We start from the raw sequence: 70,113 nt of genomic DNA, 5'->3' as shown, positions 1-70,113 counted from the left end.
GAAAGAGTGAAAGAAGGAAGCATTTTTCATCTCAAAACTGCCTGAGTTTAATAAGCACCAGCTGCACCCTAACGTTATGTCACAGAAGATTTTTCTGAAGGAGCAAGTGCAACACTGCTTTTCCCTCCTTTGCTTTGTTTTCCTTACTATTTTGCTGCAAAATTGATGCAAAAGAAATGGCAATGAATGAGGCAGGATGCAATTCCAAACAATTACAGATCACACAATACATGAAAGTAATAAAATTTTCTGCCTTGATTGTGAGGCCCTTCGGCTGGATATGAATCTCCAATGACACCTCTGGGAGCAGCACACTAGATTATGTCAAGCATTAGGGGGAAAAAAATTAGATTCATGATGTCTGTCCAGGCTGAGTCATTTCCTCTCACTTTGCCTGCAGTGAGAAATTGGTGGTTATCATAAATCATAGCCCTAAATTCTTAGGAGAGAGGAATTAATTTCACTAATGGAAACCCTCTGTGGCAATAGCATTCCTCTATTCTCTCTCTTCTTGGGGGAAGGGGGTATCTGCGATGCCTTTTAAGCAGAGATACTTGACCATATCTTAAGTATCCTATAAAAGAGGATTGGAAAGGAAACTTAAAATTGTAAGGGAAAAAATCTTGTGTGTGACCAACTTCTAATTTCTGAGGCTGGCCCTAACTCTAGTTGTTCGTATCATGGCTACAGCTTTGCCACCGATACCAAATCCAGGTACAAAATTTCAGAGTACTCAAGTCAACATTAAAGGTCTAAACCCTCCATCTGGTTAAAGTACGATTTCTCCCACCTAGTTGCAGCTGCCAGCCTGCCAAGCCAGGCTTAGCAAAGTTTCTTGGCTCCCTCTACAGTCAGTGGAGACAAGTGGGTATGTCCAGATACTCACTCACTCAACCCAGCCTCGATGCCTATTATTTTGAGCTGGAGTGAACCACTGTCCACACTGTGTACAAGAGGAGCCCACAGGACACAACTCTGAGGCATCTGAAGTTTGGTGAGGAGGATCCCACCTCAGAGTGCCTAAAGGGTGCTTCGAAATGGCAGGACTTCTGATCGCTTCAAAAAAGCTCAGGAAATCATTCTGTTGTACGTAGCATCATTGAAATATAGAAAAAAGCCATTTCATCTAAATAATTAAACAAACAACCAAAGAAAATTGTAAAAAGCAATTCTTTTCTAGCCCCTTGAAATCTAGAGTGCTGCGTGTGGGCTGAATAGAGGTAGCACGGACTATGGGGATAAGTGAAAGTACCCGTGACTAACCCAATATATTTTATGCTTTTTTCTTAGTGGAAGTCCCAGTGGGGAATTAAGTGGCTGAAATATTTTGTAAACTGGAAGGAATGAGAACAGAACAGCTACTGCATTTTTCAAAACATGATTTATGAGATATCAGGCCATACCGTGGAAAATCATGCACTCCTATGAGTTCACTGTTAAAAGTCACACATTATCAAGACATCAGTGTCAGTTGTGTGTCCGAGAAATGGGTCTGCCTCTCCTCCCACTGGCATCTTGGCAAAATTTTCATAGGCAACAAAATGCTGTAAATTTTCTAACTGCAGTGCAAGTACATCTGAGTCCAGCTGACTTTAAGGGTGGAATATATTAAAAACCCGTGAAATACTTTGAAGAGCTACAGCTAAGCTACTTCTGAAACTACATCAGTGAAAGATATTCTGAGTGAAAAACATTCCTCCTGTGTATTATTTTAGATATTTGGCCATTAAGAGAAGACTGTCAGTCAAAAGACTCCTTTCTCTTGATATAACTGTCAGCCTGGATGAACATTTTAGACTGTACAGCACAGGTTCAGCATTGCCTTACGGAAAATGGCAAATGGAAAACTCAGCGGAAGAGGAGTAACGTTAAAGAAGGTTATGAGCAAACTCTTGCAAGTGGGATTTGAAAGGCTTTTGTCCCGGTGTTTTGAGCAGTTCTGGGGTCTGGTCTGGCTTCCAGTAGCCTTATCCCCAGCTACTCTTCATGAATCAGAAGCCTCAAGCAGGCTTAGCTTTCACTGAACCACGGCTGCCTTCCCCGTAGATCCGCAATGCCCTTGATAAAAGATGTGGGAACAAGTAGTAGGGCTATATATGCTACTTCTTCACATATTCAGAGTCAGAATTCCTACGGTGCTTGCTACAGCTTTGCATCCCACCAAATCACAGAACACATATGATGGAAAGGCCCATGCTCCCCTGTGGCTGACCTCAGTGGAAGTCTGGTCACGTTGCTATTTAACAGCAAAGTGCTCCAAGCTCTTTCAGTCCTGCTACTATGGAAGTGAAAAATATGGACCATTCTAAAGGAACCAAATCTAATGTATTTTAAGCGCATCTTTAAGAAAAAAAAAAAAAAAAAAAGCCCAAATAAACTAAGAAAAGGGTGAGAAACCCTCCCAAAGCAAAGAGTTCTTACATCTAGGTGGGAGCTGCTGATTTTGCATAGGCTCTAAGACAGCTGGTTATGGATCTGTCCAAACCACTTGCACAAATAGCTGTTTGCTCACATGGTACAAACACCCAGTTATTTATGTTGTCTCAGGCAATTGCACATGCCAAAGCTGATCAACAGAAATGAACTGCAGGGTTAACTTACAAACGCAATTTGTATAGGTATTTAAAAGACAGCAAACGCAGAATTCAGGTTGTGCTTTGTTCAAAACGCACACAATTTACTGCTATGTAGCAGCTGTTGCTTGTATGCGAACATTTATTATGAGAACTCTCTGAACTTAGAATAGTAGAGGACTTGGACATAGTGTTTCCATGCTCCGTTACCTTTCAATTATTTTTTATAGGAGTTTTATGAGACATCATGCAACATTTTGAAGCAGTTCTTTTGAGCATAATTTAGTGACAAACACACGTGTAAGTTATGGTTACAATGCATCCTTGCTGTTAGCTGTATCATCAATTATCTTGCTTTATGCATTGTAAAATTGCCCCCCAAAAGATGTAATTAACATAATTAGGTCTTATCACCATAATTATACATTCCTATCAACTAACATTCCACGCAGCTCTTCATGGATCTAACTTGCAACGATACAAATTCCACATCTTAATCGATGTGCTTTTCACGCATTTTTGCAACAAATTATACATTTTTGTTGAGGCGCCTTTTGTCTTTCAGTAATCAGACAATGACAGCAAGAAAACCCCCATTTTTCTTCCTGTTTTCACTGCACAACAATCTCCAACAGCAATACGGGCTGGTACATTTTAAAAAGATACTCAATCCTGTAACACTATCTTTGTTGTCAAAGCATGTCAAGCCAGCTGTGCAATGACTACAGTTACGTCTCTTCTTTCACCCTCCTACCTTTCAGACATGTCTTGCTGTTGCATAAAATCCTCACATCTTGCATAAGGCTATTTGTCTACAGTCAAAGCTTATCTTCCCATCTTTGCCCCTGCACAGAGAGGTAGTTCACCATCCTCTGAAGAGAGGGAGCCAGCAAGGATCCTGGCTGGGGTGGTATGGATTCACTGTCTCCAAGGAAACGCTGTCACCTCGCAACGCAGTCACGTTAGGAGGTATTGTTACCAATCTCTTAAGCACATCAAACAAATTCCTGCGCTGATCTAGCTGGTATCAATGAACCGTCTTTCCAGAAGGTGGCTAAAGATAGGTTGGTGATACCTGTAGCAAGATATGTGATCATCCAGATGAATCTCTGGTGTGCTCACTCCAGTGACTTCACTTCTCTGAATTGCTTTCACAGTTTTGCCCACATGAAGTTTATCTTTTCTTCACCTAAACGATCCCTGGCTTCATTAATGGCTGTTAAATGCCTTATTAATTTATCCAAGAACTTAATAGATATGTAAAGAGTCTCATATTTTATGTATCGTTCACGAAAGTTCTTTGTGAGCATCTCTTCGCTATGTTGAATGTCCTTGCCTCATTTGAATGTGCTCAGCCATTTTATAAACAATCTTCCAGGCTTCCTTCTTCAAGGCTGCATCTGAGAATGAACACAAGAGACTCTTCTCTTGGTGGGAACTTACAGGTCAGTTTTGTGTCTATTTTTATATTACACTTTCCTTAAAACATTAAAGCTACAGGTTCTGAGAATAAGTCCAGTGAAGCTATTCACTTTAAAATGTGTTTGATATAAATGTTCGTTTGGTTCACTCAGACAAAGTGTAGACGCTGGCAGTGTGCCACTGATGGAATTGCAGCAGCCCAATATTGTTACGGGCATTGGCTAGTCCCTGCTGAAGTTTACAGATGGCTGTTAAACTCTAACAGTAGTTACGGGAACCAAGTTTCAGTGCTGCGCTGTGTAAGGTTATAATAGAGCAGTCAATCATGCCCTATTGATCTGCATCTCCAACGTTACAGGCACAGTTCCTTCTTCACTTGAGCTCCTCGGCTCCATACCGAAAGAAGAAGGGATAAATAGATTAAGATCAATGTGGAAAAAAGTACAAAATAAACCCCTCTGCCCAGGGATATTCAACTGGAAATACCATATAGTCACAAACCTCTGTGGTTCAGCCTTCCTACCTTGCAATTTCTTCACAGAAAGTTTATTCCCTATCCTCCCATTCCTTCAGATTTCTCTTTTCTCTTCTTCTTGGTCACTATAAAGGCTGATCATTATAAAATCTTTCTGTACAGAAAGGCATGTGCTTTCCCCAACAGTGATTGAAATCTCCAAAACATTCTCTTAGAAATTCTGCTGGCAAACTTCACTGTGCCAGTAAAGTACAGGAGCACAATGTTTACCAGAAAATTTTAGCTCCTATGCAGAGGTATTTTGTGGTTACAAATGTTGACTTGTCAGACCATTATCTGAAATGTAACAATGAAATCATTCCACACAGGTTTCACTAAAACTTTAGGTGGTATGAACTGAGTTTATCAGAGAGTGGGCAGAGGACAGGGTATTGAGAGTTTCATCAGGTCATTTCAACATATCTTTTCTCTACCTGCTAAGAAAAAAAAAAAAAAAAATTTACTTCTAAATTAAACAAGACTGTAATTTGGGGGCTTTTTACTTACCATTTTTTCTCTATACATAAAATGAAAGGTATTTGTCCACATCACAACCTAATGGGCTTCAGATCTTCTATGGCAAATGCATTCCTCATAAAGCATATGAAAAATTATTTATCTGCTGATTCAGTGAAACGACATATTTAAGATGGTGTTGGCCTTTCCATTATAAACACTGTTTTTCAGATCTTTACAACCTGCCTACAAATATATGTTTCTGCCAAGAAATTCAGCAGCACGTCCCGTCCCCGCGAGAAAGATATAGTTTTTCACGCTTTATCCAACTTTGACCAGTAATTCCGTCTTTCAAATGGCTGAGGGGGGCAAATACAGGGTGGGCAGCAGTCTCTACCACGAGCCTCTCCCGTCTACATTTGATTGATCGGATGCTTCCCTGCATGTGCCACAGATACATCTGATGCACTCCTGAAATATGTATGAACCGGGCAGAATCCGTCTCATCCTGAGACCTGATCAATGACGGAAACAAATCAAATTATTACGACTGCTGTAGGCCACAAGAGGCCCTTTTGTTCTGGGCACCACAGAAAGCCAGTAAAATGGTTTGCTCCAGAGAGTTTGCAGTCTAATTGAACAGAGCCGACAAGCAAAGAGTAGGAGAAAGGGAATAATATTATCCCTCCCCCTTTTATAGAGAAATAACTGAAATGCTCAGACCATGAAATCCTGGCGCTGTGGTAGGCAACAGCAAAAATTCTGTTAAAGTGAATAGGGTCAGCATTCATACAGGATTCACAGAGACTGACTTCGTTAAGATCAGACTAGATGAACAATCTGGCTTTAACGTCTATGCATTTAAATAGTTGTTTTTTTAATCTGACATTATATTAATCATCGTTAAAGAATACTTAAATGCAATGCTCTATTATAACATTTTTTCTGATTCAGGGATAGAGCAGCACCGTAAAAAGAGTTTGTTGATGTAATTTCATGTTCTTTATGTAAAAGTCTTACTTTACTTAGTGTTAGCTTCATACTTACCAGTGATATCAAACCATTAGGTTGATGCCACCAGTAACATCAGATCTAAAAACTCCATGACATTATAGCGACAGCAGAAAGTTAATTTCTATATTGATCTTACCTGGTTTGAGTACATCCAGGAATCCATGGCATTCATGATGGATGAATCAGCTTTATTGAGAGAATTTCTTTGAATGTTTCATTAGTATAATCCGCATGCATACTCATAGGAAGCACTAGAAAAGGAACACCATATTAAATGCATATATGCTCATCTGTGCTTCAGCAGATAAGCAGGCATACTTACACAAACTAAGTGGTTATTTTGCCGAGTTACCTAGGCAACAAATTGCTTTTTGTCCTGCCCATTCAGGATTCCAGTAAACTATTTGACTCCCACTGGTAGCACTTGGAGAGCATTCACAGGGAAAAGCCAAGTACAGCAGAATAAAGCCTTGGACAGAAGAAGGGCAGAGGTAGTGAAACATTTCATCAGGGTCACCAGACAAAAAGGAATCAACAACTAGCTGCATAAATAATTGAAGTGAAAACTATATATGTCTGGTTTACTAAGGTGTTATAAACCCATGACTTCCAAGAGGGTTGGAGGGGTTGTAACCAAGCAACAAGGACTGAAACTTGGTCCTCTCTTCTGGAAAAACAATGGGCTTGCAAGTCATAATGACAATATCTGGCACTGAAGAGTGAGTCTTTCCATTGATTTTATGGTCTGTGGATCAAGCCATAAAAAGAGCTGTTTATGGAATGAAGAATGGCATTTTTATTTGGTTTAGGAGAGACATATTTCAGTATCAAATGTGACTTTTCTAATAAAATGTAGGTCAACAGTTTCTGGAAGAAGTAGACTTTTTCTGACACTAACAAAAGATCACGTATAAGTAATGTTTTGAGATTTTTTTTCTCAAAAGTTTCTTTTAAAAAAAATAATAGACATAACTTGCCGTGTCTTGCATTTGGCAACTTTTCTATGGGTGCATGAAAGAGAAAACAAAATCCTATCCCAAGTGAAGTCAGTGGCATACAGCACTCCTGCTGATTGACGCGCAATAATGATTTCTCCCATTATATGTCTCACTGAGATGAGATATATTTCCCCTTTCACCTTAAAACATGGCTTTTTATATTGAATAAACTTATTGGTTCCCTAATCCACAGATGCACATAAGCTTATGCTTAACCTTTCAGCCCTTATGAGCAATGCCATTGAATTCAACTGGAGCAGAATCAAACTTGTATGTGCATACAGAAAAAACCCAAAAGGTATCTGCCAGATATCTGCCAGGTTTTTCACAAGAGATTGAACTGAGCATTCTTTCACGGAGGTCATGGTTTAGAGCTCATTGAAATTGATAGGCAAACTGCCATCCATTTTAATGAGCTTTCTGTCAGTCTTAAGATGTCCAAATGCCATTTCTGCCTAATTCTTGAAATTAGAAACATCTTATCTAAAGCTGCCAAAACAAACAAGATCAGACATTTGATGAAGACACCCAAAGATGAAAACTCTGATATGAGGGCAGTCTCATTTGCCTCCATCCACATCTTTATTATGAATCTCATGTTTCTTCTTTTCATATGTTAATTGTTAATAATTCCTGATGGAATACAACATTCATTAAGTACTTCCTAATTCATTGAACATAAGTTTCATCAGGCAATTTTAATCATATGAAAATCATTCTAAATTCATTTTGATAAACAATTTCCTGTTGCAGTCTTGTAAGCTTCCTTCTACACTGTCTCATTTGAAGCAGTATCTCTGGTTATTCTCCTGTCTAACTTTCATCATTGCAGATGCCACCATATTTCCATAAATCGTTGTATTTATTTATGTAACTGCTGCCAACTGCTGAAGAGTTATGTTTCCTTTTTTTGTGGAGAATTGATTATCTGAATTATACTGAAAAAATGGTTTCACTTCATCCATCAAAACCCTGCCTTCCTGAAACTCAGATCTTGCAAATGTGGGAATACTCAGGAGTCACTAAAGCACTTCTTTATTAAACTGGCTTTAGGAAGTTGTCATATGTTAGATATTTAAGATAAATAGGCATAATCTCTTTAAGTATGGAACGGGAAAGCTACTCATAATACATTTGACTCATTCAGTCTGCCATTATCAATACCAGCAGTTCTCAAATTTTTTACACTAGGCGGCCTTCCCTTTGCCTGAAATACTTTGCGCCTTTCCCTCCCTTCCTCCCCAGCACCCTCCTGCCTCACCTGTACATCCGTTTCATTCATATACTGAAACATGGTTAGCTGTGTGCACGCACACACCATGTACCAAACTCCACCTGCACAGCAAACCCGTTTTACATGCATATTTTCAGATATGTGTATTTGCATATGTGTACATATTGGTGTGTGTATGTGTGTGTGTACATGTGTGTGCATGTTTACACACACGTGCGCGTACATATGTAACGAATGTGCACAGACAGGCAGGGGAACAGAAGGCAATTATTCTTATACAGATGAAAATTTCATGGAAGACCATTGAGTTTCAGTACAAATGTGCTTTAAAACATATCTACTCTCTTTCAAAGATCAATACATTCTTACTTTTGTTTCAATGATACAAGATGTTTTACTGACCTACATTTCTGGTTGATGTTACTCCATTCCTGGGCCAAGATGGTAAAAACCACCCGCTCTACACGTGCTAAGAAAGGAGTGAAAGAAGAGGAAAGCATGCAATAGCAATACAGTTGAATGACAAACATAATTCAGTTGTTTAAAATTCAGAGACACCTGCCCTCATTGCAACCAAAGAAGGAACTCAGAACTATGAACGTGTATTTATTTACAGGCAGAATTTGTTCCTGACAACTCTGTTTTTTTCATCCCTATTCTGTTTCTGAGTCTTATTGCCAAAAAAATGTAGTTCAAATGCATGACTTGTTATTCACTGTCTGCAAGGATAATAAAGATGTTCTCTGCCTGAAAACAGAAAGCAGGGCCTCCTGTGATCATGAGGAAGAGAGAAGCATTACGAGGAGAACCAGCTATTTTTATTAAAGGTGTTTGGTCCATGCAGCTTTTGTCAGGAAATCCAAATAATTTGCTCCCACTTGCTTTCAGTTTGAAAAAATGGCAGCCTCGTGCTACAAGAAAGAAGAAACAGCCTTGTTTCTCTCCAGTGCTTCTTTTGTAGGAAGGAGACAGACACACTGTAGCTGTCCACAATTCCTGCATTTAAAGCTAGAAACCGGCATGTCCTGCCAAAAGAAATTAAACGTAATGAAAATGTGTTTCTGGTCAGAGACTGCATTTGTTGTATCACAGTATGTGCGTCCTGAGGGCTACACGATTTTGGTATTTAAGCATTCTTGGGACTGGTTTTCCATTGCTTTGTCTCAGCGCTGTATTTGTACCTGCTGCTGCGCAGGTGTGAGTGCTGGCCTCAGCAAACGGGGAATTTCTGAGTAACAAGCATCTTGCGTTCACTAGGCACAGGTATAAAAATCAGGTCTACTGACTTCAGCAGAGAAGGCATTCTTTTTTCTCATATATATTCAAAAGACAAGAAGATCCTAAAGTATCTCCAGCTGGATGATGCACCTTCCCCTCACGCTACACACCACCATCTTTCCACCCAAGTTCTGGTACTGTAGGACACCAAATCTGTTGGCGGGACTTCCCAGAGCATGTGTTTGTAATCACTGATAAGGGGAGTGCACCATCAGTATGCATTAGTCTCTCCTGCCAACTGATTCAGTCAGGGTCCAGTAAAGGCAATCCACTGGCTTGAAACACAATGACTTCATCCGGTGCCTCTCTCTGCCTTAACTGTTTTCATCCAAAATCCCCTCTGAAGACAAATCTAGATTTTTTTCATAGGTTTGTTTCCCCCACCCTTACATTTTGCATTAACAGAGATGAGGTGATATAAGCAACAGCTTTTCTTTAAGGGGGGGGTGGGGGAAGAAGATTAAAACCTACACTATTCAGATCCAGCCTGATCTTTGGACTTTAGAGAGGCTGAGTCCACTGCTGGCCTAAAGGTGCTGTTAAACTACTTTACGTCATTCTCTTCTCCAGTCACAGACCTGCCAGGCCATGGAACTAGTCTCAAACATAAAGCAAACCCATCTTTCATCTGCTCCGCTTTGCCTTGCTCTGCCAGCTCCATGTTGTCCACCAGCAGTTGGGAAATACAAATTTTCTTTTCTCCTTGTCTCGTACAGGGGGAAGACGGCGACCCCGTCTCCAGCAGGAAACACCAGGTGCTGTTGTTGCTTCTTCAGGCAACCAAATCTTATCAAAAAACTAATTGACCAGATGTAATCCCCTTGATTACGGTAGTTTAATATTTCTACCTGTGCTTGTACTTTAACGTGCTCTTTCTGGCCTCACAGTTTTTGCAGCTGAACTGTGAAAGATCAGCAGCTGAGCTTCAGTAGTATTCCTCCCATTTTGCATGCTGCCTTCGCTGTTGTGTAGAGCTGCTGAATACAAAATGAAGCTGCGAGAGTGCGTTTGCTCTATAGCTAGCAAGGCATGAAGTACTTCTTTCTACAGCTGCGGAGTACATCCAGAATATTCATAACAGTGTCGCAGGAGATGTGATTCAATGTGTGACATTTAGTGTGCTATTGTGTGACACCAGATGATTAATGTTCACAGCAAAACACAGGCTGGTTTAAATAAACAAAATTAAATATATTTTTACGATTATAGAAATCATGTGTTACATCTCTGAGGGAACATCAGCTGCTGCTCCCAAATGCTTCATATTTGTTGGCTTGCTTTTAAATGCTTTGATTGTTCACTGGATTTTCCTACCACATAAATCCACTGACACTTTGGCCCAACAAGGCGAGTCAGTGATTTGGACAGTAGCTTGGGACACAGTGGGTAGCTGCACATTGGTCTCCATCTTGTTTTTGATCAGCAATTCACAGCATCATATTGTTCCCATTTTCAGCCTTAGAAAGACATCAGGAGAGTTTAAAAGGGCGGGGAGCTTAACTCAGTGCCAAACTAGCAAGATTCTTCCTTCCCTGCCCCAAGGGCATTAGACCAACTGTACTTGTTGGTCACTCAGCACGAGGGTTACTTTCTCTGTTCCGACAATGTTATATTCTGTAGAATGAGGCACTTGGGCTACAGTCAAATGGGTGGATCAGAGATTCTGAGTCCATTGTGAGCCCTGGCAGTGCTCCAGCTGCATATTGGAGCAAAACCGTGTGATTCAAACCACTATCCCTCTGCATCTTTCCCCTCCGTGGGAAAGAAATGCAGGCATGCAAACCACTAGACCGTATCCCACGCTAGTCAGGTCCTGTCTTTGGTGACCACAGGCACAGAAGCCGAGGGGAAGCCAAAAGGAGTACCAGCCCCACAGCAGAGGCAGAGCCACCATCTCTCTTCGGAGCCCAGATCTCAGCTAAGAAGCAGGTAAAACAGCATTTCCTACCTAATAGCCTTGCCCCATGTGAAACAAAATCTTAACCTTCAAGCTTCTAGGTAAGTTCTGAGATGGAAGGCAGAAGCAAAGACTGTGATTTCATGCTCCTCTACCAACTGCGTTGGGGAAAACTGAGACCTAACTGCTGGGTCTGCGCAGGTTTAGAGAGCGTAAGTCACCAGCAGCATTACTGCCATCCTTACAATGGCATGACACACAAAAGCACATCACTGCCATAGATCCCCCTCGGTTTATTAGGAGATTGTGTTTTCTATACGTCAGTGCTGAACGTGAACACACCTGCAAAATGAATAATTTCCAAGCTCCATTTAAAAAAAGACTTTGTGCAGAAAATCTAAAAAATAAGCAGGGGTTTACAGAGCTGAAGGAGATACAAATGGAAAACATGTTTTCCACTTGAAAACCTTTGTCTATGGAGTTGTCAGGATGCGTTTCCTGTGGAAACAGCGAAGACTTCGATCTGCCTTTTTCCTGAATACTGTTGAGATTATCATGCTTACAATGAAGGGCTGAAAATGGGCTGCCAGATGGTTAATGGCCCTTCTGAAAAATAGCCTTCTATGTTGCTTTTTAGAAGTCACTTGTCATGGAACTATCATAATATAATCTCTGTACTCTTGTCGTTCATAGAAGGAAACGTATTTTAAGCAAGTGTTATCAAGGCTAAGAGAGCCTGAATTAACTTGTCTTAAAGATACTTCTTAGCTCACTCCAACAAATCCACTAGCAAGTTGCTGTATCTAGAAAATATATGCAGAGTAATACAGAGGCAGCGTACGAGGGAATGACTTCTGCCAGTTCCTCAAAGGGGGACTGCGGCTCCTCTTCAGGGCCCTCTATGTTGACAGTGGCCGGGTGGCTGGCGAGCTTTGCCACCACCCATCGTGTTAAACACCGATATCCCCCAGGATCCTCTGCCTTCATCTGTCTACTTTGATTTACCTTGGAAATTCTCTGTGCAATGGCTGTAGGCAGAGGAATACACTGCCAACACTCTCAGGGGGCCTGAATTAATCTCATTTAACTTCAGGGACCTAAAGACAGGAACCCAGCCAAGCTAGGCTCCCTGAACAGACAGGCAAACAACCTTTTTATTCCTTTATAGGCATCCTGCACCAAGGAAAAGTCCTCCAGCCTTTAAACCAAGAGGCACAGAGTGGTTTCATTGTTTTGTACTATCTTATGGTTTCATACAAAGATACTTAGGTTAGGTTTTGCTTACTTATTGTAACATAAAACAGTAACAGTATTTGTGATTTCCATAGCATGTCCACATTTAATGGAGTGAACACACACGTGCACGTACAAAATGCAACTTTAAAACTTGCATGCTTATAGACTTGACTTTTATGTTTGGGCTTTTTTTTGTAGAAACACTGTGAATAGAAGACCATTTCATATTTTCTGGTAAGTGGCCTGAAGTCATTTTTGCCAATTGGGCAAAAAATGAGTTCTTACTAATGACACAAAATCACAGGTATGTCAGTTCCCACCCAGTGTTTTGTACGCAGGTTTCAGGGCCTGACAGAAATCTGCACGTGGTCCAAAACTCACTGAAACTAATGGCAATCTTTTTTCTATGGACTACAAAGGGATTTGGAACAGGCTCCAGATGACTCTGATTAAATGTAGCTTTTCTGATGATGATCTTTGCTATGGGTGTTTTGGACACTACGTGATTGTTTGCTTTTTTTAAATATTTAAGGTTATGGAACCAGACATTCCCTAATTTCTGCTCAGAGGTAACCGCACTTTCTCCCTCAGGATGGCTTACGCCTACCTTGTTGTAATCGTCATAGTGAAGATGAAGAACTGTTAATGTCCTCGGCTTTTGTAAGTGCTCGATACAAGGGAAGCTATTTTACTCATGGTTCCAAGCTCTCTGGCCCACATGTGTCACGATTCAAAAGGTCAGTAATCAAGAGATCATCTCCTCAGAATGCTTTGTTTCATAGATATATACACATTAAACTTGGAACAGCACTGGAAAATAAATGAATTAAAAGTGCTCAAGGTTAGCCTGTTCTACTTGCACCTTATGAAACCATAGCAGTAGAAGTAGCACTGAAATATTGTTACAACTCGCAAATTTCTGTTCAAAAAATTTGAAGTGAACTTACAAACTGCAGCACATTGTCCCTGATTTCTCTTTTTGTTTAGACTGAAGAGAAAATTCTGTAGAAGAAAAATCAATGGAGACACATATGTAAAACAAGCAGCAGCAACATTAGAATTGGCCTCTTTTTACCTATCTGCTTTAACAGCAGCTCAGCTGATGAAGACGTATCCTTGGTTCTGAGTTGGCAGGAGAGTTTTACACGGTCCTGCTCCTGGAAAATGACAGACTGCTACTACATGCTCGAAATTCCAAGCTGCAGCCTAACCCAAAGAGAAAGAGTCCCAGGAGAGCTGATGAATTTTATGACGAGTATTTCTCTTGTAATAAACTTCAAAAATTTTAGTAATTTCTGTGTTAAACTATGCCAGCTTTCTGTATGTTACCTTTAGAAATATGCCACTTTACAAAGTATACTGACAGTTACAACAGCCTCAAATAAATAGGCTTTTTGTATCAGACTGTTGGTTACTGATGAGATTTGGCATTGTCCAGACCACGATCCTTACAGGTCTCAGGGCAAGACGGACTTGTTGAGGTCTTTTGTTTCTTAGTATGTTTTGACATATTTCTTTCATTCTGTTCAGGCATTGCTATCATTTAGTTACCACTTGTAAGCATTCCAACACTGCAAGTTGCTTGGTTTTAAAACATGACTCTTAACAAATACATGTAAATAGAGTAAAAATGTTAACCCGTGATTAGGTCTAAAGTCTTTTGGTAGCATTAGAATACTTGAAGGAATCGTTGAAGCCCATCTAAACAAATTGTTCTTAAAGAAGAAACAGGATTTTTCCATGGCCGATTCCAATCTCTTAATGAGACCACAAAAGACATGATTTAGACACAATCCAGATTTCCTCTGTGTTTTTTTTTTTTTCTTCCTTATTTAAAAGCACTTCTACACAAGTTCAGAATCATTTTTTCTGTAGGAATTCTTCCCTCAGTTTGTCTATAAGATAACTCTTCCATAGGGAAGAGAAGATGTGTGTTTATGAGGGCTAGATAGTGAAACAACTGGCTATCAGTAAAGCATGGGTTATATCTGGAACATCATTCATATTGTGATTCACTGCAGCTGAAAAGATAAAAACTCAGGCAACGGGCTGAATTCCCTAGCTGCAGGAACAATTTCAATCTTTTTCCTCAGCCAGGTCCTAGTAGACCTAGAATTTTACTACCACTGTCTGCCAGATTGGTTTCCAGAACACAGTGTTGCAAACACATCATTAAGAAAGAAATGTTTCAGATTATTTGATCACAGTTGAAAGTGGAGAGTTCCATGAAGATTTTTGCATACAGCTGCCAACATTTTGAGCTTTGCTGTGCTCGGTTTGGAGTTGCACCTATCTGAAAACGATTACCTGCCTGACTTCCAGGCACAGCTATTAATACAGTTTGGAGGCTGCATTTGTAAGGTGTTTTGGAAAAGTCTGAACAATTTCTAAAATAGCGAATGGAGCTGAGACTCAGCTATTGTTTGGATAATCCATTTATCTTCACCACTTTTCTCCATTTACCTACCTGCCAGAGTGACTGTGAGTAAGCCTGATATTCTACATTAGCCTTACAGCCTTGACTGTGCTAGTCTGCAATAAACTGCAATTTAAACTGCATTTTATTGTATTACTTTTGTCTATCTTTTTATTTGGTTTGCCTAATGCCTAGAGCAATTGGTCCACGACTCAGGCTTCTAATTAGTGCTGTGAAATGAAAAACATTCATGTGGATATTGTTGTAAGAGCAGTACTATATAAAGAGAACGTCACTTGAGAAGCCCTGGTAGACAGGGGTAACAGATACATAGTGTTGCTCATGAGTTTTACAGTACCAACTCTGTTTGTGTATTGTGAATGGTTTCTCATGTGTAACTTTGTTTTATAGCTCTTAAGCAATGCCAGCTGGAAACCAAAGACAAGCTACTGAGCCAATTAACAAAGGTCCCCAGTAAGCAGGCAGAGCCTTCATTCTGTCTGGACCCCTGTAACTACTGCAGCTTGATCCAAAATTCTTGGGACTGCAGAAAGTTTTACGAGCTAAATTAATCTACAATTTCTCATCAACTGTGTCGGTAGACGCAGAGTAGCTCACAAGGGAAGTCAACTTACTTCTTGCTGGTATTATCTGAGTTACTAAGATACTGTTTTCCTCCTCTCTGGCACTGGGGTCTGGTGGTAAACTATCTCATTTTAGTCAATATATTTCCATTTTCCACTGTAGGGACAAAAGCAAAGATTGCCTATTAAAAGGGACAAAAACAACTCAAGAATTAGCGTGTAAACACCGCTTTTGGAGTGTGTCTTGTTGTCTTTTTTAGAAAATCCTCATAGGAAAAATATTGCCGCCTCCCCTGGAAGAGAGCAGAACACCTGGCAGTGGTGTAACCTCACTGCACAAGGGGAGAACATGCTGAGAATCTGATCATGCAGAAACTCTAGTGGCTGTACATAAGGCAGCGAGGAGGGAAATAAAAGAGGTAAGCAAAAAAGGAGCAACAGAATAATAGGGCCAGCATATCAATGACTTCAACCCTAATTATTTCTCTTGTAGTCAAGAAAACGTGTCTCCTATTGTAGCACTGACACTCTGAAGTAACCACAGTACAGCTCTACTGCTGTTCATGGAGATGGGTTGGAAAAACCCCAAACTTCTGCTTTTATTTCACCCCACACCAAGTACACAATGCAATCACCCAGGCTACGAATTGGACAAAAATTCCCCTATGAGCAATGAACTTAACCCAGCAATCCGTTATCAAGAATCAGAGAAAAGTTTGCAAGACAAAGAAATGGGCGTTTTTCTTTGTTTCCATTCCCCTGTCTCAATTATTAATCTCAGGCACCCGGGTCTAACTATGCTCTCAAACTCAAGCAACTCTCCCTGATTTTACAAAGACTTACATACAGTTGAGTCCCAGTCAGGACATTCAGCTTTCCAACACTCCTGTAAGATTACCGGCAATGAGAAAGTACCTCTCAGCTTCTTAGGATAGAGTGACATCTTGTGGTTTCTTCTTTTGTCCATCATTGATAAATAAAAATTAGCCATGAAAGCTTTGACTGTTTTTTTGTTTGTTTGTTTGTTTCTGGTATAACAATAAGATCTTATTTGTTTGAGTAGTATCATGTACTTGACTCACAGAAACTGATTGTTTAGAGTTTTTTTAAAAGTCAGTCTAGCTCCCATTAAGAAGTACAGGTGTTATTGTCAGACACAACAGTTTACTTTGTCATCAAGGCTTTTGGAAGAATAATGAAAATTAGTGCTTGAAACAATAACAAAAACATTCAAATTCATGCAACATGACAAATTTTTGTTTCAATGTCGTACTGATCTGGAAAAATTGGTTGGTGCTCATGGTCACGTAGAAGTGAGATCTTCTTAGTCAAGTCAGTCAAACCCTAGTGGTAGCACCACTGCTAAAAGGATTCGTAGGGAAAATACAATTTCCAGTTGCAGCTCTGAAAAGCATTTCCACCTGCACTCAGGTAGATGTATGTAAGGAAGACAGAAGATGACAGCGTTAGGGAGCTGCATCTCATGCTTAAGCTCCATCTGCATCACAGAAGGATCCCAGTAGACACTGCACATCATGGGTGACTTACACAGCACAACTATAGAAGTTTCAGTAATTTATTTTCTGATATAGCCTCCAACACAAAATACATTTTTAAATTTTTTTTAAGACTATACACCTAAACTCACATACGAGCCACTATTGACAAATTCCCCTTACCAAAAAAATCCAAAGACAAAATTATTTTGCTAGTTTTGTCTTGAAAAAGCAACAGCATCTTTGAAAAGAACATTATACAAAATCTAGATTAAAACCCACAATGGAATAGTATTCATATACCTCAATAAATTGGTAGCAGTACTTAAGATATTACCACTACTGAAAAACACTATTGTTTGAGAGCTGTTCTTGTGATCTAAAACTAACATCTTTGCATAATTTGGTAATAAATCAATTCATGTTGTTGAAAACCAGATAATTCTCAATTTTCAAGAAACATGAAATGGCTATTGTGCATCTGTAAGGACTAAGAGAGTATCAAGTGAAATAAGTAGTGTTTGCACTTCTGTTTCTGCTGGTTTTCCTGTATGCTCATTGAGGCAATTCTCAGAATCAGATTTGGAATATGTGATTCTGCATCATTCCACTTACACCTATGCTCAGTCTAACTGCTAGGGAAGTCTGTGCACTTGCCTGGTATCCTCTATAAATACTTCTGACTGGCAGCTGTCCGTCCATAATTCCATAGCTTTAGTTCAAATCTGTCTTCAGTCTTTCCCTTGGTAAGAAGCTTCTATGCTGCAAGGAACTAATGCAAAGAAAACACAAAATTGGTCTGGAAGATTTTCTGATGGACTGAAAATAAACATGATTGAGGGTTGTCATCTGCTTTCACATGTCTTTTCAAATCAGAATGAAGACCTCAAAAATTAGCCTGAAAAAATGTAACAGCTTAAAAATCAGGCTCCCATAAGGCTAAACCCACAAGAGATCTTTAGCATATGCATCACTTTTACAGACATTAGGCGATGTTCATAGAATCATTTAAAGATGAAGAACCAGCTCTTGTGTAACCCCATGTCAAAGGAGCTGGTTTTACCTGCAGTGAGACTAGTTCTCTATCTGGGTAAAATTAGCCTCTGCTCCTTCTTAGAAGCACTCCCTTTTTTCCCTCCCAAGCATAACATTTTCAGCTATAAAGAACTAAAATTACAATTTTTGTCTAAATTTGAATAAAAAAATTGTCTCACCAAGTCCAGACTATAATATACTAAGGGTAATAAGCAACAAAAATACACTAAAGAGCTCCATTTTTCTTCTGTGCAACAGAACTAAACAATTCAAGGAGGCAGGGCAAGAAATGTGTTCAACTGCCCTTTCTCCAAGGGAGCATAACCAGCCTCCAAGGAGAGCATCCATCACTTTGCAGTTTGACCTGCATGATTTGCACCAGCAGTATAAAAAAAATGAACAATGTGTCAAATTTTGGAAGTTCTCCACACATGAATAACTTTGTGAGCAATATCTATGCTGTTTAGAAGTGAATGTATGCCAGAGAAGCCTGTAACTGAAACTAAATTCAGCCAATATGCATTTGTTCCCATAGAATTCTAAAGACAAACCTCCTATTGACTGAGAAGAAAACCACTTATTACCCAAAAGTTGGTATTTATGATCTGTTTCAAAGCAGCTCCTCCCTTCTTTTCTCCTATTCCCTCTTACCTTTTTAAAAATTTCTGCTCTTCTTATCTTTTGCACAATGAGGGAAGAAACAATAATATGCCTCTCTGGTGACAACTGGTACTTCTCCTCCTCTTGTAAAGGGAAACAGCAACTAACTGCCCTGCTAATGTTTACTTGTGGTTTGTGTCATTCTCCTCTCTGTCACTTTATTCTCAATAAAAAGTTAGGGAATAGAAAGGATTATGTTGTTCGTATAGACATTTATGAATAGAACATTTTTAGAAACTGAAAATTAAGGGTGTTGGGGTTTTTTTTGTTGTTTTTTTTGTTTTGTTTTGTTTTTTTACTTTTTTTACATTCTAGATCCTTGAAGTGAGATACTGCAGAGCTTAGGTTAAGTAGAACAACCACTTTGGGATAGAAAAATATGTCCACACACATGACATGACTATTCAACTATTTTACTTCAGTCACATACATAGCTATTCTACACTGACTAGTCTCAAATATTCATGCGATCAAATTTTATTGGCATCAACAGTCATGGAAGGTGAATTGCAGAGTCACATGCAGCTGCATTCATAAAAGCAACATTTTAGAATCACATGTGGGAGAGTTCACACAAAGTGTACCACAGTTATTTTATAGAATAAAATCCACTAGGCTTAATTTGTTCCATTAACTTTGATGAGACAGCATATCGCAGTCTGTTTACTACTTTTACAGGAACAGGAAACGATCACATTTTCCAGATGTAGTTCTTCAACTCTATAAATTATCATCAAGGTTTGCCATTTGCATTATTCAGAGCTGCACACATTCCACTCCTGTCTCATTGATCAAGTCAGTCTTTGGACTGTAAAAAAATTACAAACAATGGATTTGCAGTTTTTTGCTTTACAATTCACTGGAACAAGAAACAGTTGTTGACATGTACACAATTTTATTTTAAGGACACGGCAATCACAATGACAGAAACGGAACCAGTACTTTAATACTGTAAGCTTTCCTCTGGAAACTGACTTGCACACAGTTAGATCTGAAAGCATTTTAAACAATATCTCGGGGGAAAACACAGCAAACCTTAAATATATTAATTTCAAACTTCATGTGCTTATCTCCTCCTTTTGGTAGGTGGTGGCAGTTAAAGCTCTTCAAAATCATGACCACTTGTATTCAATGCTTCGGGATGCATTACCCTTCCCATGAATAACACAGTACCTGTGGAAAAAACGGGAAAGACGGAAGGGAATGAAAGATGTCACAACCAAAAGGAAAAGTTGGAGTTATAAGATGAGGAATAGTAAGTTCTAGAGCACGTGGTGCACAAATTTTAGAACTTGGTAGCCATGAAAGACAATGGATCAACAGCCCTAGAGAAGAGGACCTCTTCGCAGTCAGAACTGATAGCGTAGAGAACACCAGTGAAATAAATTCTCTGCATTTCAGTGCCCCTCTGCTTACTCTGAAGGCTCGATTGAAAACCCACCAGAAATCAACACCAAGGTTCACTTTCATTTCAATGCTTCTGGTGAAGGCCCATGAAGTACCACCTCTGATGTCAAGCGGTTATGACACAGTACTGGTTTCTAGGCTGGGGGGCTCCCAAGGTGGCAGGTAACCTTAACTGGAGCGTGAACACCTCATCAGAGTAACCTTTACGATCACTTCCGACCCTCACCCGCCTGAGCTGCTGGACAACGTTCCTCATCGAATTAAAAGTGAGCCCCAGAAGCTCCACACCAATCAGTTAATGATTACTAATAGATAGATTGAGTTCACAGACTTACTCCACATTAGAGGAACACAAGGAATTCTCTATATGAATACTGCTCCCCTATGCTATTTAATCACTATTTACATATTTCCCATTTTCTACATTTCTATCTAACCCTTTTAAACACAATAATCAATCGTGAGCACTTAGGGTATTCTTGAGAAGAAGGGTAACCATCACAGATTTTTTTAAAAAGGTTTCTAACCTTAGATTTCTAGATTAGTAACGAGCTTTCAGGATTTAACTATAGTTGTTGGCAATTCCTCTTTCTACATGCAACAAGGCCTGCGCAACATTAAGAACTGCCCCAAGGCCACCAAGCTCTACTCTGTTCTGATTCAAACTTTTCTTTTTGGGGAGATTTTTGTATACCGGGTAGGGAAAAGGTGCGATACCCTCCCCCAGATACATTTTTGCCTAATTATATGTTTACGAGAGCAAGGATACTCAACTTAGTTTTGGTCAAAAAAAAGAGTTTGTATCATGCCTCGCACACAAGTGACCCTACCTAAGCTAGACCGTAAGCACTACTGCAATCTAAACGTTTAATGAATGTTGATACCTATGATGGGGATCTCAAATACAGAAAAAAACCATCAAACTGAACCTATCAGAGTTTGCTTGCAGAACACGTGACATACCACACCACAGAGACCTAAATGATAGTCTGTGTGTGCACAGTAATGTTTTGTCACCCAGTCACATCCACATCATTAAGACAAATTACAAATACAAAAGTAAGGAATTCCTTAGTTATTGTCCATTTTGCTAGTGAGTGCTGTTCTCATCCCTTGCCTGACAGAGAACACTTCAAGAGCATAACCGAATTATTCATAGCTGTAATACCTGTCCATTATGCAAATCGTTTGGTACTGGGAACATATCTCACTGGTCTTACTACAGCCAAGCTCTTACGGAATGCAATGATTATGGATATTCAGGGCCGTAACACTGTGTTCTTTGAAGAAAAATGGTGAATTTTTCTTCCCTGGGGTTTGTAATCACATAATTGTGAATATTTTTCAGGATTATGTCAGATTTTGGTGTCTTGCTTGGAGAAACATTAAGGGGACATTGAAAAGGTCAGTCTTTCTATATTAGGTATTTTAAGACAAATTAAGGAAAATTCGTAATACAAAGCCAGTTCATTGATCAAAATAGATAATTTTCTTTCATATACTTCAGACGTACTGTGAAAAATGTCAAGGAGTTTGTAATATTCTCACCTGTTCTTCTGTTTCTGACCAAAAAGAAAAAGGGATGATCAACTATAACTTGGGGATACAGCACTGCCATTCTGCTAATGGCAATCATTCCTAAAGGAAAAAGAACACAGGCATCTTGTTAAATATCACTGCACGTTCTGCTGCTCTTCATGAGAGATACTTGTGAAGCTCACGAGCAGACACTGAAGTTCCACATTCACAGAACTAAGCGTCACCAAGAAAGAGCATGAAAAATCTAACTGAAAGAGACCTACAGAATAATCGCATGCCTATTTATGCTTTAAGAACGATTAACAAGGGAGAGTGGCACAATTTCCCAGGCTGAGCGAGTAGCTTATAAATTATAAAATCCAGAAACTTAAGAGGAGTTATGACTCCCGCTCACTTGCAGAAAGAAAATGCATTACACCAGACAGCACTGCTGACCTGTTTTAAACAGCTTCAAGCCTGCAGTTGATAGTAAAAGGTAACCCTTAATAACTACGGAATATGCAACAACTAAATGGGCTGATCTTGCAGCTTTTAGCTTGAGTCTTTGAATAATGCAGAGGCTGAAAGTAAAATTAACTGAGAATCAATCAGAATTTGGCTCTTTGTTATTTTTATTTGGAGGTGCATGGGTTTCTCCAGGACATTATTAACATTTCCCAGTGTTTAGTTTACTTTTACATGCTCACTGCACTGTTAATAAAGACACATGCATGCCAGTAATGTCTGTCTGTATTAACGTTACAATTCAACCCAGTTACTGATATCCATGACCAGGGAAGTCATTCTTCCTTTCCTCAAAGACTAGTACAAGTAGAGGCAGTTAGAAATGATAGATATTGGCAACAAACATAACCTGTTTCCAGGAAAAGCATGTGATAACAAAGTAAACCAATCCCCATGCCTCCTAGCATTAATCCTGGCCAGCTATGTTTTTGCATTTAGCACTTCCCAATGTCTGTATACAAGCTTATTAAAATGCAATTGCAACAATTCTCAGCTCTTTCTAACTATTCTGGACCAAATGCTTCTGACTGTCTCAATTAGCAGATCAAAAATTACAAATGCTTAAGTTCTATAAAGTATAAATTGCAGTCTGCACCCTCCTGACAATCAGAAGCAAAATAAGGAAGAAGAGGTTTTCCACGGGATGCTCAAAATTCTTTGTGAAACATACCACGTTAAACATGCTAACATTTTTCATTTCCAGAATTCTCTTCTGAAAAGCAGTATGCTTGCTATGCTGTGTCTTCAGGCTACGTGCTATTTAGCTTTCCTGTCTGTACAGCAAGTCAGTTTTAAAAAAATTAATTAACACTGAATAACCAGACGTTTGTTTTTAGTTCTGCTTTTCAGTCAGGTACCTGAGGCAGCAGCAGCTTCTGATCCTTCCTCATTAACTTCTAGAATTGCCTTGTGAAATGCCTTTGCAAGGTAAAGTTCTTTGTTATCTGGAGAGGAAAAGGAAACATATTTCAAGTGGCTCAACAGTAAGATTGAAGTATTTTAAAAAAACCCAAACCACTGCCAAAAACCCCAACACTATTGTCCACCTTCTATACCAAGTAGGGAAGGATAAGAGCTTGTGCATAGGAGTTGCATTAAAATGCCTCTTGAGAATACCTTTACTGGCACCGTTTACCTTGCTTAAATTTGTAGTACTCTCCTACATTATGGGTATTAAAACAGTTTGGCACTGCCTAGAGCACCAGTACACCAGACAGAATAAAAGACGATCCTTGAACACAAGATTTTAAATGCAACCATTGGGAAAAAGGATTATGAGATTATATGGCAAATGCTTATAAATAAAGAATTTTATTTCTGCATTAGGTCCAATACAAACTTCCTCCAAGAAAACTAGGTATTTTCTTTCTTCTTCTCATTATATTTAAAAGAAGCTGAAGAGAAATATTTATTGCAAAAACCACCATGGAACTAGGTTTTCTCAGTCTTGTTTTCCATCCTTCTTTGTCACTATTCTAATTTCAGTCAAAACCTAATCCTGCTTAAGTCAGTGGATGTTTCATTACTTGTCTTCTGTGACTAAATGATCAGACCTATTGGAATACCCAGCACCTTGCAGGAAGCAAGACACGCAACACCATTTAATCTGTTTGAGTAACTTTCATCAGACAGACGTAACAAGAATTAGATATACATTTAATGTACCCGTATAAGATCCACAGTAATGACAGAGCACAACTGGCAGTTAAGAAAGGAATAAAAGCTTTCTCAACAGAGAGATGCACAACCATGAAAACCTACTCTAACCGCCCCAGTGAGACAGCTATACCATCTTGCATTTCTGATCCTTCACAAAACATGTTCCAACACCAAAACTCTAGCTGAAGGCTGGCTAAGGAGGGAAAGCTTGAGACTACTCATGGAATTGTTACCCATTTATTTTGGTTCTCACAATAGGCACTAGTTCTAAACCTAATGCAAGCCAAAACCACAAGAGACAGCAGTTTAAAATGTCTGTCCCCAGCAGATCTCATTACTGCTACATACACTCAGAACTGAAGAAAACCTCCTAGTTCAGCTGCTTAACTTAAATCTCATTAACAAAAGCCCCAAATCATTCCCTTTGGGATTGTGTGTAGTAAAACATACTAGACTGCTAAATATTGTACTACTTCTAGGCTTCAGTTCCAAGCCTTCCATAATGCCACCTTGAAAGCTAGGATAAAGCTAGGATAGTTTCCACCGTGTTACTTTAAAACACGGGACATGCAGCATCTACTTATCTTGAACACTAAGCACAATTCTCACAGCTTTTGTCTCCTGAACTGTTAACAGAAAGGCCACCTGAAAACACAATGTGGTCGCATTCCAACACTAATGTCACCTTTAAGCCTCAAGCATTACCTGCAAAAAATAAATCACAAGCTAACTAAATACTGCAATCAAGTGTTAAACAGTCATCCCCTAAGGCTTCCATGCTATTATGGACCCATTAAGACTCAAGTTTTCAAAAAATGTTTTAGAACAGAGACTGGATGTGGAAGAACATTTACACAGGTGACAATGGATAGATACCTAAGGCAAAAAGGGTGACATCAGCAATTCCTGTTGTTCCTGTCTCACATTATGTGTGTATGCTGCCTTTGTAAACATGTCAGTTAACAGGATCCTTGGTAAGTTTATTGGTCGCTTCTGCAAATTCTACCTTCCAGGCTGCTGTATTTTGCTATCCTTGCTTGTGACCATTGCAAAGCTCTATTAAGAATTTGAGCTATACAACACATACCAAAAGAAAACAATAATTTTGCAACCTTTAAACAAAAACACTGGTTTGGAGTTCCTTAAACGCAAATAAATTTTTATGTTTAATAAGAGACAAAGAAATGCCCACTTAGCATCACGTATTTTGATCACCTTTTTTTTTTTTATTTTTTTTTTTTTTATTACAGCATTTAAGCTGACTCCTGTGACCTGTAACATTCACGGCAATACTCTGTATTTTTATCCTGAATGCTTTATTTCATATAGTGTGGTGCTGCTTATGGTACTCCGTGGTATATTTCTGGTCAGAGCACTTGGCACCTTAGAAGACTGGTCTCCCGTTTGATGAGCTTATAGACAGCGTAAACTTTAACATTCACCATCAGGTGTAATAGTAGGCCTACTTGTAAATGTATTCAGGAACTGAGAATTAAAAAAAACCCAACAATATTTTGTTAAGTTGACAGGAATAGAAGAAATGCCACTGCAGATGGGACCAGTATGTCCAATCAGTCTAGCACACTGCTCCAGCTGTAGCATTACTGTTATTTCAGAACAAGATAGAAGAAGCCTTACAGATGAAACTACAGCACAACTTACAAAGATCCTCTCACCCAGCATGTGCCTTATGCCCTGAACCAAGTTTCTAACCCTGAGAATATATAAAATGCCTTTACTCAATGTAGTGCAGATAGTTCTGGTTGCTCTGAAGCCTTTTTTTTTTTTTTTTCAAATCCTACCAATCTCATGAACTCAAAGAATACCCAGAAGATCTCTGTGGTTGCGTTTTCCACAAGAGAAGTACTTTCTCTTTGGTTTCAATTTGTTTCCTTTCACTTAATTGGATATCTTTGTCCTTGGATAGTGAAAAGAGCAATTCCACATCCCAATTTACTTTCTCTAGACTCTTTTCTTCATATTGCCAATCACATCCCTCTCATTCATCTCTCTCTGAAGTGAATTAATCTATTTTCATATGGAAGCATCATAATGCCATCAAGTATTCAGACATTCTTCTCTTTGCTCTAGTTTTTGATTATCAAATCACTGACGGCAATACTTCAATATCATATACATCTTGTCATTATTATACATCTTTCCTTTATGGCTTTTACTGTAGATAAGGTGGGGCTTACCTGAGTATCTGCTATCATGTCATTTTTCTCTAGTAGCTTCTTTGAATCTGGATTTTCATAAGAACCAACATGATTTGATTGTTAGCATCTTAGAAAAGTCCCAAGGAGATGTGGTATCAAAGTTGAAGCTTTCTGCAGGACCCTAGCCTAGATACCCATTAATGTGTGGGAGTAATCTGAGACTTACTTCTAATGTACACGACTCCGTTAGCATCACATTTCATTTGTCATTACACTCCATATGCTTGCAAACTCCTACTCATAGCTGCCAACTGGTTGCTCTGCAAGTCTCATTTTAAAAAAACATGCAGGTTTATTGGCTTTTCTAGCTTAGGTTGTCACAGAAAAATTATACCTACCTCAGTCAAGACTTTGCAGAACTATTTACTGGACTGGTGCTCATCTAAGTACTTTATATTGTGAAAGTTAGTTGTTAAGATTACTTCACTGCTTACTGAAATGCAGGACACCTTGACGTTAAAAGCAGTTGCCATTTTAAGGCGTTATACAACAGTAAGAAATATTATAATCATTTGAAAGGGAAGGAGAATTTTCGTATTGAAATTAGTTCAAGGGTAAATCCTAAGTGGTGTCAAAATCCTCAAGTAGCAAGTTTACGTGCGGTGTACATTATAAAATCCCAAATACCAGAAGTTGTTTCAAGATTATTTTGAACTCCTGATGGAATCACAGGTGCAAGTAAAACCTGTCAAAGTCTTTTGCTGAAAGCGAGACTCAGAATACATCCAATTAGACAGCCAAATAGGAATGTCCTCCGACTCACCTGTGTTAATTGACAAAGAACTTAATTTCTGCAAGACAGTAACATTTAAAATGTGCATCTGGATTAATACTTTCTCTTTGGTTGCCCATAATCCAGACATCCTAGAAGGTAAAGCTGACTCATCCATTTCCATTTTTCAGATTGAGTGCAAAAGGCAAAAAATTCTAAATATTGAAAAATAAGTCTGTAATCCTGCAATTTGATTTATACCCACTAAGCCCACATAGAATTTCACTCAACTCAACAATCTGTGCCTGGATCTGATTACAAGATTAGGGCCGTTGTTGAAATTGCAGAAGGCTTTCCTTGACAATAATCCAAAGGCAAGAGCAACAGGAGAGGGGGAGGAGAGTATTTTTAAACGCAACAAAATTTCTCAAAAACCTCCTTATGTTTTCCTTCATGATTTGTATATTCCTAAATTAAGTGTCCAGACAAACATTTTGTTCAAATATCTGCATTTAAGGTTTCATGAAGTGCCAAATTTTCCAGAGGGCTGACACCGACATGCATGCAAGCTTCCAGCTTCAACTTCCCTGTTACCTGACGTGCATTCGGGTATATGCAAAAGCAAGCTTTCAACAGTTTTCTTGATGATTTTTTCCCCCTTCCTTCTCCCTTTCTATTTTACATTGTAAAAATTAGAAGTAGGAAACATATTGTGTATTTTAATTACTTAAAATTTCATCTTCATAGCATCAATAGGTGGGTTTTTATTAAAGAGATTAAAAACATTTTCTTATTCTTAATTTATGAATGACCTTTTCATCACCTGGTCGCACATACTCTTTCAAGCGAAAAGCAAAAATGTTACCATAAAACCAATGAATTCTCTCTACACACTGCTCTATATTACTTAATAAACAAGATAATCTTTAAATGGCAGAGGAGTTAACTCGGCCATGCAAAACATGGTATTTTGATTTTGTACAGTACAATTGTCAAAAATATAAAACTTTAACCAAGTCATTAGTCACATGGATTAAAACACAAGCATATTCCAATCTTTCTGCTAACCTCTCGACTACAGAATTAGTCTCCGATATATAGGTGAACTTTACATTAAATTAAATAAAAGCCAAACGCTGCCTTTGTGGTTCAGTCTCCCCCTGTGTATTTTCCATTCTGCTTCATACTTTTCCTCAAGTAAATACTTTTCTATATATAGACCAGAACTTATTGGAAAGCTTAATTTTCTTTGGGGTAGTAGAGAAATTGGAGGTGTTTTTCTTCCAAAAATTGGTATTTTTAAAGGACTTTTCATTTATTCAAATTCTTTTTCACATAAGCCAACACTAGCTTTTCCCACAATTTCAGTGGAAAAGTGAAAGCGGCACAACAGTGGAATAAGCTATACAATACACTATAAACGGCATTTCAAACTCAGCAAAAGTGAAAAGGATATGAAAATCGCAAACGTTTCTGCTGTAAATTTTAGAGGAAGATTTGCCTTCATTACTGCTATTTTGAATAAGCCACGCAGATGTGATTGCTTCCAGAGACAGAGATTTAAGAACAGGTATTTCCCATCAGTTAAGGATTGATCTGGCTGATTAGGCAGTAACCCACAGAGAAAAAAAAATACAGGGCACAGTATACAAGCATAAATTACAACAGCAATGATAGCAATCTTACACTGGTGCATGCTTCTAGACAGAGAACAACCGGGTTTGCCAAAATTCAGGTCTAGACAGACCATGCTAAATACACTGCTGCGTGGCTCCTTTTGTTACACAAAAATGAAACAACTGCTCAGGCAAAGATGACTCAACTTCCATCTTGTGCCACCTCAATACCTTTCAGGAGGTATTAAAAGCAGAAATATCTAATTTCCACCTGAAATTCTAAACGTATTGCGTATTTTAACTTCTGAAAATAAACTGTTGACAATGTATTGAAATAGGCAAGCAGCATATGTGACTAAATCGCTTTTATCTCAGAACTCTTTCTTTCCTGTGCTGCTTCTGTACAGCAGTTATCTGGGGAGATGACTAATTGTACAACAGCTTAATGCTCTTAATGCTGTGAACAAATAGCCTTTGGAGATAAAAGATGACAACTCCCTTGATGCGTGAATCCATTTGCCATAAAGGCACTGAAGCCATATACTGCTCTAATGTGGATCTGCCACTTGCATAGTATTATACTTTCTCTACGTTTCTAATGAGATCCAATTCTGAAATACTCAAAGTGAACTTTCCCAGGTCAAAAATCCCCCACCTCACACAGAAACCCTGGTGGATTTCTCCCCTGTGCCAACTCCTACAGTGAGCACACACTCTTACATTATGCAAAAATCCCAAAGGATCAAAAACTTGCTAGCAGGTTGGGGTTTTTTTCCATAAAACCACTTTGACGATCCTGTCAGTTACCTTTAGGTGGTTTTAGTACTTTCTCATATACCTTGAGAGACAACACAAGAGCCTCTTACCAGACATCGCAGTGAGGTCAGCACTACTGCTGAACAGCTCTGTAATTCCCAGACCTCTCCAGACATCTTTCATATCAATTTCCTGTTCTACTGTGAACCTGGAGAAGGTAATAGAAAATTACAAAAAGCCCAGAATGTAAGCAGCACTTACTGTTATTAGAAGGTTAAAATTTCTAGGTAATGACAACTGCAACACCAACGTAAATAATGTAAAGTAGAAGATTCGGCACCAATAGTATAGCATAGCGGCACCTTCTACACAAATGCTTACAAACAAATTAGTTTACTCTCACAGCTGGATTTTTTTTTCCTAATGCAGAAGCAATCAAAAATATGCTAATGCTATGTATAGTCCCTGACCATAAAAACCTCACTGCAAAATTATGCAGCTGCTAATGTAAATGCTTACTTTTTATACAAAAGGTTTACAATAAAAACTGAATTTAATTGTACACATACTAGAATAGAATATTAAGTAAGGTAAAGGACAGCAGAAATTTCACAGGCAAAGAAGGAGTCTCAAAGTGAGAAAGATACTCCATTTTTATTTAGATAGTATAAGCAAAGACCAGCAGTTATGAACATGAATATAAAGCATTTCTGACTCAGCTTCTAATTACTCTGGTGGCAAAGTTTTAATTGGGTTTTGATTGTGAGTAAAGAACAGGGAAAACAAATAGTTGTTAGCGCAAATGCAGATGTGAGTATAACCTGGCAGGATTTCAGGGTTAGCTTGTAAGCCGTGTTCTACCCTATGTTACTATGCTGGAAGGACAAACTGAGATTTATCCTGAGGGCAAGGGTTTGGGCAAAAGCTTGTTCCATTTCGAAAGACTTCTTCTCAAACATTATGAAATTTATGCCTGGTGTCAGTAAGACAAAAAAGATGCAAGTCCTTTATGTATGGCCAGAAACAACCTGGACAGCTGGAGAAACAAAGAAATACGTCAGAATAATAATAAGAATGGCAGTCCCAACAAGAAAATACTAGAAGTCTACAGACAAACACAAGAGACTAATAATAAATGTTTGTTATGGGTGACTTATGGGTTCTCTGTAGAGTGACTAAACAAATTATTAGGGATCTAAATTATGCAGACAGTGACTGGTTATAACTGTACAACACAAAATACGTAGCCCGTAAGGTGCTGTTAGTTTCTCCAGCAAGCCATTCAGTCAGAAACAAGTCTGCAATTACACCACAAACCATAGTGAAGGGTCTTACCTGTGCTAGAACCAAAAATAAAATAAAACGTGCTTCTATGCAACTTCTTGTAATAATTCTTTTTCAGGACTAAACTTCCTCAACTACATGGAGGAACGCGTTCTTTTCAGAAGAATGTATAGGCCAGAACTCTGAGCAGAGAACAGCTGACCAAGAGCTGAGATGTATGACGCCTCGGCACATACAAGCCTTGGCAACTTGAAAAAAGATAATCTGGGTACCAAAGGACAGCTGGAGGAGAGTCAAGGGCATCTTCCTCACTTACAACATTTACACAGAAAAATCCAATATGCAATCTACATTCATAATGAACATAGAAATGCCATAAGAAGCCAAAAATCTATGATGGAATAGATATTAGTCATTACCCAGAGAAGAATCTTACGCATATTAAAATAAGATCTGGAGATAGTTCAGGATTGATAAATCCCTGGTGGCACCACAAGTCCAGATGAATTCCAGGATACTCCTGGAATAAAAACACAAGAACTGATTCCTGTGACTTTATTGTTCTGGCAGTTCTCAAAAGAATCAGAAGAGACCAGCAAAGATTTATGTACTGGAGGAAGCTTATGGTGTTCTGGCATATTCTGCATCAATAAGCGTGTCAGCATTTAAAAAAAAAATAAATAATTAAAAAGATGGAATTATCTTAATGAATGAGATGTAGGTACACAGGCGAAATGACCTGAAAACAGCCAACAGGATTGTAGGAAATGGAAATGTGTCCTGTTAGCATTCTTCTTCAAGAGGAATCATCATTCACTCTCCTCTTAGAAATCTGTGGACACTCACACTGGTCAAGAACTACAGGCAGGAAGCTCACAAGACCTTCTGCACAATTTTAGCTTTAGGGTAAGAGACAAATCTGCAAGTTGCTCACTCATTCAGATTTCCCAATAGCTTACAGGCTCCAAAACTAGAGACTAGTTTTACTCTCACTACACACTTGTTATGCAAGTCCAGATTTATTTTAGAGACCAAAGCAAAACCGCTAAGAAAGATGAATTACGACTTCATTCCTGATGCCAGCGTTAACTAGAGCTAAACACTACAGAGGTTCTGTCTGTGCACACTGAATAAATCCAGAAATATTTCCTTCTATTTTAAAACTATTCTATAACATTTTGAAAAAACACATCCAACTGTACCTACCTTGCAAACATGCAGAAAAGGCAAATTAATATTAAAATGCATTTTATAAAAATTTCAGAGTGGTGTATTTTTCCCTTTTTTGGCTTTTATTTCACCACAATTAGTATTAAATGTATCAAGCTTTCAAGATAATTTAGCTATTAAGTAGCAATGTCAAACTAATAAAGAGCATTGGGACAGGACACAAGCAAGAAAAATCTGCATGAAAAGCCTATGGAAGTGAGTTCCTGCTTTTTATCACAAATAAAGTAGATCAAAAATATCACATCAGCTGTATAAATACCACACTATCCCTTAATGAAAATAAAACTAACTACTTCCCTTCTCCCCTATTAATTTTGTCATATGGTAAAACCCCACTCTAAACCACTATTCAAATTTCTCCCCTAGTATCTGCTGAAGAGCAGTGAGAGTTACAGATACGCTATTAATGATATTTCAAATATTTTAGCTGACACCAAAACTAGCCTCTTCTGAAAAATAATAGGGCTGCTTTACACTTTGAAATATAATTTCAGGCAATGCAAATGGATGTAAACATTTGGTATGAGTTATCCTCCAATCATATTTGGATTTCTTTGTGTTCCTTAGACGGTGATGTAGGTATTCAAAATCATAGCTGATGACCTAGAACACAGAAGAGATGTTCAATCTCATTTTCCAAGCCAGGCATTTGCTGGACCTCCAGATGGAAATGCCAAGCTACATGATACTAGCCCTGACACATGGTTATTTGCAGTATTTGTGGCATATAATGAACCAAATGTTCCTATTTTTCTCCACAATCTTTTATGCGCTTCCGATGCTAAAAACACTACTGAAAATCACTGTCAGTACTTCAGTATCAGAAGTCATGGAACAGCTGCAACTGGGAGCAATAAAAACCACAAAGGGAAGTCTAGGAAATCTCAGGCACAGAAGAAAAGATGAGGTATTCACTATAGGACCAGAACAGAAAGACTGGTCTGTTGAGTCAAGAGGAGCACTTCTGTACTTAAGCAGTTCTAGAAGGTTCACCAACACATGTGTTCATGGATATATGCTTCTACAGACCTCCTTAGAAAGCACTGAGCCGAAAGATATTCATAAGGGATAATGACTGCCTATCAGCTGTTAGCCAAAGTCAAGGAGAAGTGAAGATGGGAGTTAGCTGTATATTTATTTTTTACAATGTTCATTTGTAAAGTCTCTCTACTTCCTACATGCAAAATGCGGTCCAAATAGCTGAACAAAAATACATCCCCTGATTTCCACCGTCTTTGGATCTCTCCCACATGAAATGAAGAGCAGAATTCTACCAAGGAAGCAGAATTAGATTGAGAAATTAACAAACAGTTCTCTGGAAGGTTTATCAGAGAATGATGGTATTTTAATGAAATTTAAAACTTATACAAGCATTAGATTAAAATGATGCATTTATGTAATCAACAGTTTCCTTAGTTACGTATCTAAACCTTTAGGTTTTGGATAGAGCATTAACTTTAACATACCATATCAGGCCACCTTTCTTTTATTTTACAGACTTTAAAGACAGAAGAAAAGATGGCTTCATCTTGTATGATGCTCTGCAAGCCTTCTGAAATGTTGACTTTTTTGTGAAGATTAGGGTACACTTTCTAGTTACACAACAGAAGTGAACTGGAGCCTAGCACGATTCATTCCAAATGCTGTAATTTCAAAAATTATGAAAAGTCCTGAATGAGTGAAAGCAAAAAATTCTGAATCACTCTTTTAACTTAGCAAGCAGCCTACAATACAAAGCTGCCAGCTGATATCAGTTCCAACATTTTGGTTGGAATTTCAGCTAGGTTGTCCTGAGGTGCTAGAACTGGCCTGCATGATTTAATAGCCTGAAAACAAAAAAGCAAGCAACAAAAAAAAAACCCCACTAACATAAAAACAAACAAAACCCCCCCAATACAGCTGTTCTGACCAGGTGAATAAAGACAGGCTATGTATTTTTCTCTGGCAAGGTCCTTCTATCCAGGGCTAACTATGGGGTGCAGAAGTTGGCTAACTGCATTTCAGTGGGACAGTTTTATGCCTCTTCCATGATTGCATCTTAAAAACAATCAGCACTGGGCTATTCCTCCTGAAAATGGGACTGAAGAGAGTATGTAAAAAAAGAGAGAATGTCTGGAGTTTTTGTTTGGGGTTGGGTTTTTTGGTTGTTTGTTTTTGGGGTGGGTTTTTTTTTTTGAGAGAAAACTTTAAGCTAAAATAACTTATAATTTCAACACTAAGGCATTTTTAAGATATTTTAAATGTACAAAGAAGAAAGAAGGTCATTATAGAGAGCCAGGCATACTGGAATAATCCTTAAGAGGAGATCTGCAGACTGTAGCACTATTATTAGGTAACACTTCCTCCTATGCTCTTCAAATAATTTATGTTAGAGAGACAGCTTTGTAAATTAGATTCATGGTCTGTTTCACTCCTATGCAAAAAGTGGATTAAAATGTTGATCACTTTAGTCTGGGTTAAGCTGGAAACAATGATTCGAAAATGAAAATGAGAAAGTATAATTTAACAATTCTGTACAAATCTCTCCTTTGCTATTAAGAGGAATAATACACAATTTCATTTGCACACAGATAATGCAGACAGAAATTGCAAAGTTGTGATTAACTCTGCTTTAGCTAGTTATTCAGGTCCTATTACAAATGTATAAGTTTAAAAAATGTTCACTTTATAATTGGATAGCATCTTTCAGGATATAAAAATTTAATTTTATTCCACTGCTTTCAATTTCTCAGTGGACAGAGCCTGCAGGCCACATTTCATAACATGCCTTTCTGAGTCACAGCATAAAATATTTACGAAGCGTTTATTTAGAGCATTGGTAAAATCCTGTAAATCACCTCTGAATCCCTAATGGAAATCCAGCACTTTGGGAGCATGCAATTAATCTTTGGAATTTTTCTAAGGAAACTGCAGTATTACTATATGGAATTTCAAGCTCATGATAGTTATCGTTTAGAATCTGAAAATACTGAAAGTAATCAGCACCTGGTTGTACCCTGTTTTGCCTTTGTATGGCCTTAATTCACAACTGTTTACCAAGTTCTTTGAGGTTCTTAGATAAGACTGACAGGCATAACAACTAACCTGAGGACAGAATTAATAAGGACATTTTATGACCACACAAAACCTAAACCTCAAACTCATGTCTGTGAACATGCTTACAGACAATCCTGGAGTCTCTGCTTTTAGTTAAAAGCAAACAAAACCCAAAACTACCTCAACTTAATTCAAGTCACAAACATAATTAATGTTTTCAATTACATTCATGTATTTACCTTTAGATACCTAAGCTTCTTAAATTTGGAAGATAAATTTCACAGATTCCCTATATAATCAATGGAGAGAGACTTCTGTTGTGGATCTCCCACTCTAGAAATTCTTTGAGGGAAGATGTCCAAGTTCAGCACCTGATGAACAGGCTGTGAAATGGGAATGGAAAAATCCTCAATATTTTGCCCAAGCCTGCAGAAGAAATAGCCCAGGAGAAATGTTCGTCCTCTGCATCTTAGTGGACTGTTAATACTAAAGCTCCTGGGACCTGAAGCTCCAAGAGAAAAACAAACAAAAAGTCAAAGAAATAGTGTAAACTATGTTCAGTTTGTATAAAACCTGCAATGCAGCTCTTTGCTGCTCTTCCCTGCTTCTTCAAAGGAAATGCTCCGTAAAAAAGAAAGGAACTTTTACTAAAGGACAGAGAGAAATAGCCCCAAAATGCTGCTGTTCCCTCACCACTCTGACTCCAAGCATAACAGCTTTAAAGAGAAGTGGAATTCCATCTCAAGTTGGAATCAGGGCATGCTGACAGCACCAGTGCATCTCAACCTAATTTATCCTGGCTAGCTTTGTTTTATTGTGTTCAGCTGCAGTTAGCTTCTTGAAAGCGGTCTTTCAAGAAAGGAAGCTGATAAACTGCAGGGGTTCTTGCCCTGCTCTTTACATGTGAAATATAACAAACTCAGATCTCCAAGTCACCCAAAACCAAAGAACTATTTTAATGATTACAAGGATTCACTATGGTTTATTTTTTTCTGCTGCCATGTAAACACTGCACAGTGCCACAAAAATAGAGTAAGTAGAAGTGATCCACATCAAACTTGTGCCATATTGTCATTTAAACACTTCAATGAAATCATTATGAATCACTTGAAAGGCATCATGATCCAACTATACATTATTAGTGACATTATTAGTGACATTTAGTAGTAAACAACTCTGTTACTAAGTCAAGCGCAGGGCAAGCATGAAAAATATTTGAAGGCAGATGAAACAGAATTCTAGGAAAGGTAAGCAAGTGGTATATGTGAGCAAATATGCCACTAAGCACGCACAACTTATGCCTACAAATGAACTGACAGAAGTTTCATCCTTTCTGGTAGTAATGTCTTGTCATTCTATTGCTGCTCTAAGGAAAAAGAAACCACTTTTTACAACTAAGAAAAAAGACAAAGGACATAAATTGAGTGGAACTACCTCTCAACACTCAACCATTTGTATCTACACAAACACACACCATTGGAACTTTTAAAATTAGTAGCACATAGAAATCTATTTAGGACCTAAATGAAACTTTTTTAGCTTTTATTAATTCAGACTTGCAGTATTTCTATGGTTCCTGTCTAAACGGAACTTATCCATAATCAGTTCTGCAATACTCTGAACATCATTCAGGGTGGATATATTCCTGATGATGAAATTCGCCTTTCTGGAGCTTACATACAAAAGGCATGCAAATGCAGTGCTCATCTGTTGCTCAACCAACCATCATTCTGCACTGTGTGCCCCTAGGGCTTTCTTGTCAAAGCAGCCTTCACCTGGGTGCTACATAACTGCAGACATGATCAAGACGTTCAAGTTTTACCTACTCTGTTACTCCAATCAATTTGAATGCAGTCTTTCCCCTTCTATTGACATGGGAGCACATTCTCACCTTGGTAAATACACTTCCACTTTTTGCTTCTTAACAGAATTAGCCCATTCATTAATCAATGAGGCTTTGACCAGCGGTTCCAATGTGACCAGTGGAACTTCCTGTCTGGAAAGAACGATCATCATACTAATCTCATCTCCCTCATATGGTATTTCCAGAACTTGATAGATACCACCTGCTTCATTGGAGCCATCACTGAACTCTCCTACAAAAGAAAAACAACAACAAAAAAAGCTATTAGAAGTATTTTCTTTTGTCTTCACTGGAGACAGGGGAAAAATAGAAGGCTAATACTAGGCAGTATTTACTAGATACTTGAACTAAAAATGACCCTCTTTATTCTATTCTGTATAAAACTTATATTGGTTTCTTCATCATAGGATTTGAGGCTTACATCTGCTTTCCTAAAGCAAACAAGCTTATGCAATCACACAGTTCGCAGATAATCATACCTCTGAACCTATTACCCAACTTCCATTGGTTAGACAGAGAGACGTCTAAGTTATTAAGGCTACCAAGACTTTCATGGAAATGGGCAGAGTTTTGTTTTATTCAGGAGAGATCATTTGTCAATGATGAGACTGAGTGAAATACTGCCAATGCTAGATGCTGTAGAACCCACTTGGAGTTCAAGACGCTGTAGAACCCATTTGGAGTTCAAGCTCAAGATAAAATAGTTCTGCTGTTCAAAGAACCCCTATTTTACCTTTCTAAAGATATTACAACACTAATGAGCAACATTATTCATTTTAATATTTAGCACAGCACAAGAAAAATACTTTAGTGAGCAGGACTAGCTCAAGAATTGTAAGCAGGTTAGATATAACGGATAAACATTCTGAAATTCACTACGTGGCAACAAACATGCACCTAAAAAAGTAACCAAGAGAAAGGACATTATAAATATTGCTATCTAGTTATAATACACAAGCACACTCATTAGAAAAAGACATCAAAATCAAGAGTTTCTTCATTGGGCAAACACCACGTTTAAAATTCTAGGTGAAAGAACAGACAACAATACAAATGAGTATTACTGCAACAAACCTACTAAGGGAAGACTTATTAGCTTTAAATTGCTAAAGCTCCAACTCACCGTAGTAAAACTCTCCCTGCTGGTACATCATTGGAATCTGCACTTCGCTTTCATCATCTTTAGTGAAAGAAAAAGTCCTTGTATTTTCAGGTCTGAACTGTGATTTCCAACTGCCTTTAAAGTAGATTGCGTTGATGAGAGCCAAATGAGTTAGAGCACCAAAATCTCTTGAAGACACAAAATCTTTGATCATATCTAAGAAGAAAACCAACTGTCAGTCTGCATGTCAAATTCAGCATTAAATCAAAACTTAAGACAGCTTGAAAAATGCAAGAAAATAAAAAGCTGTGCTAACATGTAATTTCCAATTCAGATGTTCCATTAAACCTCAAATTAAACTGCCAGTGTTTTGTAAACCTAAATCACAGTGTAGGTGCGTAAACCCTTCCATCGAGGACATGTTAAGTCAACTGTGTCTTGATCACTATTTAAATATACCCCACAATGAAACCAAGTGGAAAAGGGGTCACATAGGAATGTTTACACTGGTGCTATAACAGAGTTCAGCACTATCATCTTAAGGTCAGAACTTCTACAAACTTTGGCTCCAATCCAAAGAAGCACTTAAATGGGTGCTTAATTTGAAGTGCATAAGTATACCCATTGGAACTTCACCTGGGCCAATTCTGAAGGAAGCATTCAGTTTCAGTAACGTCCTACTGACTTCAAAGTAAGGACTAAACATAAAAAAAAAACCCAACATAAATTCACAGCATTTGTTCCACTGACGTTAGCTCTTGAAAAGCAAAAGAGAAAAAACATCTAGCATCTGCTCTATTCATGGGAGGTATGTCAGCTGAGCATGGCAGCTGCTTTGCTCCTACTCCTCAGTAAGTCATTTACATCATCAGAAAACAGTCTGTTACCTGCTTTAGCTCATCTTAAATGGCTTGCTTTTCAGCAAAATAATGTTGACTTTGTTTAATTTGGTGCACTGACCAGATTTGTCACTATTCTTGAAAAATTACATCCTACTTCAGATAGCTTTCTTGCTCACTTCTATTTTTAACTGACATTGCAATACAAGGTGTTAAAATAAACACATTCCTCAGTCTGATTATTACTTCTTAATCCATGGTTTAAAATACAGATTATTTTTGCTTTCTGGAGCATATGACACTGACTAACTGGTGTGAAATTTGCATATCATAGGATAGTATTTCTTCTGGGTTGCTGTCTGTACTTCATTCTATCTAGAACATTCTTAGAAATGAGATGTGATCCACACTGCCATACTCACTCTCTGTGGTTGGAAAAAAAAAAGTAAAAATTGAGAAGGAATATGCTTCCGGTTTTTCCATTTCTATTTGGTACACCATATTCCCTTACATTTTATAGCCAGATCTTATTAATACACTAATGTAACGTTAAGAATTTTTCTGGCCAGAGAAACCTTGACAGTTATGTTTTCTGCTCCCAGCATCCCATCATGCTTAACATGCTGGAATTGGAAACCTGCCTGTCTTGTACCCCTTTCCTAATGAGAAAATAAGCCTCCTCCGTCAGAGCTGGCAGGCAGGAGAGAATGAGATGTAGTGGTCAGAGACTAGGCTGAGGGACTGTTACTATCGCAACCTAATGCTAAGAGACCCACAGCTGCCTTTGTTAGCTCTGCACAGCTCCTTCCAGGGCAATGGTTATGAGCTCAGTCAGCACATGTGGCAGGTGTTAAGCAGGAGAAGTTGCTGTTCTTTCTAAAAGAAAGAGAATGTTACTCTTTCTTCAGACACCAGGTTTCTCTGAAAATACTCTGCAATCTGCTGCACCACTTACATTCCCTCTATTTCTGTAGCTTGAGATAAAGGGCAGAATTTATTACGACTATAATAGCTGCCATTTTCCCTTGGAAAAAATAGATAATTTCCAAAATGGAATAAAAGCATTATACGAGGTGTTTTTCCACTTTGGCGCCATACATTTCCACAAAGCATTATGGATTCCTAAATACTCAGAATGGATTCTTAAGTGCTAAAACTACATGGTGATGTGTTAATTCCTTACAGGGGATTTCGATACCTTCAAATTTACAGTGATACAACTGATGTTAGAGTCAGATCCCTGTTGAATTACTCTTAAAATATCAACCTCCAGAGTGTGTCAGATGAACCAGAATGAGATTATGCTTTGATCCCTGCAACGGGGGACTAACTTCTCTCCCATACCTAGAGACTCTGCTTGTATTCAGAAAGTGTCACATCTTTGGGATTCCACAAGCAAAGCAAGCACTATATCATGCAGATCTCAATATGCGTATTTACAAAGATTATCTTTTGCTTTTACTCCCCTGCTGCAAATTTTTGTTGTGAAATTCTGTTGACAGTCTTCCTAAAAATCAACTGCTCTCTCAACATTCTATTTAGTTTCCTCACATTGGAAACGATTAAATTACAGGGTCTGATATTGTGGTTCACAATTATTTTTTGTATTGCTTAGCATTCTATTTCTCAGTACCTTGTAACTATAAGTTCCCCAGGTAACTAGTGGTACTCTACATATCTAACTTACAGGCCAATAACCCCTTTGTAGACAACTCTTCTGCAGTTAGCAATAGTATTTATCTTTTTTTTTTTTTGTAATTTAATACCAAAACCAGTATTAAAATACTATTAAAATGCCAACCGTTAAAACATTCTCCTTCAATACATGTTACAGGTACTTTAAGATGGTAAGACAGGGGAAAAATATTCAGATAGATCCTACTACTATATGATTAGCAATGGCTCATATTACTTAAGACAGATCATGCCTGCACAAGACAAAAAATATAATTTCACAAAGAGCTGATACTAGAATTCTTTTTATGGGAGGAGATATTTTAGTCTCAAATGGAACAGATAAAAGCCAAGGCAACATTTCAACAACACTGTATAACTTTGGAAACACAAACACTTACTGCAGGAAGTATATAAAAGAATCACGTGAACTTACTATTTGTATGATTCTCCACCCACTTGTTGATGTGGGTAGCTACAGCTGCACTTTGGCTGAAGTCTATATTCTCAACTTCAGCTTTAAAGTATTTTTTCACCAACTGCAGAAATTTGTCACTGATATGAAATCCATTCTGTACATAGAGAGAGTTAGCAATATTCAGAACGTAATGACTTTCTTCAGTAGTTGCCATATCAGAAAGGTCCTTCAAGAAGGTAAACTCTTCACCTGAGGAAAGCAAAACAGGTTAAGTGTTTCAGCAAAGAAAGTTATAGCACGTTTTTTCTGCTAGAAATTCACAAAGACATTTTATGCAAACAAAAAAAAAGGGTTTTTAATAAACTTGTTTCTAAACCTACGCATACCTTCAGATCTGAAAGAACAATCTACAAGGCAGAACATATTATTTAGAGCTTATTTTATTCTACTACCTATAATTAGCGTGATTAAAAAGACATTTGGATCCCATCACAAACAAAGCTATCAATGGTAATCCTTTTAACACCAAAAGAGCAATTAAATTCTGATAAGTCACACTTTTATGTTTTGCAACCACAAATCTTTAACAGAATTTTCATTACGTCCTAAAAGCCATTCTTCTAAGAAAAAATGAACTTCAAGTTTTGAAGCTAACAACTTCCCCATAGACTTCTCTCTGCAAAAATCAGCTCTAGAATTTCCCAGGATCCTGCGTGGGGTAGTACAGAATCATTTGCTTGGGTCATGAGGAATCCTGAGTAGGACTAAAGTAGTCTGCTTTAAGATAGGAAGCTTGTACTGTTGCATCATCTACCTGAGGCTGAAATTTACAATTAAAAAAATCCAAAACAAACAACAACTTAACAATTGAATGCAACGATATATTCCATGCAGAAATCATTGGAATACTTACACTGAATACCACTCATATGCAAGAACAGTGAATGGCCCAGCTCAAATCAACTGCCTAACTTCTTCCATTATTAGCTAAGGGATAATTTATCAATTATTTTAGAGACAAACTGGAGAATTAAATATGTGCTGCAGTCTTCACAGACAGGCATCATCTCTGCAGTGGTACTGTCGAACACATCTTGAACGCTGTATTCAAGAAATTCCTCCCCAAAACTCTTTCACCGCAGGCTTAAAGTCCAGCACATTATATGAATAACGAAATTTCATTCAGGTTTCAAACCAATTATTTGACATCAAAATTCATAGAAATTGCCTCTTCAAAGTAATTTTTTGCCATTCACTCATCCCCTCCATTTGCAGTCATATTACAGTTGCTTTTACTAACGGAGTGTGCTTGCATTCCACAGCACAGCACTACATCCACACGCATAACGTAGCTCATCCCACACTACAAACGGGACGGTGTGTGGTGCGGTGTTCTCTGCTACAGAAATGCATCCTGTTTCTCAGAAAGGCTGATGGGAACATGTGGTGTACCGTGCTGAAACAGCCAACACGATTATATTTCCTAAATTAGCCTGTATGGGACATTATGCAATGCAGACAGAACACTGACGACACAGAATCAGGATAAAAATCCTACAGGTTCTACCTACAAGAACCAAACAAGTTGTGTCAAAGAAAGAGACATTTCCAGTTAAATTACAAAGATTTTCGAACTTTCTTATAAGCAATATTGCTAAAACTACTGCCTTCCCTTTCAGGTTTCATTATAATCCCTAAAAAGTATGTTCTTAAAATTCTTCTCATAATTCTAGAGGAAAAGACATGCTTATTTTGCAGATGCAAACTAAGATCAACAGCTAAGTGCAACTGCTTGAGATTCAGGTGCCCAAGCCAGGGTTGTACGTCAGCATCTCTCAGCTTATGCAGAGTCCACTGAAGCATGCTTCAGCATGCTCAGGCCATCAAACAGGATGCCAAGAAGCCTACTGATTAATAAATAACCCATGGACATGACCAGGCCACTTCCATCATTGTTCAGGCATTGCCATCTGTTTCTTTAAGACAAAAAGCCCCACAGTAAAACATGACTAAAAGGCCTTACCATTTTTTAAGCTGTCGAAACCCAAGGAATGTCGAATTTCTTTCAAAGTGGTTCCATGGGCTCCAAGCTCTACCATTCCCATGGCTATTGCAATGCTCAGAGGAGAGAAAAGAATATTCTCATCTTCTCTTGCAGCTCGCAGCTGATTGTAAACATTCACAGAAAGCTCAGCAATGGTTTCATCAGGAAAATTTGTCTTGAAGGCTTTGCTTTGCAAAACAAGCAAAGACAACAGTCCAAGGAAATACATGTCTTGAGATTCTAATATCTGCAGAGAAATTTTAGAGAAAATAAGTTAACCTTGTTAAAGTAATAAAAGATTCAACTTGAGAGAAAAGGGAATAGTAAGCTTTTAGTCTTAAATCCGTGTGGAAAACCAACCCTAGTTATGGCGTTCAATGTACAATTCAGTTATCTGGAGGAAAAACTAATAGATATACTGAAATAATGACCCAGTTTCAAAAAAATTTACCTAGTTCATTATGTGAATTTATGCTTTTGAAATCTTTCAGCAACAGTTTACCAACACATAGCTTCCATGTTTTGTTAAACCTCAAAGACATAGCAATGCCTTTCCTACTTTTACTTTTTAATTTTGCTGTTGTTCTTGTTAAGCAATGCTGATCTGGAATTGGTATGCATTTCTGTAGTTTTTCACCAAGGAGACTTACAAATACGTAATTATTTCATTTGACCTTCCAGTAAGATGCAACTTATTCATCTAAGTCACTCTAAGCCCCAAATTGGTAAAACTGTTTCAAGCGCTCTAAGAGAGCTTGCTGACACAGGTGACAAACCAAATGTACCGTGTTGTTGCTCAGCTGCAAAACACATGGCAAGCAGCCAAAAATTCTTTGAAAGAAAAATAAATCATGCCTTAGTTACCAAATTAAATCCCTTTTGTTAGTAAATAATGGTGAAAAGTTGGTTAGTTACGCTAGCTAAGAGACAACACCTATTCAGAGAACTTTAGTGGATAAAGTTACCATACACACCAGTGAGAAAGATACAACAGGAGAAACAAGAAAGTAAAGTAAACAGAAAAAAGGGTTAGCACTAATGCTTTTGACTAGTCCATCCTCCAAGCTTTGCTAAACTGCTTCAGTAAGCAACAGTTCTCACTCTATCCCAGTTTAGTTCATCACACCACTACTGATATTAAAATTCCAGCTCCTGGAACAGCATACAGTAGTCTCCATCGTTCCATTTTTCCTTTAAATTTCATGCTACCTTGGCATCTGACCCGCTGCTGCTAAGTGTCTTGGGTCAGAAATACCAAGCCAACAGAGCTTGCATTTCAGTTCCATCTCTTTGCCACTTACTGTATCTCTAACACATAACAAAACAAAGGTTCTTGAAGCAGAGGGTTAGGCAGCACAAGGCTAAAAGCTTTAGTCCAGCAGCGTTCACATGCTGTTGTGCCAGTCTGCAGGGTTTGTCAGCATGGGACACATTTGTGTGAATGTGCTATTCTGTTGCTCGACCGAAGGCAATTTGCACGCCGCCAGCCCAAGTGCCTTACGCTTCTCAGCTCTCCTGTGTCTGCAGTTACCATGGGTTTCTGTATACCCGACACAGAGACCCTTAATAAGCTTTATACAACATTTATGTTATGCATTTCGTCTTCAAAGGACTATCTAGGATCATCTAATTAACTCACACAACACTGATACATAATTTAAGCATTACTACTCACATTTCATAGCTGAGAAATATAAAAAGCAACAGGGTACACATACGTGCCTTGCCAGCAACTGATGCAGTCACTAGTCAAGATTCCTTCTGTCCCCTAGCTGTGGATCAGCCTTTTGTTTATTTTTTTCCACAGAGAAAATTAAATAGATGAACTGGTGCAGCAATTGCATATGCTTCAGGGGAGAAGGACAGGCTCTTAGTGCGACAGTAGCTAGAGCCTTGTTTCTCCCCTGCCCTGCATCTCCTTTCTGATGATTGCTTCTGTAGATATGTATGAAATATGCCCCTTTTCTCAATTTCTAATAAGCCCTCCTCTATGTTGGCATCACTTCATCTCTCTGGACTACCTGATCAATCTTTCTCTGATTCTTAGCAAGACATGGAAAATCTCCACTGAAGGCTCTTACTCTATTTAAGAATGGCACAGAATAAGTCATATAAGCCTAAAGCACCAGCTTCATATTGGGCTTATTACTTGATGACTACATATTTCAGTACACTTATAACACTATCCAGCACTTCCTTGCCACTTCAGTCTGATCCATGACCATTGCTATTTATTTCCTAAAAACTGATACAATCTTTTTATTATCCCAAACATTATCAACCTACCACAAACTTCCCCAATAACTGCTTTTCTTAATAGCTGTTTTTTTTTTTTTTTAACCTGTCCATTTTTAATTCTTGACTTAAGGATATTAAGGCTTCTGTTTTAGAAAGTAACTGGATTTCCATGTTTTCTTTGTGATTCTGGGCATTCTAGATTTCTTTATTTAAAAGAACAGAGCACACACCTTTCCTAATGTTACATAATATAAGGCTTCCTTCAGCATATCACTGTGACAGACTGGACCCAGGTGTTATTGATTGATTAGGGGTGGAGAACAGCCCCGAGGAGGAGGACTTGGGGGTGTTGGAGGATGAGAAGCTCAACATGAGCCGGCAATGTGCACTTGCAGCCCAGAAAGCCATCCGAATGCTGGGCTGCATCCCCAGCAGCATGGCCAGCAGGGCGAGAGAGGGGATTCATAGAATGGTTTAGGTTGGAAAGCACCTTGAAGATCATCGAGTTCCAACCCCCCTGCCCTGGGCAGGGACACCTCCTTCTACTCCGCTCTTGTGAGACACTACCTACAGTGCTGCATCCAGCTCTGGGGCCTCCAATAGAAGGACACAGACCTGTTGGAGCGAGTCCAGAGGAGGCCACGAAGATGATGAGAGGGTTGGAGTACCTCTGCTGGGAGGACAGGCTGAGAGAGTTGGGGTTGTTCAGCCAGGAGAAGAGAAGGCTCCAGGGAGCCCTTAGAGCCCCTTCCTGTAGGAGAGCTGGGAAGGGACTCTTGATCGGGGACTTGATCAATAGGATGAGGGGTAACGTTTTTTAACTGAAAGAGGGGAGATTTAAATATTAGGAAGAAATTCTTTACTGTGAGGGTGGTGAGACACTGGCCCGGGTTGCCCAGAGACGTTGTGGATGCTCCACCCCCGGAGGTGTTCAGGGCCAGGTTGGATGGGGCTTTGAGCAACCTGGTCTGGTGGAAAGTGTCCCTACCCATAGCAGGGGGGTTGGAACTAGATGATCTTTAAGGTCCCTTGCAGTCCAAACCATTCTATTAGTCTCTGATCTGAAAAGCTGTACAAGGCGAGAAAGGCTTATAAACTTAAGTCACACAGGTGGTCTATAGCAGCGTCAAAAATGGTACTCAAAAAAATAGATAAGCAGAAACTCATATTTCTTTTGTTGAGGATGAACCCAAAGCAATATCATGGCTTTTAAAGTGGCCTGCAAATTTGCAGAATCTCACATCGTAATCTAAGCAAACGAGTTGTGTTACTCACTGTAGACGCAATTATACGGATAGCTAAGCTTTCCCCCCTATATCAAGAACTGTTTGAGCTCACTTTGAGACTTGATAAGGTTACAAGAGACGTAAGATAATCTTCCATTTTAAAAAAGGAAATTTCCCCAGCCTTTTAGTTGCAGAGGCAGCTATTCAACACTCCATCACTGATCTTTGTCATATGTGCTATTGTCAGACAGGCTTAAATAATTGCAGGGGGCGAAGAAGGGGGAAAATTTATACATCTTAATTAAGTGCTTAACATGTAGGTTAGACTACTTGTATCTAAAAAAAACCCAAATTACATAAAAATCAAAGTCATCTTTCTTCCTGACCACTCCAGAAAAGCTCCTCATGTGAAGTAATCAAGTTATAATATTTTTAATTATTTAGTTGGACAGAAAATAGAGTAAGTACATAGATGGGGACAAATAAAATTTATACTGAAATGCTCTTACAAGACAAAATACCAAAATTAAACTTACGTTTTTAAATACATGCTTAAATCCCACTGATGGCAAAGCAAGAGGTTAAGCTGTGCAGAATTAAAGTTCCCAGTAGGAATCAATTAAAGCCAAACAATTTTGATTTCCCCCCCTGCCCCTTCCACACCACTTCTAGTCTAGAGAGGTTTTCAAATAGAGTTCACAGTGACGTTCCCCGTACACACGTCCAGGGAAAAGGAAGAGAGTCAGGGAAGCAGAATGAGCATCCAGGTATAGGCAGATGATGTGACCAGCTCTTTTGCTGGCAGCGCTCGCAAGATATTTGTGAAAATATGGCTTTCTCACAATGTATGAATAAGATTACAATGCAAGCAAAGATGTTTTAAAGCAAAGATGATCTGTGCTGGATGGTCAGTGGGGAGAAGGCTGTAAACAGACATTGTCAGCCAGCGTGAAAACGGTCTCATCTTAACCATCTAATCTGAGATGTCTGTGGTAAATTCTTCAGTTCAATTCTTCTTGCACTTCTGGTACAAGCATAAACTGTTCTACTGACAACTGGGAATCCAGCTCTTAATTATCATTCTAGTCATAACAGTTACTGCTTCTCTGATTCTGCCTTACTTTAGGCTATATTACTTTTGGTTTTATGCTTTCTCACGCCTTTTCATGCAGCAGGTCTTGATCCAACGAACAGCTGAGCACTTATTATGGTGCAGCATGTTCTCAGCATCTCTGTTCAGTAAAAGTCGAGGGCACTCTGTTTTGTCTCTGCAGCAGTACAGAGAGCGTTTTTTAAATTGATGGTACCCTATTCACAAACATACTTTAAGTGAAGGAAATGAAGCTTAGCATTATGTAATATATGTCCAGGAAGTTAAACAGTTCCCACGAGTACCATCAAACTTTTTAGTCAGTCTTTTTAGACTCTTCCTCAGAATCGTCAGCTGAAAAGGAGTCAAAGTCCTCACTGAACAATGTTTAAAAAAAAAATAAAAATCAAGAACCATGAGTTTCAAGTGTTACTGCATGCATTTTGCATTTATTGGCTACCTATATGAATGAAAAAAGCTGTTAAAACTACCTTCGCTCAATCACACAGATGTTAAGACCACAGATACGAACTTCTTGTTTGAGGGCCAGTCTCTGACAAAACCTAAGTTCTGTTTTATATTATCTTAATTGATGCATGAACACCACACTCTCCTACCAGCCAATCAAGGAATCAGTACAAATAGACAAACAGTCTCCTTGCAATAGCCTCGTCTTGAAAAACAATTGTGCATCACAAATCATCGCTTGCTACAGAGGTTTCTCAGAGTATTAGTTTTGTTCTTGCTTGCAACTGTTCTCAGGGAAAAAAAAAGCAGCAACAGAACACTAAGCACTGCAGTATTGCGTCAAAAGCCTGAGAAACATCTGTACCTCCAGATGAGATATTATTGCAATTATACCTGTGCAGGTGTTATCTGGTGACTTTTACCACAACTTCAATGTAAATCGGCTTCTCTAACATACATACACTTTTTCATGCAAACACCAACACCACACAGTTTCACGTTCCTACATGATTCTTCTGGTGTTTCTGCTCTGGGTACAGAGACATGTTTATTTTGTCTGGTGGCTTCTTTTGCCTTCGGACACTGTTCTGTGAAGCGTTTGTGTTTCTGGGAGACAACTTAAATGAAAGGCACTCTTCTTTCTGATTTTTTCTTCTTTTTGTCACTTCCCTCACTCATTCCTTAAAATAATAAAAAAGAGATTTCAGGTATATGTCGTTCAGTAGGTACTTGCATTGAGGTTGTGACTAGTTCGATTCCCAGGAGACTTTTTCATTCAAAATTTCAGAAACCTTGTGTAAAGATTTCATCTGAAATTCAGCCTACCACATTTGCACAACAGGTCACAACCAGCTGAGTCTAAGGGCAGCAATCCTGCTCCTTTGCCCTGTGGCCAGCACAGATGTACTCCTGTACACGGGCAGAAGGAAAAACAGTATTAATAATGTTGGAAGAAAAAGATTCATAGGCTAGAATACAGGACTGATTAACTATAGCTCTTGCCTCTCCCCAAGCATAAGGCTGGAATGACTAAGAGGAAGTAGAACAACATCGCCCCCTCACACCCACAAACTCTGAACTATTCAGCTCATTACATATGCTTTCAGAAAAATGCAAAAGGGGCACGCATCCTCTGTAAGACTAGATATTTTGAGAGATATCATATCAACAAACTCAAACTGAGTTCACAGACATGAAGTGCCGTAAATTTTGAAACAGCAATAATTGGACTCAATGTAGGAAGGAGACAAAAATTCAATCAAGGGTTGAATTCTAGTACCTTGTGTGTGCCAGACAGATTGAGAAAAGAGGTTATGATTTCTTTGTCTTTTACACCTTTAAAGATTGTGGGTTTTATAAACTCATTTATGGCTTTAAAAACCTACAAAATAAAGCTGTGATATATTGCCTTAGTTCCTCAGCACACAGAGGCTAAACTAAGATTAGTTGCCTTAAAGATTACTCTTGGCTACATGCAAGCTAAACACCAAAGGTGTGGGAAGCACAAACTAGAAAAACTGCCGATTCCTTCTGATCAGTGTATAAAAGCTTGGGGAGAAAAGCAAGTGTGGTAACAGGACTGATTACATTCTCTCCTGTAAAGAAGAGCATCTGCAGGAACAGACAGAAGTCTGGCAGAACAATTTTACAAAGCGAGAGATGAATTTACTTAGGGAACCAGACCTGCTGGTCAGAGGAAAAAAATACTACCTATGTATCTAGGTAGGAGCCGGGTGCTTCCTCTTTCCCCCTCAAACCCAACCAAAACTGTATCATGTTTCTGACAGATTAATTATGAAAGGACCGAGAAGTTTGGTGAAATTCAGCTACTGCTGCTTTGTCAGTTGGTAAACACGACAATTGCCGCAGGCACCTTTACTCTAGATGACTTTTTGTTGGCAATCTTATCAAACAGTACAATATCAAAGAGACTGCATAACTAGTAACAACTTAGAAAATCAAGGCGACTTTCCCTCCATAAAGAAACCAGTGAACACCAGTTGAGCAGAGAAGATGCACTGAGCAGTTAACAAGATCATTAGCTGTTCACCAGGACCAGGCGGTGGTTGTCATGGCTACCCTGAAGGATGCGCAGAGGAGGTACACAGTGGTAAGGAAAGAGCTCCTGGACTGGTTTAGGCTTGCCTCAGGCATGCTGCCCTGCAACAAGGGGGAGAATACGGCTGCTATCACAAATCTCAAGATTTTTGCAAATCCACTCCATCAGTTTGTACTGCAGAACAATATAAGAATAATTTCTTCAATCCTTTCTGCTTTGCCCAGGAATGTAACCTTTCAGATTTTTATTTATTTAAAAATTGGGCAAAAATTTCATCTCCAGCTAGCATTACTGTTGTCACACCTGGAACACTGTGGTTGTACCTCTGGAAAATCCCACAGAAGTAACATGGTACTTCCTCCCATCAGTGTCTTTCTTTGTTTATTGTCCTTTTCCTCCCATTCATTCAGCGGCTCTCTCCCTCCAGCACAGGGGCTGACAGACAGTATACTGTGAAATGAGGCTATAACCCGAGTTACTTAACTTGAAAAATAATTTCTTTTACGTAACAAGTGAAAGCAGGCAGGTATACAGGGGACAGCAGTGAGAAGGCTAACCTCAGTAATCAAACATCTAAATGGGAAATCTACATCCATACAAGTGCTATAAGGGTCTCCTTACACAATCCACTAGGGCATGCTTACACATGGAGCTGAGATACAGGAGAGCCTGCCTGAAGGTGATAGGAGGTAAATGAAAGTACCAATTCTCAGAGCAACAGCTATGAAATTCATGAGGTATTACTGCTTATAGCCAGAAGAATATACCCAAGGAAATGGGAGAATAACTAGATGTCCATAAAATGTTTTAAGTTATGGCTGTCGTGGACAGTGCACACAGCACGTGAAGGTATCTACAAAGTACTTTGGTTATTAGAAGTAGTTTGGTTATTGGAAGCGGTGACAATCGTGAAATTATACATGCCTCTTGATACCAGGCAGACACCTAAATACTAGCTATGACACGTGTTACATTTAACCAGCAAGACAACTCCTTCATATTAGGGTATGTATTTACATTTTCTGTGTTGCAAAGATATGTTTATCCTTAGCTTATGTGAGCATATGACCTTGTCAAACAGAGATTCTACAGACACATGTAGAATCAATAAGCTTGTTTGAATCTGTTTGTTTCAGAGATGTGCAGTGACATCCATATTTCAATCTGCACAAACATTAGTAATACAGTTATGGGATTTTATCACCATCTGTCAATTATGGAGTCACTGCCTTCTGGAGCAGGAAACCTTGAGGTTAATTTCATCAGAAAGCAGCACAATAACAATATCTCAAATGCTGGGGTACTTAAACCTCTAGTATATAGTGACTAAGACAAAGAAGAGTCATTCTATAAGAAGTGTTTGGACCATACTAAAACCTTTATCTCCAACACACAGCAAAGCATGCCCTTCAGGATTCTTTCTTCCTATTTTTTAATTGACCCCATAACACCAGCTGCTTCTAGAAAACCTGAAAGGAAAATGGTGCACTGAAAACTTCCATATTGACAATTTCTACCATTAAATCCCAAATGTTTTTAAACTTTCATGGAGGTTGGCACTGAGTCACTAACCTGCTGAGGCAATTATGCAAGCCAAAGTTGTCTTAATTGAGCTTCCTCAAGCGTAATCCCTCAGCTCCAATTAAAAAATAAAAAGAGATGCTGAGAAGCCATGTCCAAAATACTTACATTTGAATAGCCTAAAGCAAACATCTAAATCCATGTCTAGACAATTAAGAAAAGGTGGTCTCATTTAAAAAAATACTACTGTAAGGCCTGCAGTCGTGAGGAGCCATATAAAATTTCTCAATTTGTTTCTTCTGTCTAGAAGAAAAAAAGAATTTAGAAATTTGTTTGGCAGAGTGCTTTTACTTGTGACAGCTACAATGTGCCCCACAAAGTAGAAGCTATAAATACAAAAGCACAAAACAAACAAGCTCTGTAAAGGAGAAAATTTGAAGTATTAGAGAATTTGGGGATTCTAAAGGCTCAGAATTGGGGGTGTGCACATAGCCCTTCTGAGAAATTCAACAAAGCCTGACTTGGAAGATCTTCAAGGCTAGAGATTAAAGTATGACATTGGATCTGCTTTCAACAGACCTGAAGGGGAGGTCTACCTGTCAATTCCCATAGAAGCAGCTTAATCAGGCACAGATATTTTTTTATTTTATTACATACATTATATTTATGTTTCAGTGAGGGTTGTCAGTCCTGTACACTACTCTGAATGAGGTCACTCACATGCACGTTGGTCTTGTGGTGAAGATGATGACCCCAATTCACTACTGACAAGAGTAGAACTGGCTGAAAGAATCAGTGTGTTTCATTTCAGAAACATCAGTTACGCTTGTTTTGATTTTAGCCAACTTTCTGTGTATACTACGTGACTGACAAATGAAAACTTAATATACCATCAAAACAGTGACTGGATCTCAGCTGCTTCTTTGTTTTACATTTTGCAGTAAGTTTAAAATTTGGGGCATCTTCTTCTGTTCAGAAGTGAAATGGCTGGATTTCCCACAAGAACAGAGCAAGACACAGACAGAAGGGTCCATATAGGTGCCTCACAGTTACCTTACCTTAGACCTGAGAGACCAGCAGTGGGAATCTCCTTAGGACTGATTTTACTATGGAAGGAGGGACAACGCCTAGGCACAGGAGGTGAAGTTGGTCTTAGTGGCTCCCGAGAACCAATTTTGCCAAGTTCTACTGGATTGTTTTTTTTTCCTTTTGAATGAACAGGCTAACCTAGTACTCCACTCACAGTGCAACCGTCTAGGGAAAATATCCCAAATGAGACTGTAGGGTTATTTTTTTCTCCCTCAGATTTCCTTAGGGTGGTTTGGGAAAGGATGGGAGAGGAGGGGTGTGATCTGATTCTGTAGTAGTCATTTTCTATCAGAAGCAACAGAGATGGCACACTGCAATCAGCTATTTTAGCTACAAGAACAACTTCTTGCCTGCTCTTGCATGTACTGCAAATTCCCTTACTTACAGTAAGTCACATTTCTGTTATTTTACTGTGAAATTCAGTTGACCAGCAAGCTCCCAGAAGCAAGCTCCCAACTATAATTTAATTAAAAGGGCAGTAGCTAAGTTTCACCATATGCAACTGTCAGACGCAATCATTGCAGTTTAAGTCTAAAGGCAACGTTACTGCATGTACTGGAGCATAGTTTTATAAGTGATGAAAGCTGTCACTTATGTCACAGATATTGCTGTAATGCATTATGATATTACAGCTTCAGCAGAACCAAAAAATATTAATAATACATTTTGTGAAAGCATTTACAGCGAGTGAATTTAGAATACAATGTTTCAAGTGCCATATACTTTTTCTTGCAACTCCATATTTACGCATAAAGTCACTTGAGATGTGTTATTTTAAGCTATATACTTTGCCTGGCATTATACAAGCACTCACAACCAATTTTAAACCTTCAAAAGTTGGAGGACTGAAGGACACAAATAATTAGGGATAAACAAAAACAGAACAGAAGCCCTTCACTATTCAGTGATTCATAGGAATATGGAATATTGCATCAAAAGTACCTTAAAATTGTGTCACTTTGGAGACCTGCCGAATGCATTTCAAAAGCCAACCAACCAACTCAGGAAAACTTTTAAAGGGCGTTAATAAAGTGCAATAAAGAATGATAGTCTTTCAATCACCCCAAAATAACTAAATAGACAAGGTATATATTAGCTGTGAAACAGTGTTTCAAAAGTTCAAAGCCCAAGTTAATTCTTCAATACATTGTTCAGCTTCCTTCACAAGGACTTCCGAAGAAAAAAGATCATGCTATGGATATAACTATGTCAAGAAGACAAAGAAAGATAATTAAAATGTATCAGGATCTCAGAAAAGGCATATATCACTTCATAAACTGAATGCAAGTGTGACATACTGAAGAGCTTCCTTTCCTACCAAACAATATTGGCTTCAGACTTGCAATCAACATTGGGCTCCATTTACATTTAGGTAATGTCATTATTGCCAAGAGAGTTATTATTCACTTATGTTAACACTACTTAGATAAGTATTAGTTTCTTAAAGAACAGTAATAAGATACACAGATTGATTTGGAAAAAAAAAAACAACAGTACAATGAACCCTAGCCTTAAAAGTAGACGTTATACCCCGAATGATCACAAACGGCAATTTATCTTTACAAGGATTGTTATTTATAATGCACAGACACTGTTTTTCTAACACTTCTCAGCTTTATATTCCATTTCTGTACAGAAGATGCAAAACTGCAGCAGCCGCAGCACTGGTGAGCTTCTAGCCAGCTACAATTACTCTTAGAAGCAACTGCATATATCAGACAGACTGTCATGACAGCCACAGTCCTGACAGCCAGCAACAGAACAGTATTAAACGCTGGCCCACGCTAACTCCGGAGCAGAGCAGCATGCCAGCAGAGCTCCCCCAGCCACCCCAGCAGCGCTGGCACCTTCTGCGCTGGCAGCTGCTCGGGAGCCAGCCGGGGGACCGTGCTGGCAGAGGTGGCCAGGCCATCACCATCCAGTTAATAGAGCTGTCTTGGCACAGCAGCTGAAGCCGGACAGGACCTACGAAAGACGGTTTTTAAGACCAGTTGAAAGAGGTGTTTTGGCAAGCATGCTGAGCCTGACCAACAGAGCCACAGTGGATACAAAAATCAAAATTAAACCAGACTGTAAAGCTGGCTTTGCACAAAAACTTCAGAGACAAAAGGGACGAGAAAGAACGGTCACTCAGAGGGTGTTTACTTCTGAAGCAGCAAATGAAGTCAATGAACAAGTACATTTCATCAGAATCGGTAACACTGAGAGAAAAATTTAGCACTACTATGTAAGCTTCACCAAATATTTCTCTAAGATAACAGCATAGTATCTGTTACAAAATAAAGATTTTTTTTTTTTTTCTAAAAACTACAGAATAATCTGGATGCAAAATTCAGGTATTAGTAGGATTTTTCACTCTGTTTCACACAGTGGAAAACTCAAAAAAAAAAGGCATATGATAAGAATATTTTTTTTGATGTGAAGGATGCTGATTGCCAATCTTCCCAAAGGAGTGAGAAACATGGAAAGACTACGTGGAAAAGAAAATTAAGCTTCTCCTTCTTCCTGCCCTAAGGCCAATTCCAATTCTTGCCTCTCAGGCTTCAGCATCATTACTGTCTGCTCTGCTAGAATTTTTCATATATTTTTGAATGTGTTCATTTGTCTCTCTTATCTCCATGATTTCTTCAACTCCAGAACTCCGATTTTATATTGCTTCCACTTGAGAGCAGCTCTGCAAATATTCTAAAAAAAAATATATATATATATATATTTTGTTTAAAAAAAAATGAAACCAGCCAGGGCATCTGCTTGATTACAGATGCCAATACAGGCAACTGATCAACTCACATAGTATTTGGACATGAGGAAAAACCAGCTATAGCACAGAATAGCAGACAGAATTGCCCCTAAAATCATCACTTTTTTTTCCACGTCATCATTCAAGTCCTTCCTTACTCTTGCTTCTTCATAAGCATCCATGAATGTACCAGCTTAAGTTTAAAAAAAAAAAAAAAAAAAAAAAAAAAAAAGAAGAAAACAGCAGTAGCCTCATACTGTTCAAACTGGGTGAGCTGGCAGGGCTATGAATACAAGAAGCAAACTCAGCGCCCTGCATGCGTTACTGAAATTGTTCAGAGACAATATTTGGAAGAGCAGCAGTTTCAAGAGATAAATGGGAAAGTTGGAAACAGAAAGAGAAAGGCACAGAGGAAAAAAAAATAATCCCTGCTGTGCAGGTATCTTATCCACAGCAGAAGATATGCAACAACTGAAGAAAAGTAGCTTCTTCAGTTAGAGGCAAAAAAAGAAAGACTCATTTTACTTGGACGAAAAAAAGAAAAAAAAAAAAAGAAGAAAATATTCACATTTTTGTTCTAATAGTTTTGTTTATCCTGGCCTTGGAGACCTATAGCTGTTGACACATCCCTCTTGGCTCACCATGGACAAAACAGCTCTGTTTAGAGTCCAGTATTCAAGCTGTGGCTGGAAGGTGGAAACTGGCCTTGAAGTGCACTTCTGCGGATCACTGTTCAAGCCTCATTGGTTTGTGTTTATGAGAACTGATGCTGTTCCAAGTATCCTCTTGATGATGAGCCATTTAAACAACACATGTAGGGAGCTGAATTTGTCTTAATCTTCCTTATTCTCCCACACAGAGAAGTTTGTATTATGTTAGATCAGATTCTAAAAGCTAAAGCAATTCGCATGAACAAGAGCAATCATGAAGTGCTGAAGAAACACTCCATTTCTGCTGTTCACTGGCTCACATCTATACAATCTCCCTGTGGTTATATGAACATATTTGTGGTATGTTGTAGAGAGGATGTTTGGGGGTTTTTTTGGTTGGTTGGTTTTGGCTTTTCATGGGTTTGGTTTTGGTTTAAGATTTTTAAATGGGTTTTTATAATTCAAAAACTCCAATACCTTAACAGAAAGTAATCAATCCACTTCCAACACCCATAATGAAAAATGAGGGTTGAAACCTCATTGTCTCCCCCTCCCAAAAATAGACTACCTGTTTTCCAGCAAGTCTTAGGTGTTTCCTCTAGGGTTTCCTGTGTCAAGTTAATATTAATTCTGCCTTTTGTTAGAGAGACTGTAGTACTACTCCCATTTTTTTGTATTATAAGCTATGATTCATGCGCGTCTAATATTTTACATTGGTGGGTAATATACACATTCTTATTAAAAACTAGGTTAATCTTTTTTAATTAGCGTGGCTTTGAAAACTAAATAGGCTAACCTGAATTCTTCTGCCTGTACATAAGATGCCAATTTTCAAGGTTATCTTATTGCTATGTCTAAGTTAAATTATTAAATAGGCAACGGACAGCTGTACCTCAAAGCAAGGAATTTAGACCCAGTTTGTGCCATCCAGTTCCATTAACAGAGCCACAGCAGAAGAGATATTTTAATTTTCAATCAATATTTCTCAGCAGCAAACTCATTAGCCAACAATCAACCAGAATGCCTTGCCTCATATGGACCTCCTGGAGTTGGCGCAGCTGTATGAGAAGCGTGGCCCAAAGCGTGCACATTTTTTTAGTTATTCAGCACAGAACAGTTATTCTATTGGATTCAATAATACACCTCAATGTGTACATGGGCAAAAGTTCATCTCTAATCGCACAAAGAATCTGTTAATCCTTGAAGGAGCACACAAAGATCAACTGTACACTTCACGGAAACTAGACTGTATACTTCAGCCACCTCTCTCATCATCAGATAAAGTTTATCACTGTGATACATGAGATACTGTTTAAAATTATGGCTAGTCCACCTCTGAGAGGGAGAAAAGCAGACATCGTGGTAGAATTGAAAGGGGTAACATTACCACCTAAAGTTCTTTTTAAATTTATTTCTTCTTGTTCAAAGTCATCCAAGGCAGAAGACAAGGGCTGCCTAAGTGAAGAACAATGCTCAAAGATTAGTTGTTTTAAGCAGTAAACTGCCTGTGTACAGGTGAAAGCAGCTCAACTGTACCAAATGACCAATCCTGTTTGACACTCAATGGCATGGATTTCTGCATGGCTTAAAGAGCAAACAGTAACCAGCTGAGACATCAGTTTTGTGCTTGTTTTCATAAAAAGATAGGGAAGCCAATCGCAGCAAACATCAAACCTTAAACAGGACACCTCTTTACTAGATCCCAAAGCCTGCAGTAACCGAGCCTATTAATAATAATGAAATAAAAGTTTACATATTTTTTTTCCTCAATGCTAAATTAAAAAGCTAGACTTTAAACAATCCAGTCTTTATACTGTATATAGAGTTGTAATATTTGCATGCTTATTGCGGCTACTAACTACAATAATGATGATGTCAAACATGACCACGCGCTTGCCTAGGTAAGACTTAAATTTATGTCTCCATATAGCCAGAAATTAATAGCCTAACATTTGTTTTCCCATGATTCACGGGGTTTCAGGAATTGTTACAATGTACTAGGAGGGGCAATGAAAGGCCTAGTAAAATAATGGATTAGGAAAACTCTCAGTACAGCAAGACTTGAAAACACACTTATCACAGCTGTAATTACAAGCCTGAATGGCCACAGCTGATCCCTAACCTCAAACACTGCTTACACTCCCATTCAATGAGTTTGCATTAGGAAAAAAATCTTTACTGTGGCCTTATTAAACAAACATTTCCTTGTACCTGTTTTAAAGGTTCTACTAGTTTAACCTGTTTATATAAAAAGATCCAGACCATGACATTACAAAATTAGAGCAGTAACTACCTCAAAGTCCTCAGGTTGTTCAGTTTTTCATAGGTCTCACCACTATCTTTTTGCTGAATTGTTTCAGGAAGGGAACTGCAACCATACTCACCTGCTGTTTGACATTGGCAACTCACCACTCCCTCTAACAATTGCTGAGATTACTTTACCCAGGAATGCATACTAGAATTTTTTCCCTGTAATGTCCTGATCAAACTGTGGATATCTCAGTGTATTTGGTTTTTGCTAATGAATTGTCAAAGAGGTCCAGCTGGTTACTGTGAAATAAAAGCAGTACCCCTCAAAAAAACAGAATTATGTTCTACGTCTAAGTAACTTTCACCTAAGCTTGACTGTGACACCAGTCCAGCTATGAATTCTTTAAGGCAGGTGCTTGGTTTTTAATTGGACTAACAATGACAACAGTTGAGGTAGCCAAGTACACAAAGCTCAAATTTTGCCAGTTTGGGGATGCTGTATTTCAGTCTCAAAGGTAATATTAATCATGGAGAAAGAAAAAACACAACAATTAAAATACTATTCTAGTCGTGTACACATAGTAGATGGGACAAGAAGAGTCTCAAATTGTAGCAACAAAGCATCAGGCTGGACTTCAACAGTAGCATTTTGCTGGCAAAGACAACAAAGCTCTGGAATAGGCTGCCTGGGGAGGCCTCTAGATCTACCCATATCCACTAGACCCCTTTAAGAAGGTTAGGCAAGCACATCGGGAGTCAAGAGACAGTTGACTGCGACTTGGGAAAGTAGCTGAAGTAGAGGAGTGAGTTCCAAAGTTCCTCGTATATAGCATACATTTTTTCCACCCTCCATGTTCTGAAAAAGATACATATACATACATGTATACATACCCATGTACATCCCCACCTATATACATTCTATGGCCCCATTTTAAGAACCATAAAACTATGTACCTCTTAAACACTGAAAAACAGTGCTGAAAAGGACTTTATCTACCTAATGAATAATCTACCTAATGATCTCACACGGAAGATGCATGAGAGGGAAATCAAGAGAAAAGACTATATAAACCTGCTCCCAATCTACGTTCGACACAAAATGAAACAACTGTTAAGGGAAAACCAAGAAAGGTCCAGCTCAAAATCTCTTTTGGTTCCATGATTTTGGAATTCTTCGGCCAGGCAGGCAAGCAAGGTTCAAATCTCTGTTCTACATCAGGTATGGAAACAGAGAAGTAGTCACTGTTTTGCAAGTTTTACAGCTGGCGTATAAATCCCATTAGGAACCAAGTTCTGTTCACTATGCATCTTTGCTTAAAAGGCCTGAAAAATTACAGACTTTTTTCCCTTGGCTTGACCTCATATTATAAAAATATTTTGGAGCTACTCAGAACATTTTGCATGTTTAGCCGCTCAACCCATAAGGGAAAAAAGTTAATTACACAGCCCAATTATATATTTAATGTCCCAGGGCCAAGTCACTGTATGTCCACAGGGAGCATTAATAAATATGATTTATCTCACTTTATAAAAGTTGTGATTACCATTTTTCAATAACCGAAGCTATGAGCAATACGATACTTCTCATATGTTATGAAATTGAACCGAAATGGCAAAGCCTATTTGAATTTAGCTCAAATGCCAGTTTATTGTGAACGTGCTCTCTTTTTGCTCCTATATATAATGTCAAAATTGAGGGCTGGATTTCTGAGAGTGCAGCACACCAGGGCGCAGCTGAAAACAAACAGAAGCAGCCAAGCACACGCAATAACAAGCTTCTAATTTGGTGCCTAAATGAGCGGTACATATTCGAGGGTAAAAAAAAAAAAAAAAAAAAAAAAAAAGAACACAAAAAAACGTATGCCTGCTTATTTTCAGAATCACTACACCTTAAAGACTGTATGTACAAATGATCCACTTTGCATTTCAGTTACTGGACACAGGAGAAGTATTTAAGAAGTTTCCTCTATGGAATAGAAAACATCACAGTACTTCTCGTCCAAAACCCATTAAAATCAAATGAAAGACTTCAATTCTGTCTTATGAAATCTGCGTGCATGCATTAAAAACCTTTCATTAGTTCATCAAATTCCTTTTTTGTAATGAAAAATGTAAAGTCTATTCAAGGAGGAGAACATAACCTTTCTGCAACTGCAATACACTGTACAAAGTTGAAAGACAAACTGAAAACAAAAATCTTTGCCTGCTGATACAGGAGGAATTGAGAGATAGAATAGACATGTTATTTTCAAATATGAGAGACTGGCAATAAAAGAAAAAAAGGCTGAAACTACCTTGATCTGTAATAATATAAAAACCATTGCCACTTGGTGTTTTTACCTCAGCAACCTGATGCTTTTGTTACAGGTTATTCATATTCTGCTTCTGAACGGCTACTGAAATATCACCAAGCTGTTGGCTCCCATTCAGATACTGACCTAGACACATCTTTCTTGCTTTGAAGACAGACAAAATAGTTGTAAATTGGTATGTATCACTGTAGACTAGCAAACCCTAGCATTTCAATTATGAATGAAAGTGAAGAGATTCCTACAAAGGAAACAGAATTGGTAACTTTTCTGGCCATACAGATATGATGGTTACAGTGTAATTTAACATAAAAGCAAACTTTATGAATTGCATGCTAAATTATCTTCAAGTGTAAGTCTTCCACCAAAATCTACGTATCATCAGCCTTTGATATACTTAGTTTGATGCAGAAACATGCTATCGACTCAGCAGTTAATCACTTCCAACGTATCAGAATACAGGAAGGTCTAAATACCAACTCACACAGTACATGTGCTTGTGTATTAGTGCTTGCAACCCCTGTTAGCACTACCAGATATAATAATGTCATGATTTTCAAAAGGCATTTTTACCACATAAAGGCTACTGCTGATATCGCTATGTCAGGCCTTTTTACTAGAAACTTCCAAAACCTGAAACAGTGGTTCATCCAATATATGCACATAAGATTAGCCCAAAGTTAAGTCCTACGATTTTAATAGTTTTTTGGAATAAAAATATTCAGCTTTTTACTCAAGAACAAGAAAAATATTGCATTCACCTGAGATTAACTGTTTCTGTGGGAATCTGTTTCAGAGGCTACAGCTCAACACTACTCAGGCCTGGAAATATTCTAAAACAAATTAAAAAATGTACCAACAAGAAAAATAAGCGATTTCCCTAAGCATTTCCATAGCTTGCATAAAGACATCAATTACCATAGCTTGTCTCCTAAATTAATGATTCACAGTGATGGATTATTCATGCAAGTCGGCCAGCTGAACATTATACTTTGACTCTGGGGAGAAAGTATAGCATGTCTTAATTAACTATACTTTGTATAAGCCAGAAGAGAGTCAGAAAAATTTTATTTCTCTAGTCAACCAGGTAAAATGTAAGAAGATAAAACTAGTCAGTAGTCTCCATAATCCATATTTAAAGTGAACTAGCAAGAGCACGTTGCCTCAAGTGAGCTCTGTAACATAGTTCCAAACTGCTGTTTTGTTGCATGAACTGACTTCAGACCTACTCTATTTAAGCGTGAAAAAAGATGGAAATTTCATGTTAATATGCTGCTTCCTGTCATATGCACAACCTTAGAAGACTTCAGTGATGGCACAATTTCTTGTTTCAAAAGGGTACCAAGTGTTTTCACAGCCTTGACTGAAATTCAACCCAACACTGAATTTTGCTATGAGTAAATGATACATTATTATCTCAAATATTTTCTAAATGAATGCTGTATTCTAACAGCCTCCTTGAACATACGTAACGTTAATGTGTTGTCTATTGATGCTATTTGTTACTTTGATCGGGACAGTGCAAAATACCTCCACAATACAAACAATATCTAGGATTTGCAATCATTAGCTTTCAAAGTGTTATTCAGTCACAGAACTGAAAGATTTACAAAATAAAAATGGGAAGTCTACAGTGAATGTTACCATTTATCCTTAGAGTAAGTAATATGAATGATCTAATATCTCTCAAAATCTATACCAAGCTGCTCTAGGATAGCAAAGACCGCCATGCCTGATGAATTATATGACCACCTAGTTGCTTACATGGCTTATATACAATACATTAAGGTTGTTAAAAGTATTAATCACATTCAAATAGACCACCTTTTAACAAATTAATACTCAGATGCCTCACACTCATTACTGGATTTTATAAATAGGAAAAGTCTGTTTTCTTTTTATATTGGAGAAACACAGGTTAAGTATAGATTAAATGACTCGTCCACTACCAAAGGATCTAAAAACGAGTAAGCTGTTTTTCTCCTTCCTTTAGAACTATCCTATCCATTGGTGTTACCTTCTCTGAACTCCCAGGACAATCCTACAGCCTTGGAAAGCAAAAGTTTAATTTTGTTCCTGTTCTATTGGTGCTTCAGCAATATTTCTGTGGATTCTTCTAAAGCCCTACAATTCTTAAGGAATTAAGTACGAACGCAAAGATAGGATAGTTACATAGATAAGGATTAGGAAAGGACAGTGAATATCAATTCAATTAGTCTGTACCAATCCTGAAGTGACAAATAGTGGGAACACCTATTTTCATATATCTGCCTCCGCAGGGCCTTCACTACAGGTAAAGATGGCACTGTATGAGACCTAGCTCCTTGTAACAATTCTTATATGCAGATTTGAACTTATGTTGCTTTCCTCTCCTTTCAAATACAAGATATGCTCGTGTTCTTGTTGAGCAATATGCTTCCATCACTTCAAGAATTTATTTTCATTGTGACTGAGTGGAAGTTTGTCCTCTTGAAGCTAAAGGGTATTTTGCTGTCACTTCATATATGAAGACCTGGTATCAGTTATGTCAAATTCACAAGTGTACTGTGTTTTGATATTGTATGCACATTTTCCTCCTTCACATTCCTATATGAAAAATTACCAATGGCATTTTTTCGCCTCATGCATATCATCCCCTCAAAATAAATCTACTTACAGTCAATTTGTTTCTTACTCACTTTCATGGGTATCTTCTCTATACACCCTGCTGCTCCATATTCCCTATAGTTAGACATTTCTGGTTGCTTGTTTTTCTGATATTTGTTTTTCTCAGTATCTCCTCGTAGATCTAATATCCTGCTTTCTTTAGTATTTCAACACATGCATGGTAGGGAGACCAGATGGAAACTGCCAGATACAGACGACGCCAAGTAGCTTCTGTGCAAGTGAAGACTCCAAAAGCTCTAAAATCCACACAGGTTTTTGTGCTACCATGACATTTTCTATGCCTCAGAGATGCTGGGGAACGCTAACCAAAGGCACCCTCCCACAGAACGAGCATGGTTGTAGCATGCAGTGACCACACAGCTGACAGTGAACTGAGCAGCTGCATTCAAGCATGGATCGCATGTGAGACTTCAGAACCTGTCCCCAGGAAGAAAAACGAAAACACTTAGAAATACAAAGCAACACAAACATTGTTTCAGGCTGCTTAGTCCTATCAGGCATCCTCCTTCCATTAAGAACATTACCTCATGTCTTGCCAAATTCCCAATAGGTATTTCGAGATGCTCTTTACACACCTGAATTTGTCAGATATGGGGCAGGGGGAGGTATGGGAAGAAGTTATTCATAAGCTTAAAAAAAAAAATCTTTAAAAAAAAACACCTCTGGACAAGTTCACACGGGGGTGGGATATTTCACAAGACTACTGTTATTTTCTGTCTGAACTGGCAGTAAACTACTCCTGTTTACTCTAAAAAGAAAGCCACAGCTAGTATTCCTCACAGTTCTACTTCCTTGCAATGGCATTTTCAGATGGCAGAAGTAAGGAGGTGGGCAATGCCCCACAGAGATTAAAAGGAGTGAAGATTTGTACGCGCACACTGCAGGAGCACAGAGCACCACATGCATAGCAGAGGAAATGCTAGAGCATGTGGAGGGAGATCTCTACGGTTATGCCTGGACACTGAGGGAGACTGATAGAACAGGCAAGCAGATGAAGAAGGAAGACCCAATTCTGATGCAGAGGAATGACCCCAGGCAAAACATTCCTTCCAGACTTTCACTGCTATCAGTTATGGACGACACACAATCCCTACCCCCATATGACCTATACTTAGGTCAACATTACTGCAGGATGAAAATGAGACCATATCAACCAAAGACCAAAACAGTGTTGAATTAAAAGGGTTCAGCTCCGCATCTCCTATGTTTACACCATAAGCACTAGATGGTTGTTCTTTGCAACACCTTGCCTTACTTCTCTTAAGAGATTCTAAGACACTGCTGTCCTCTTCCCAGCTCTGAAATTTGCAGACTTCCACTAATAGCTTCGTTGGACAGACAGAACTGGGAGAACGGATGTGTTCATTAGTCTTGTGACTGGACTAATCACAGCCAGAGACACAGGACAAGGCAAAAAAGAAGATGGGCCTTAGCATATGCAGTCATGAAACAAGATCTTATTTTTCATGCTAGGCCATGGAGGTGTAGCAGGCACATTAAGCATTAAACTAAAAGTCTCTTCTGTCATCTTCAACTCAAACATCAGCTTTGTCAAGTATTATCTGAACGCTTATTTTAGAAGTGTGAAGTCAGCTTTGGCTTTTTACTTTTTTCTTTTTTTTAATAACCAAAACTCCTGCTGCCTGTAATGTTACTGTGAATAAACAATGCTACTTTAATAAAGAGCTTTTTATTCCCCATATGTAAGTGCACATGCTTTTAAAGACAAAATAGAATTACTACAGCATTTTAAAAGTCCATATCCAGTTTAATAAGAGACTAGTTTACTCCTCTTTAGTACTTGTAAGAATCATTAGACATCTTTCAACTCCCACTAATTACTTTGCTTTTGGCAGACATTACTGTTTCGTCCTCCTGCTTTTTTGAATAAATCTGAAATTAACAAGTCGATAAACTGACATATTTACAGTAAAAATAACTTGGCTTCCCCCTCTTCTTCCTCCCACTTTTCGTATTTCTGTTTGCAGATGAAAAGGTTATCAGTTACCTACAGGCTTTACATATACTTAGAGCAGTTTGGGTAGGGACCTAGGCATCTTTCCTTTACATCAACAGGACTGCAAGTTGAAGACCTGATATTACAGTAAGCTATTCGTGCTGACTTAGGTCTTGATTAATAGCTTTAAATAGTTTAGAAACTAGACCAAAAGCTTTTTTATTTTTTTTGAAAAAAGATATCCCAGAAAGAAAACATGAGTTGCTTCAGTGAACTCAAATTGCATGTGAAGTACACAATCATGAAATGCTCCAAGAATTGCTTTAATTTAAATGTGGAAAGAAAAGCATTTGAAAAGGGCAGTTTCAGTGTACCAATTAAAAAAGATGTCTTAAATCTTTAAATCTATTTTCTTTCTAACTACAACTTACATAACTGAGATGTACAGGGAAAACTGGGGCAGCGAACACTACCCGAGACATAGAAACAGTTACTGAAAAACGACATTTTGCTATACTGTCAAGGAAGGAGGCAGTCTCCAGTGGCTACGTGATCATGAGGAGTTCAGACAGGCTGTCTTTAGCAGAGTACCCATGCTCCTGACATTATCTTGACATACCAAGGTCAGTTAAAAAAAATTACGTTGAAAAGTAGATGCCCAAGTTCTCCAGCTTACTCCAAACATCTACAGGAGAATCAAGGGCTAGAATGGCATCACTGCTCAAAAAGTACCAGATGCAAAGTGCAACTAACGAATGCTTGGACATATTATCTTATTGCAAAGGCAATTAAAGCGTTTGCTTTCCTGTGGTGTCTGAGCAAAACTAGCAGAATTCAGTCAGAATTCCAAAAGGAAAATAAAGCCCTAAATATGTTGCTCAAAAAAGTCAGAAAGGAAACTATAGTCTTCTCAGACAAGAAGTCCCCCAAACCCACTGCATGTATAGAGAGATGGATGACAAAAATAGACGAAAACAGAAGAGCAAAGGAAGTGAAGGTCTTCCCAAGTTTGTATAGATCATTCCTAGCTAACAAGTGCCTGGTTTTGTGTATTTAAGAAAACACACTGCACACATGGTCCAGTTTCAGTTTCAATTCTGAGAGAACTGATCTTTCCAGAAGCAGCCAATTGTCCATTAGCCCCATCAAGTCATCATGAGTTTAGATTTGTCAGACTTACACAGCAGATTAGAAACACTTTACATTATTAATTAATTATTTGTTTAGATGTAATGGTGTAAAAACTGCACAGCTGAAGTACATAAATATGTGGAAAGATGTCTTCCAATTAATAGGCTAGCTGTTTGGTTAAAACTGAATATAACCACATCATTTAACTTCTTCTAGGCAGAATATTACTTGTCATTCTTGATTGTTCATGAAAGAATAGTCTCAAGGTTTGAGAAGATATTTCTCAGTAATTATCATAATATTTATACACTCGACTAAACCAAAAATCCTTTACAACACAGGAGGTCAAATCTTATTAACCCAAAAGCCAGACGCATATTTAACTCACTAGCTCGTATCAATATGAAATTTTTGCTTTTCCCATCTCATAGCTACAGCTGCTTTGCAATGATTCTAAAAGACCAAAAAGGATGCAGATAACTCACGCAGCTTTTATCATCACATTAGCCATAGTCTGCAGTTTTCATAATCATTGGCTTTGAAGTGTATTAAACAAAGCAGGACATGACCTTACAGTTGATATTTCAATCACACCACATAAGAACAATTCTTTATCATACATAATTTATTAAGGCCACCAATCGAGATGCTATTCAGAACTACTCAAAACACAAACAGGCAGTAAAGAACAGTCCTGTTGCACAGCCCAGTGAAACCAGGCAGAGACCACGCTACAAGGGAGTTCACTGCCTTTAAATGCGGAGTCACCAGACAACTTCCGACACGTACCTCTGATTTTGGCTGGGCGGAGGGATCAACAAGGAGCAGAATGCGTGCATGTGTACGACACTAACAGAAAAAAGAAATTGAAACGTTTAGTTTTAAAATAATGCAATGTAGTGTAGCTTTACTTACTAACAAAATGCACAGATTAGCTTATCTACATTTACATTTAGTACAATATGTAATTACCTTTTTAGAAACAGAATTTTGGGGAGGAAAAATGAAAAAAGATGACATGGCATTCTTTCAGTGCAGTCAGGAAATTGAAGAGATTTCATACGGGCATTCATCCTACTTGAATTCTCACAGTACTGTGTCATTACAGACCTTCGCCAACAGAAAGCCCCTTTCTAACGACTGCACTAAAATATTTACACTATAGAAAAATGTGTATTCCTAATGTGATTGATGCAGTTTACTTACATCCCTGTCATTTTGTACTGCTTTAAAAACGATGTACAGGGGGAAAATAAGCCTAAAATTTTACCCTTATTATTTAATTGTGGAATTTTTTTTGTTTGCCTTGAAGTGGATAGTTTCATTATCTCCAGCAAAATTTTAGAAAGAAATTTAAAGAAAATATGTTATTCTGTCAAGTCAATTATTCAAGATTCAGAATGATTCATTCAACATTCTTTTCCTCTTGCACGAATGCATGTTACATTACATCCACCCCAAGTTCTGCCAACCTTTTGTTATCCAGTTCACAAGACTAACAGCACTCAAAAGATACAAATCAAACCCAAATATTTTAAAGATACTTCCAAATTTAAATTAACTAGTGATGTGTCATGTATTTGAAGAAAAACCCAAAGTTATCACTAGTCCCAGTTGACTATATAGATGTCGTTCCCTACCATCTGACATGTAACCGAAGATACTGACTGTATCAGAGATACGCAAGTGTACATAAAATAAACAAAATCGGGCATTGATTTTTTAAATTCATGTTTACGCACAAATTTTTAATGCAGCATGATGAAGATGAGGACAACCTAAAGACAGAGTATAGAACAAACGTACCCTACATTAATTCATATGGTTTACAAAGACAGAATAACGTATTGCCTATACAGAACATAGATTGTCAGAAATTATTTTAAAAGGCATTCAGCCGCGCCAAAAATGTGTCTTCATGGATGATAAGCAACCGAAAAACAAATTTGAAATTTTGAGAAAAAAAAACATTAGATACGTTAGTTGAAAAGGACTTTAAAGAACTAAGAGTAACTAGATCTTGGTGTGAAGAATCCTACCAGCACTAACTCCTCTCCACTGCTATATTTTGTGATACATAAGATTAGAAGTTGAATTAAACTACGCATAAACATGACATTTAAGTCTACAGAATAAGTTTCAAAAGTGTTATTACAACTATGTTGTGTTCAGACAGACTGTCCTAGAACTCTGCCAGACTACGTATGAACATATACACATTCTTCCATATGAGAGGGAGAGATGAGAGGAAGTAACAGGAGACCCAAGTCTTACGAACAGGCACAGGAACACACATCAGCATGCTGCCGCAGGAAGCAAGTCACTTAGCAGCTCAGAGGTGTATTAATCCCAGGCCGTTTTTGGAATAAACTTCAGCTGGCAGCACTGTAGCTAAAGCATTCAGCAGGCCAACTGACACACAGGACGTTCTGTGGTGTCAACAATGAATATGAAAGTAGATGAGTGACAGCTTCATGAATACTTTCACATACATGCGAACAAATAATTCGATGAAAATGGTAAATGGGGAGATAAAGTCAAAGCAAATTTAAAAACCCAAACTCTACCTCAAACTCGACTTAAGAATGTGAATACATTGGATGGAAAGGCTTGCGAAGATAAATTTTGAAATTCGTGACTGCATTTCGTAGCAAATTTAACATTGCCACAAGTCTTCACCGTGTATTACCTCTTAAGTTGCCCTGTGTGATTCTGTAGACAACCCATACCTTAAAGAAAAAGCCAATAACCATTACTCCTCCTTCCCTCACCTCACCTCCTTGACTATTATCCCTCATCACACTCAATGCAGCCACAATTCTGCAAACTACAATGGGCATAAAAATAGGAAAGTGTGAAACTGGTCCAAGACCTCGCTGCTTAAAAAAAAAAAAAGACGGAATCTGGATTCCAAAGTATCACAAAATTGTTAGAGGGGGATAGCATATTCTATTTGAAGTGTTAGCACCAGTAGGACTGCAGCTTTGTAGCTTTACATTAAAACATACTAATTTCACTGAAAGGATAAGATACCATGGACATGCATTTGGTTCAATCTATGCTACAACATTCTGGTAAACTTCTCTCACCTAAGCAGAATGGCATCATTTTCTGTTAGACTGAAGTACTGATCACATAAAAAATGATGAGACAAGAATTGGGGAATCAGAGATAGTAGCCCATTAATAACACACAATTCATACACACTATGCAAGTTTCAAGTAGTCCTTTAATACCAAGATTTGTGGAGTATTTGATATATGAGAGATCATACATAGATCTGATCGAACCAAAACGAAGGAGTTGGGTGGAGGAGAAAATTCAGTACGTGTAATGAAGTACAACCAGCCAGGTGGTGAGGTTTTTTTTCCTCCTTTTTATTTTTTTTCCCCCAACCCAATGTTCTTGCTCACCTACAGGAAGGTGATGGGGACCAGTAACATACAGGGATACATGTGTGCACACGATCTGTCCGCTGCCACAGACAAAGTCTGTCATCAAAGTCTTCCCCCTTTGTCATCTCACTGCCGCAAGAAGTTACACCCAACGTTTGACAAGTTTAGTACTTTAGTTGTTCACTCACATGTTCGCATCGGAATTCATGTGCCTTCTTAACATTAGATAATACTGATCAGTATTAAAAAAAATAAAAGTATTTTAAAAAAATGCATCGACAACAAATATACAAGTTTACTTCGGTTTGTCTTTTCTTTTTTTAACAGCCAAAAGACAAAATACTCCGTATACACATACCGTCTGCAGAAAATTGAGCAAATTAAGGGCACAAGCGGTGCCAGCCGGGAGCGAAGCCCCCTCAGAGGCGGCTTTCGGGCACAGCTCCGGCCGGGGAGCGCCCAAAAAGCCGCACAGACCCGCACGACACCACCGTCTTCGGCACGGACGCGTTTCCGAGAACGACTGCTGCCACGCTTACCACAGTTTAACTTGAAAAAACCAAGTGCTGGGGCGAGCGGGGGCCGAGGACGCCTCAGCTCCCGTCAG

General features: G+C 38.4%; 2 protein-coding genes across 2 annotated transcripts in view; both read right to left on the bottom strand.

Moving 5' to 3' along the window:
• The window catches only part of LOC104285973, a 20,828-nt gene extending 8,455 nt beyond the window's left edge, over nt 1–12,373 (bottom strand). The window contains exon 1 of the mRNA XM_009884501.1: nt 12,228–12,373. Within this exon, the coding sequence (XP_009882803.1) occupies nt 12,228–12,373 (146 nt within the window). The remainder of the gene's footprint in view (nt 1–12,227) is intronic.
• Nucleotides 12,374–19,688: 7,315 nt separating this feature from the next.
• On the bottom strand, nt 19,689–42,960 carry SERPINI1 (serpin peptidase inhibitor, clade I (neuroserpin), member 1). Its single transcript, XM_009884421.1, has 8 exons — nt 42,696–42,960; nt 40,691–40,921; nt 37,763–37,957; nt 36,667–36,871; nt 29,336–29,433; nt 23,121–23,207; nt 21,769–21,858; nt 19,689–19,986 (listed from the first exon to the last, which is right to left on the bottom strand). Exons 1-8 carry the CDS (start codon nt 42,943–42,945, stop codon nt 19,910–19,912), a joined length of 1,233 nt encoding a protein of 410 aa, XP_009882723.1. The 5' UTR covers nt 42,946–42,960; the 3' UTR covers nt 19,689–19,909.
• Nucleotides 42,961–70,113: the final 27,153 nt, after the last annotated feature.

The sequence above is a fragment of the Charadrius vociferus genome, unplaced genomic scaffold (assembly GCF_000708025.1).
Source record: "Charadrius vociferus isolate BGI_N301 unplaced genomic scaffold, ASM70802v2 scaffold104, whole genome shotgun sequence".
Lineage (NCBI taxonomy): Eukaryota > Metazoa > Chordata > Aves > Charadriiformes > Charadriidae > Charadrius > Charadrius vociferus.
Note: the sequence above shows the minus strand (reverse complement) of the source record. Positions and strands in the feature narration are given on the sequence as shown.

What these genes read in the sequence shown, in the direction of transcription:
- SERPINI1 (XM_009884421.1), bottom strand. Translation starts at nt 42,945, where the DNA reads ATGTATTTCCTTGGACTGTTGTCTTTGCTTGTTTTGCAAAGCAAAGCC. An exon ending in TTTCGACAGCTTAAAAAATG is followed by an intron (nt 40,922 to 42,695) that starts GTAAGGCCTTTT and finishes TGCTTTCCTCAG; the next exon opens with GTGAAGAGTTTACCTTCTTG. An exon ending in GCAGGGAGAGTTTTACTACG is followed by an intron (nt 36,872 to 37,762) that starts GTGAGTTGGAGC and finishes TTTCTTTTGTAG; the next exon opens with GAGAGTTCAGTGATGGCTCC.